The sequence below is a fragment of the Myxine glutinosa genome, chromosome 1 (genome assembly GCF_964187855.1).
Source record: "Myxine glutinosa chromosome 1, kmMyxGlut1.1, whole genome shotgun sequence".
Taxonomy (NCBI): domain Eukaryota; kingdom Metazoa; phylum Chordata; class Myxini; order Myxiniformes; family Myxinidae; genus Myxine; species Myxine glutinosa.
The window spans coordinates 206355357-206414933 of record NC_136261.1 but is presented as its reverse complement, the minus strand read 5'-3'; the positions used below and the strand labels follow the sequence as shown (position 1 = coordinate 206414933).

The following is a 59577-nucleotide window of genomic DNA, read 5'->3' as shown; positions in this document are numbered from 1 at the left end:
GACCTCAATCCCACAAATTCACTCATAACATTTCCTCCTAATTCATCCTTGAACTTTCCAATCACCTTTTTATTTTTAGAAGAGAACAACTCACTCTCTGGACTGTAATTACTCGTGTCATAGATATTAATGTCTCTTTTCATGTCTGAATAAACATCGTTGGTATTAATTTTCAAAATAAAACTATCTGTATCCATATAAAGTAGATTAACATCATTTTGATATTTCTTCCTCAAGTTATTATAAAAGTAATCATACATTAATGACTTTGATAAATCAAGAATTGTTGTTCCAATATAAATAGGTTTGTTCATTTCAATACTCTCTTTAATCAAATGGATCGCACAAAAGTTCTCAGTAAAGACCTCAGCTCGAGTAAAACTCGGTCTATTAATTAATTTTGATGCTTGTTCCCAAGATGTTGATAGTCTGATATTTTGTCTTTTCCTCACATTCTCCATAGTCTTACCAAAGACCGCATTATTCATCAATTTATAAAAGTCTTTCTCAAAATCTGTTTTTGACTCTGTTCTTCTTTGTGTATTAAAATCAATGTACCCCTTTAACCAATGACTTTGATTGAACTTTAGAACCCTATGGATCTTCTCTACTCTTAGACCTTTTGATAAATATTGTCGCAAATTTCTTTGGTGTAGAACATAATTTTTCTTGTTATATAATGTAGTAAGTAATTTTTCTGTTGATTCACCTATATCAAACGATCGTTGATAATCACTCAACCATTCTTTCTTTGGACTTGCTTTCTCACAAGCAAATGGGAGATCTTTGTGTAGGTTATGGAGTTCCTCTGGATATTTTAAATCAATTTCAAAATAATAACCAACTTTTTCTTCATCCAATTCTTTTTGTGTAGAGATACATACATCTTGTAAAACGTTTTTGTAGTCTTTTTCCTTTACCCATCTAAGTTTTCCATAAGGAAGAGCCTGAGACATTGCCCAGCCATACAGGTTGTTCGCGTCATAGTACATCAAGTAAGAACTCTCTTTCGTTGGATCATAATTTGGAAGATATTTGTTATTTGCTTTTGCGTATCTACTCGAGCAGACTTGTGAAATTCCACCTCTTTTTGCCTTTTCAATCATCAAAAGCATATCAACATCGGTTATCAAATCCAAATCTTGTTTTGTCATTTTCAACATCGCACTCCAGGCCAATCCAGGTGCTGTGTAGTAGTGAGCAGGATCCAATCCATATCCAGTGCGACAAACAGATCTAAAGGCTTCAAATACATCGGCCAATAAAAGCACATCAGTTTTGAGATACAAATCGTGATACTCGCCAAGATTCTTGATGTTATATTTTTCCCAAACATTTTGTGCGTGTACATAATCTTTATCAGATATATGACTATTATTTAATTTGTTATAGAAATTTTCTTTTGAAGGAAGTTGTGTTTCATTGAATCTCTCAAATGAGTCCATATAGTCATAGGGGTAAATTCCCTTTTGTGTTAGAAAATCTTTATCTAAAAAATACTCTGAAAGACATGGAAACTCTTTTAGATTTTGAACCAAGTTAACCAATGGACTTGCCATGAATTTAAATGTATCAAGAAATCTGATATGAGTAATAGGAGATGTGTGAATTGTTTTTGTGAATGAAATGTATTTCTGATCCGTGTTTGGAATTGCTGAGATACTTCCAGAAGTCTTTGAGAGTTCCTTGATAAATAGATGTGTATCATAATGAGCGTTGTTATGAAGAAAGACAGGAATGAAAGAGGGGAGTTGATAATTAATATTACAACTTTGATGAGCCGGACCTCTATATTTACCAGTGAGATGACAATGGTCTCTAACCTTTAGACCTTTACCAATTTTCTCCTCACAAATATGACAGACATTGTTTTTTATAAATTCCCTTTTTTCTTTACTTGTTAAGGACATTGGTTTATTGGTTTCTCTCATTATCTTGGTTAATCGAACACAGTCTTTTTCTAGTCGTTTCACAAACTCCTCTGGGGTATTTGAGCCTCTATACATCTCTAACTTGTTATATTTATCACCAACGGATGATTTGATATAATAACAAAAACCACAAGGAGTATGTTTTTGATATTTATTTGTGTATGATTCTTTTGGATCTTGAGAAGCAGTATCAATTTTTTCTAAAATACTTTCAAAATCAGCATATATAACAAATGGATGTTTGATCTTTTTATTTTCATCTTTGAATGTGATCTTTGAGCCTTCTTTAGGCATATTGATTACCGTTGATTTATGTTCGCCACAATAATTTGAATGTTTATCTAATCTTTCTTGTGAATTGAAGAAGTTAAGACAACGCAAACAAATATATATTTTATTTGTTCTCTTACAGACTTGTGGTTTTATTAATTTAGCAATATCTTTGATGTATGTATAATGTGAATTTTCGTCTGAATTAAAATATAGAAGATTAATATGAGTTTGTTTACAATTGTCAGAAAGCTTTAAAACCTGAATGTTGTTTGTTTCTGTTAGACCATAAACATTAACTGATAAATTATTCATCTTTTCAAATTTAGGAATATCATTTAAAGTCATCGGAAACTTTAGATCTTTCGTATTTAATGTATTCTCATATTTTTTATAATGAGATACTCTTTCATCATGAAAATGTGGAGGATGTAAGTGTGCTAAAATAGACCAGAGAAAACATTTATTGTCTTTATTTTTGATATTGATAACTGCTTTTCTATTTTTGATAACACTGGGTAAATCAATGTAAGAAGAAGCTTTTAGAGGATCTGATTTAAGAATATGAATGTCTATGTAAATAATTTTTCCTATATTGAATCCACTTCCTACGATTGAATTATCCACATCTTGCTCTTGTTTAATAAGTTCATCATAGACTCCTGATGTTTTAAAATCTTGATATGAAGATATAAAGTGTGGCTCAGTTCTCATGTATGGTGCATCTATAACTCCTTCATCCTTTGTCATTTCTAATTTTACTCCCATATAAAATTTAAGTGGTTTCATTTCCTTTAGTGTTTTTTCAATCAACGTTTGAACAGCAGGTTTAACTATTTCTACAGCATCAACTATAGACTCTGGTTCAGGAGGTTTGAAGTTAAAGACTCTTATTTTAATATGTCCTTTGAATGCTCCATCAGAGTTTTTAGTTGTGATAAAATTTGATAAATGTAGATTTGTTTTAAGATGTATTTTGAAGCCTTTCTTGAGGATATTTTTATTACATGTAGAACAGTGTTTTGTTTCAGGTGGAAGAGGGGAAAGTTTGTTTAAAATGTTGTATGTATGTTTTGCGGTGAGAATATGTTGTTTATAATATTTTACTTCCTTCTCGCAAGTATCACAATAAACCATATTTATAGCGTGAGAAAACGTGGTGTTTTATATATATCACTGTGCTTAAAATAAAACACTTTTGAGCTTTACAGCTCCGTTTTATATATATCGCTGTGCTTAAACTAAAACACTTTTTCACTCAGAATCATCTAAGTCATAACTATCACATGAATACTCAGAATCATACTCAGAGTCATCAATAAAGCTACTCTCATAACTATCATTTGAGCACAAACTATTAGTATCATAACTATCATCTGTGTTCAATGAAATACTATCATCACCATCGTCCAAGTTCAATGAAATACTATCATCACTATCGTCTGAGTTCAATGAAATAGTAAAATCTTCACTGCTGTATTGACTCATATTTAATTAGCAAGAAAAATATTCCCATCAATATCTATATACTTTCTTTCATTAACAGATTCAATCTCTACAATTTTTATATCAAAAGTTATCTTTAAATAATCTCTAACTATCATAGAACGAAATGACATTTCACCAGAAATATTAACATCATTCATTTTACTTAGATCTACACCCTTTGGATTATTAAAGAAAATACAAATGTCTCCTCTAGAATTATTAATGGTCTTATCATTCTTTTTCAAAGTATCGTGGTCAATCACTTTTTCAAGCTTTGAATAAATTGCCAGGAGTAGAGGAGAAACTTTTGTTAGATTTACTTTAATGGATGTCTTTCCAGGTATAGTTAGAGCTCTTCCTTTAAATGAAATAGAGGGGCTCATGTTATTTTCCATAACTGGTTTTACCCAAAAATTTCCATATTTATCTTTGTTCAATTTAACATCTTTGACATATTTTTCTATATCTTCCACCGAAGTAGAGATTGATTGAAATTTGTCTTTTGTGCTTTGAAACATTGTATTTATTAATGAATAAACTTGCGTTTAGTTTAAGTAAAAATTTACCACATAAATATGATAAGTTCTGAAGGATATTTAGAATTTCCAGACTCTCCATATGATAAATTAGAGAATTGTCCGGCTTGTGATAGAGTGGGGCTTAATGATGAGGATTCATATAAACAATGTATTTTCTGTGATTTAATTTTAATTAATGATAATAAGAAATATAAAAAAATATATAACTCTTTTAAATTAGAACCAAAAATGAATTACTTTACAAGATTAATAAGAGAGATGAATGTTAAGTATTGTGATGATAATACACCATTTCTTTCAAGGGAAGAGACTAATTGTATTGAGGAAATGTATAAGGGTTTAATGATATTTATTATTCAAAATAATTTTAATGGAAATGTTAATACAAGATACTATATAAATAAAATAATGGATTATTTTGAAATTAAACCCGAACTCAGGATAAAATATAGAGTTTCTCAAATAGCTCAAAAAAAGTTGGATAACTTGTTTTCCAAATATATAAATGAATGATTTTTTACCCGTTTGGGAAAATAAGATAAAATTTAATAACCATAAAAACATTCCAAATTCATTGAGATGTCTAATAGTTGGTTCAAGCGGATGTGGAAAAACCTGTTTACTTTTAAAGATGCTCCTTGGTTCTAATTTTTTAGATTATGATAATTTAATAATTTTTACAAAGTCAAGTTTTCAACCCGAGTATCAACTACTCTCACAGGGTTTTAATGCGGGTCTTAAAAAGGAAGACATTATCGGTTTATTTAAACTTCAAAACAAACTAAATGATTATAATATTGATGATATAATACAATTATTTTGTGATACACAGAAATCAAAATCGAAACCCATAACTTGTATTCTCAGTGATAATACGGATGATATACCTTCACCTCAAGATTTAGATAAATCAAAAAAGAACCTTGTCATCTTTGATGATTGTGTTAATGAGAGAAACCAAACAGTAATGGATAGCTACTATACAAGAGGGAGACATTCTTCTTGTAATTGTATATATCTTAGTCAATCATATTTTCAACTCCCTCGACGCTCAATAAGAAACAATGCCAATACTTTTATTTTATTTAAGTTAAATTCAATAGATGTAAATAATTTTTGGAGAGATAATTGCTCTACGTTATGTAGTAAAAAAGAATTTGAAAATTATATGAAACACACGATTGGAAAATATAAATATATTGTTGTGAAACAAGATGAGATACTAAATGATATTTTTCAATAAATAAATACAGAAAATGAATACTGAAGAAAGAGAAAGAAAGTTTAAGGAACATCAACAATTAGTTTCAAAAGTTGTTAAACAACAGGAAGAGATAAAGAAGAAACGGAGACAGAAACTAACTGGTGAAGAAGCCTTTGAAAGAAAACAAGAGAAATTCTTTAAACCACTTTTGAAAACTCAACACCCTACAGTTCCCACGGTAGAATTTACTCCGAAAAAACTTCAAATGCTCAAAGATTTTAGTCAGATAACAAAACAAGAACTTGGTGAATTAGAATATGATGACGAGGGATTATTTCGGAAACTTGAGGAGGTAAATCAACCCCCTAATTATGTTGTGGAAGCTCTTCAAAACAATGAATATTCGGCGGGTTCAAAAACCAGAGCAGGTCTCATTCCAACAGAAGAACCAGCAGTGTTTCATCTTGTGGAAGAAAAGGTATTGATATTTAATGATGAATTGATGTTCTTGAGTTCTACTCAACCAAATGTTAAATTAACTCCAAGATTAATGTTTCTTCTAACAAACCCCGGATTCAGCGGTTCAAAATATTTTGAGGAACCACTTGATATGAAAAGAGAGGAAGATAGGGTATATATTGAGTTGCTAAATGCACTTGATTATGGAGTTTCTGTTGCTGGTAAAAGTAAGAAGAATGAGAAGGAGAAACATATTATTGATGCTTTAAGTAAGCTTGGTTCGGGTGTTAGTTTTCTTCCAAATGACCCATCACAATTAGTTAATAGGCTATTATTGTTGTTAGGTAGTAAGAAGGCTGGAAACAACAATTGTTTTAATGAATCCTCAGCCATTTTAGATCAGTTGATGAACATGAAAATAATTAATAAATGTCAATACAAAGATATTTTATTAGATATTAAATAAGATGAGAAGCACAATTCTTAGTTTTAATTTCACAACGAGCGATTACACAGCTTCATTCCCTTACCCACTACAACTTGACCCCCTTACCTCATATGAGGCATCTTTGTTGTCAATGGAAACTTACAATACCCTTTTTAATATCACAGAGAAAAACAACAAGTTTAGTTATAATCCAGGAAGTGGATATAAAACTATAACCGTTTCACCTGGAGCTTACGAGATTTCTCAAATATCTTCAGAAGTCTCTCGCCTTATGAAAGAAAAAGGTGATGAACCAAAAAATATTGTAATAGATATTCAAAAACACACTTCAAAATCAACTATTAAACTTAAAAATAATTATAAAGTTGATTTCACGATTGAAAATTCGTTTAGAGAGCTATTGGGTTTCTCTTCAAAAAAGATTGAAAATAACGGGACGTTTTACAGTGATAATGTTATCCAAATATCCTCCGGTATAAATTCAGTATTAATTCATTGTGATTTGATTGATGGTGCTTATAACGATGGAATAAGAACAAATACAATATTTTCATTCAGTGCATACTCAACCCCGATTGGTTATAAATTTAATATGGAACCAAAAAATCTTGTCTATTTACCTGTGTCAGGAAAAACCATATACAGAGTAAATTTTAGGATAACCGACCAAGATAATCGTATGATATCCTTTAATGATGAAATTATATCCATCAGAATTCACCTACGTGAAGTTTTTCAATAAATAAATAATGGTTATTGTGAGAAAACACGAGTTGGGAAAATATAAAATAATTACAGGGGAGGGCATGTTCCTTTCACCAGACTATACAAGGTATGTGGGTAGAGGATACTATAAACCTAAGAGACAACGAGGTGTAGGTCATCAATTTCGAAATAAAGGAGATGGGATAATTGATACTCTAATGGGTATTGGTTCAACCATCCTTAAACATAAAGACCTAATTGGTTCAACTGCTTCTGCCGTGGGCTCCGTTGCGGGTGCTATAAAGAGTATAAAAGATGCTCAAAAGGAGTCTCATAAATTACAAGCAATCAAAGAAATAAAAAAAGGTAAAACTCAACTATCTTCACAAGAACGACAAAAAATCATTAAAATACTTGGGTCAGGGTTTCAACAATTTTAATGCTATATAAATACAAGTATGGAAGCGATTGATAGTATCTATGATTTGGATGATACGATTATCATTTCAAACTCCACTAAAAAGGAAGACTATTTTAAGGTAAATGCTATAACAGGAACAGACTGGAATTCAAACGGAACAAAAAGTTTTGAAATAAATAATCAACAAACTTACTTGAATATAGCTGATAGTTTCTTGCTGTGTAAATTTAAATTCACTAAGGCTGCGAATAATACTAATGCTACACTCGTAAATGATTTCTTCTGGAAAATGTTTGACAGTGTCCGCCTGTATATTGGAACACAAGAGGTTGAAGCGGTTGATTATGTCTCTGCTACATCTGAAATGATGAAATTTACACTATATTCGTTTAGTGATAGAATGGGTAAGGGAGCTGTTGAGGGTTTTATTCCTGATATGTCAACGGGTACAAACGCAGACCCTGGTTATAGTCAAAGGAAGTCAATGTATAATGATGACGCAAAAGCTGAGAATAGTTTTACCGTAGCAGTACCTCTGAAAGGTATATTTGGATTTTGTGATTATGATAAAGTTTTGTATGGGCTTAAAATTAGATTTCAACTACAAAGGAATGATAATGTAAATAGATTGCTTTTTGGGGATGAAAATGCTTTTGGAGAAAATAATAAATTTGTTATTAATGATTTGTGTTGGTATATCAGTGAATATACTCCTAATCTTAAAACGGAAGAGATGTTAAATAGAAGACTTAACTCAAAGAAACCGCTAAATGTATCATACCTTAAAAGAAGATGTCAACACGTTAAACTGGAACACACTACCTACACTTGGAATTTAGGTGTTCTTCAAGGAAAGCCACGATACCTCTGGCTCATTTTTAAAAAACCAGATGGAGAGGACGGTACTAATAAGAATAATGCCCTGAGTGATAATGCAAAGGTGAAACAACTTCGGGTTTCTCTTGATGGCACATTTTATCCGCGAGATAGATTGGAAATTGATTGGGAAAAAAATGATTATGCGGAAGCCTACAAGTCCTACCAAAAGGTGTGTGAAAGTAATGGTAATAATGATCCTATTTTGGATATGGTTGCGTTTCAAAAACTTTATACAATCTACGCAATTGACCTGAGTTCTCAAAAGGAAACTATAAAGTCTAATCGAGTGGATACTTCTCTATACATTGAAAGAGGGGAGAGTGAAGAGGTTAATGCATATTGTTTGCTTTTGGAGGAAACAGAATTACAGATTAATACAGATAATGGTGTTATGATTAATATCACATAGGTTTTTTCTCATAAATAAATGGTTGGGGTATATGTTAATCAAATCAATCTTAATAAATTAACATCTTGTATTCAAAATCAAAAGCCTTGTATTATTAATGTTAATACAATTCAAAGAAAAGGAGCTGTAAGAATTGATGTTTTACTCACACACACACAAGTAAAAACACTAAATGATGTTGGATCACTTAAAATTAAAATGACGAAACCTATGTTAAAGAAATATTCAATAGACGAGTCAAGAGGAGGATTTCTCCCGTTTCTAATTCCTTTATTTGCTGGTTTAAGTGCGGCGGGAGCATTGACTGGTGGTATTTCAGCAGCGGTAAAAACTGCTAACGAAAGGAAGGCACAACTAAAAGCTCAAAAAGAATTGGAAAGACATAACAAGGAGTTGGAGAAACAAATTAGTGGAAGTGGTGTAATTGTAGATTTTGCTCAAAAACTTGAAAGTCTACCTGATAAAGCTAGATTGTTGGTTGGAGATATGCTTTCCTCTATCGCTCAAGCGGGTGTTAAACTAACTAAACGGGGTAATGGATTGTATCTTTCTCATAAATAAATGGATAAATGGTTTAAACAATTTGGAAAGAATACAACGTCAAATATAGAACTAGCTAAGTATTGTAAAACACTAAAAATTGATAATGTGGTTATTTGTATGAGAGATGAATTAACACATATAAATAAGAATACAAAGAATATTATTATGAATTTAGACACACAGAATGGTTCTCATTGGGTTTGTATTCATAATAGTCAGGATAAATATTATTTTGATAGTTATGGTATGCCACCACCTGTTGAAGTAATACAATTCTTACAGAATGGTGTTTATCAAACATTCCAAGTTCAAGAAATTAATTCTAAATGTTGTGGCCAATTATGTTTATATGTATTATTTCAACTCAACAATAATGAAAATTTTTATGATATCATTTTTTATCTAATATAAATGACCTATGTTGGAAAAGATGGTTCTATCTTTGGAAAATCCTCTCAGGATATTGATTTATCAAATTATTATACAAAGGCACAGGCTGAACGACAAAAATATAGTGTAAGTAAAAATATTAATATGAAGAATACTTATAAATTAATCAATTATCCAAACCCTACAGATGCGAATGACTTGATTAGATTCAGTGATTTATCACAATATATATCTTTAAAGAAAACAGCACGTTTTGTGAAACAAGTAAAATTTACAACCACAACACCTGGTTATACTGACCATACACCTTTCCTCATTGAATTTAACTACCTGCTTACAATTAAATTTTATAAAGAAGGACATTTAGTTAATATGCGAATTAATAAATGGGGGTATGATATGCCTGATTTAGGGTATAATTGGTCTTTTTCAATAAACATAGAAGACCTACATGATTTAAATCAGTCTCGTAAAGAAGAATATTATCCACTTGGTGAAGATAAGGATTTATGTGGAAGTACAATTAGTAAACAACAAATACGTGATTTTAAGAAAATAAAAATATATGATAGTATAGCGATGGTTCGCATGACAAAGAAGGAAGGTAATGAGATAAGGATAGAAAGCCGAGGAATACAAACCGATTTGGTAGTGGGAAGATGGGGTGGTATTACCTGTCATAATATTAATCTCACATATATTTCTGATACATAAATGGCAGGAAGAAGACTACAAGAGAATTATAATTTTTGTATTCAAGGATACCTACAAGAAAAGGGTGCTCGGTATTACATACCTTATGATTTGGAGCATATACATGGGAATTTTGTCATAAAAAACTGGCCTTATACTGATATTGTTAAACCCACAAATAGAGACTTGTTTAAAATATTAAATAAAAATGAACTTCTCAAAGTTATGAAATATAAAACTCTTTTAGAAATCGTCAACAAATCTTATTGGTATCCTATTATGAGAAAAATAATTATAGATACAAGAATATCTCAAAATCCAGATGAGTATATGTATAATATTCTTTGGGGTTCAAACTCAAGGGTAGCAAGGGATGAGGAAGGAGTTGAAGAAGAGAAGGAGGAAAGAGAGAAAAAGGAGAAGGAGGAAAGGGAGAGGGAGGAGAAGGAGGAGAGGGAGAAAAAGGAGGAGAAGGAGGAGAGGGAGAAAAAGGAGAAGGAGGAAAGGGAGAAAAGGGAGAAGGAGGAAAGGGAGAAAAGGGAGAAAAAGGAGAAGGAGGAGAGGGAGAAAATGGAGGAGGAGGAGAGGGAGCAAAGAGAGAGGGAGGAAAAATATAAAAAGATGGAAATCACTGAGATTCATAAAAGATTGAGTGTATTAAAGCAAATAAATCAATCTCAACGCACCGAAGAGGAAATTAAAGAATTAACAACTCTTATGAAGATAATGGTTTCAAAAATAAGAACGTCAATGTCTTCAATTTCAGGGAGGAGATTTAAACGAGAAAGTGGTGAAGAAGAAGAAGAAGAAGAAGGAAAAGATTATGTGATTGATGATGTTGGTGTCATTGACTTTAGTTAGTTTTTATTTGTAAATAAATGGAGGAGAGAGTGAAGGCATTCCTTAGGATTCTTTATGTTTTAAAAATAAAGATTGAAATGTATATGTTGAAAACCAAAAAGGTTTTGATACTCTGTCGGAATTTTTCTGATAAATAAATATGAGTTATTGTCTCAAATGTAAAAAGAAAACTAAATCTAAAAATATCTCTTATGTTAAAGCTAAAAATAATAGAGTTTATCAAAAAGGAATATGTCAAGTATGTGGCTCTAAAAAGTGCCAATTCATCTCTCCTAAAAGAGGAGGAGACATACAAAAGTTTCTGTCAGGAAGTAAATTTACAACAACTGGAATTCCAGGGGAATTACACCTTCCAGGGTATTCTTTCTGTGGTCCAGGAACAAACTTGGATAAAAGATTAGATGAGGCTGACAATCCTAAACCTTGGTCTAAACCTACAAATAGGGTTGACGAAGTGTGTATGAAGCATGATATTGCTTATGGGAAAACCACTACGTTGACTGAAAAACATAAAGCCGACAGCGAAATGTTGTATAATTTGTCTTTGATACAAAATCCAACGTTGAGAGAGAAAGTTGATAGGTTTATTGTGAGAAATTTGATAAATGCTAAATTGAAACTTGGTCTTGGTTATTCCTCAAAAAACTATTAGGCTCTAATGATGCCATCAAGACTGAGGAGCTTTTGGCTGAAGAATTACACAAACCTATAATCACAAAGTTTAAAAGAAGGAAGGTTTATTCTAAATACACTGACCACATATGGTCCGCTGATTTAATTGAATTGAATAATGACAGGGGATACAGGTATGCTTTAACCGTTATTGATTTGAGGAGTAGATTTGCCTGGGTTGTCCCTTTAAAAAATAAAAGGGGTGATACTTTAATGTTAGCCTTTAAGCTAATATTTGATCGGGATAAAAGGAAACCAAAGAAGTTATGGACTGATGAGGGAACAGAGTTCTATAACAAAATATTCATGAAATTTCTTAAGGGGAAGGGTATTAAATTATACAGCACCTTTAATGAAGGAAAGGCAGTTGTTATTGAGCGTTTTAATCGTACTTTAAAAGAGAAATTATATAAAAAATTCACACAACTCGGTTCTCAAAAATGGGTGTATTTAATTCAGGATATTGTAGATAATTACAATAATACAGTTCATTCATCAACACAATCAAAACCATCAGAAACATTTACAAAATTAGAATATGAAAAGGAGATTAATTTGAGAAAGCCCAAGTTTAAAGTTGGTGATATTGTAAGAATATACAAATGGAAAAGTCATTTTGAGAAAGGTTATACACAAAAATGGACTCGTGAATTATTTAAAATCATTGATGTAATGGATACAGTCCCTTGGACCTACAAATTATATGATTTAAATGGAGAAGAAATCTTGGGTTCATTTTACTCACAAGAATTACAAAAAACACAAGTAAGCAGATAATACCCTTGAAAATAATAAATAAATAAATAAAATGTAATGGGGATACGTTTTTAAATCTGTGAACCCCAAACACAGAATCCCACAACTTTTTAGTTGGGGCTTAACTTTTGTGTGTGTATAATGGGGATACGTTTTTAAATCTGTGAACCCCAAACACAGAATCCCACAACTTTTTAGTTGGGGCTTAACTTTTGTGTGTGTATAATGGGGATACGTTTTTAAATCTGTGAACCCCAAACACAGAATCCCACAACTTTTTAGTTGGGGCTTAACTTTTGTGTGTGTATAATGGGGATACGTTTTTAAATCTGTGAACCCCAAACACAGAATCCCACAACTTTTTAGTTGGGGCTTAACTTTTGTGTGTGTATAATGGGGATACGTTTTTAAATCTGTGAACCCCAAACACAGAATCCCACAACTTTTTAGTTGGGGCTTAACTTTTGTGTGTGTATAATGGGGATACGTTTTTAAATCTGTGAACCCCAAACACAGAATCCCACAACTTTTTAGTTGGGGCTTAACTTTTGTGTGTGTATAATGGGGATACGTTTTTAAATCTGTGAACCCCAAACACAGAATCCCACAACTTTTTAGTTGGGGCTTAACTTTTGTGTGTGTGTGTATGTGCGAGTGAGTCATAATAATATACAAACCCTAACCCAACCCAAGCCCTAACCCAACCCCATCCCTAACCCAAACCCATCCCTAACCCAACCCATCCCTAACCCAACCCCATCCCTAACCCAACCCCATCCCTAACCCAACCCCATCCCTAACCCAACCCCATCCCTAACCCAACCCCATCCCTAACCCAACCCCAACCCTAACCCAACCCCATCCCTAACCCAACCCCATCCCTAACCCAACCCCAACCCAACCCCATCCCTAACCCAACCCCATCCCTAACCCAACCCATCCCTAACCCTCACATTCAAAATCCCAACCCTAACCCAATCCCATCCCTAACCCAACCCCAACCCTAACCCTCACATTCAAAATCCCAACCCTAACCCAACCCATCCCTAACCCAACCCCATCCCTAACCCAACCCCATCCCTAACCCAACCCCAACCCTAACCCTCACATTCAAAATCCCAACCCTAACCCAACCCCATCCCTAACCCTCACATTCAAAATCCCACCCAAACCCTAACATAATCTTTCTTTTCTTCTTTTTTAAATACGTATTTCTTTTTTTTTTTTTCCCTCTTCCTCCAATTCTGTCTTTCAAGGCTTTTAAGTTTGAAGAAGTAGAAATGGGAAGAAAGAATTTTCCAGCATTTTCTTCCTCGAACTTTCTTGATATTGCTTAAATCAAGCGTCATTAAATAAAGAACATTGTTCATTGCTTTAGAATCCAAAGAGTCTCCAAGAGGAACCCCACAGGTAGAGTCTCCAAAATAAAACCAACTTTCCAAGTTCCCAAGGTATAACCACATTCCTGTTGAGCCTCCAAGATAGGTATCACATTCCGAGTCATCAAAACAAAACCCCCATTCCGAGTCTCCAAAAATATAACCATCTTTCCAAGTCCCCAAGGTAAAACCACAATTTTCAGAAATATTGGGGGTTTCCGTGATAAGTCTCACATAGTATAACTGCGGACCATCAGGGAAAACTTCCCTTTCCCAATTTTTTAGGGTTTCTATGATGTGTCTCACATAGTATAACTGCGGACCATCAGGGAGAATTCCCATTTCACAATTTTTTAGGGTTTCTATGATGTGTCTCACATAGTATAACTGCGGACCATCAGGGAGAACTCTCCTTGTCCAATTTTTTAGGGTTTCTATGATGTGTCTCACATAGTATAACTGCGGACCATCAGGGAGAACTCTCCTTGCCCAATTTTTTAGGGTTTCTATGATGTGTCTCACATAGTATAACTGCGGACCATCAGGGAGAACTCTCCTTGCCCAATTTTTTAGGGTTTCTATGATGTGTCTCACATAGTATAACTGCGGACCATCAGGGAGAACTCTCCTTGCCCAATTTTTTAGGGTTTCTATGATGTGTCTCACATAGTATAACTGCGGACCATCAGGGAGAACTCTCCTTTCCCAATTTTCAGAAATTTGTGGGTCTCCAATGTATGACTTGTATTCTGGCTCATCAAGGTAGAACTTGTTCAGTGGGTTTTGTTTTGATAACTCACAACAAGTATCATCATGGTAAAACTCTTTTTCAGGATTTTGTGGATCTCCAAGGTATAACTCTTTGGCTGGGTCATCAAGGTAGAACTCGTTCTGGGGGTCTTGGTTGTTCAAAATGTCTTCAAACAAAAAAATAACTTCATCCCAAGTTGTGTTAAAAGCAGAATTTTCATTTCGTATCTCAGATACAATTTCCTGTGAAAGAAAATAACAATGTATTAATTTAATACAATATTTTTTATTTGTATAAATCAAGCTCTATGAATATTAAAATAAACTTTGTTAACTCTTACACGAGTCTCATCTTTAAAAAAAAAAAAAAAAAAAAAAAAAAAAAAAATTAAATAAATAAATAAATAAACAAACTTACCTCCATTGATAAGAGGTTCGAGTCCAGTTCATCAATCTGAAGGTTGAGTTCTACACAGGTAGTAGGACTCCATGGAATAGCAAAGTTATCCCATTCCATTTCGGCATAGTAGTCCATTCTCAAGTGAAGCAGAAAGCGTGTTTGAAAAAGCCTGTGTGGTCGGTGCCTTTTATAAGGACTGGGTGTGTCTTCCTGTGGAAATTCCCTGGGCGTGTCTTAACTGGAAATGATGTGATGGAAATTCCCTGAAAATGATGTAATGTATTACCTGGAAATGATACAATGCTGAAGAGTTTATAAAGTGGGTGGGACTTAGCAAAAGTGGGAGGAGCTTATCAAAAGTGGGCGGGGCTTAGTAAAAAGTGGGCGTGGCTTAACAAAAAGTGGGCGGGGCTTAGTAAAAAAATGGGCGTGGTTTACCAAAAAGTGGGCGGAGCTTACCAAAAAAATGGTATGTGGCACTGGAGGCGCTCAAGCAAGAACATTGAGGGAGGTTTACCATTTTATCTTAGCTCAGTTAAAATATCTTAATAAAGAACCAAACTCAAACATATTTTTTGTTAATATATTAGATGGTGAAGAGAGTTGTAGGAGAATTAAATTATTTCCCACGCATAAACAAATATTTGTAGGGTCGTTGTTTGAGTGGGTTATATTCACCAGATGATATTAAGAGTAAAAGGTTAAAAGGTCCATGAGGTCAGAAGGATCACAGGTGTTTAAGTGGTCTAATGAATAAGGATAACATGTCAAAAGGTTAGAAGGTTCGTAAAGAACAGGGTGAGAGAAATATAGGTGTTTAGGGGCAATGAGGGAGGGAAAGAATTAATATGGAAGTGAATGGGTCAATGTTTGAGTGGGTCAAAGATTAATCTGCCAGATGATATGTAGAAGAAGGATGATAGGTCTATAAGAGAAAACAAATATTTGTAGTGTTTGAGTGGTCTAATGAACAACATTAAGGATAGGTACTACAGACAAAAGGTTCATAAAGATGAGGGTGGGAGAAATAGAGGTGTTTATGATTTTTGAAAAAGACAAGGGGGTAAATGACATTAGATAGGGATTTCCCATGTTAAACGGAGGTGTCCCAGAAGCAACATTATTACACTACTCATGTATAAGATAGCACGACACCCTGTTGTCATGTATAATATAGCACTACACCCTGTTGTCATGTATAATATAGGACTACACCCTGTTGTCATGTATAATATAGCACTACACCCTGTTGTCATGTATAAGATAGCACTACAGCCTGTTGTCATGTATAAGATAGCACTACATCCTGTTGTCATGTATAAGATAGCACTACACCCTGTTGTCATGTATAAGATAGCACTACACCCTGTTGTCATGTATAAGATAGCACTACACCCTGTAGTCATGTATAAGATGGCACGACACCCTGTAGTCATGTATAAGATAGCACTATACCCTGTAGTCATGTATAAGATGGCACTACACCCTGTTGTCATGTATAAGATAGCACTACACCCTGTAGTCATGTTTAAGATGGCACTACACCCTGTCGTCATGTACAAGATAGCACTACAGCCTGTTGTCATGTATAAGATAGCACCACACCCTGTTGTCATGTATAAGATAGCACTACACCCTGTTGTCATGTATAAGATAGCACTACAGCCTTTTATGTATAAGATAGCACTACACCCTGTTGTCATGTATAAGATAGCACTACACCCTGTCGTCATGTATAAGATAGCACTGCACCGTGTTGTCATGTATAAGACAGCACTACACCCTGTTGTCATTTATAAGATAGCACTGCACCGTGTTGTCATGTATAAGACAGCACTACACCCTGTTGTCATGTATAAGATAGCACTGCACCCTGTTGTCATGTATAAGATAGCACAACAGCCTGTCGTCATGTATAAGATAGCACTACACCCTGTAGTCATGTATAAGATGGCACTACACCCTGTCGTCATGTACAAGATACCACTACAGCCTGTCATGTATAAGATAGCACTACACCCTGTTGTCATGTATAAGATAGCACTACACCCTGTTGTCATGTATAAGATAGCACTGCAGCCTGTTGTCATGTATAAGATAGCACTGCAGCCTGTTGTCATGTATAAGATAGCACTACAGCCTGTTGTCATGTATAAGATAGCACTACAGCCTGTTGTCATGTATAGATAGCACTACACCCTGTTGTCATGTATAAGATAGCACTACAGCCTGTTGTCATGTATAAGATAGCACTACAGCCTGTTGTCATGTATAAGATAGCACTACACCCTGTTGTCATGTATAAGATAGCACTACAGCCTGTTGTCATGTATAAGATAGCACTACAGCCTGTTGTCATGTATAAGATAGCACTACATCCTGTTGTCATGTATAAGATAGCACTACACCCTGTCATCATGGATAATATAGCACTACACCCTGTCGTTATGTATAAGATAGCACTACATCCTGTTGTCATGTATAAGATAGCACTACATCCTGTTGTCATGTATAAGATAGCACTACACCCTGTCGTTATGTATAAGATAGCACTACAGCCTGTTGTCATGTATAAGATAGCACTACATCCTGTTGTCATGTATAAGATAGCACTACACCCTGTCATCATGGATAATATAGCACGACACCCTGTCGTCATGTCTAAGATAGCACTACACCCTGTCGTCATGTGTAAGATAGCACTACACCCTGTTATGTATAAGATAGCACTACACCCCGTTGTCATGTATAAGATAGCACTACACCCTGCCGTCATGGATAAGATAGCACTACACCCTGCCGTCATGGATAAGATAGCACTACACCCTGTCGTCATGTATAAGATAGCACTACACCCTGTTGTCATGTATAAGATAGCACTGCACCCTGTCGTCATAGATAAGATAGCACTACACCCTGTCGTCATGGATAAGATAGCACTACACCCTGTCATGTATAAGATAGCACTACACCCTGTCGTCATGGATAAGATAGCACTACACCCTGTTGTCATGTATAATATAGCACTACACCCTGTTGTCATGTATAATATAGGATTACACCCTGTTGTCATGTATAAGATAGCACTACACCCTGTTGTCATGTATAAGATAGCACTACACCCTGTTGTCATGTATAAGATAGCACTACACCCTGTTGTCATGTATAAGATAGCACTACACCCTGTTGTCATGTATAAGATAGCACTACACCCCGTTGTCATGGATAAGATAGCACTACACCCTGTTGTCATGTATAAGATAGCACTACACCCTGTTATGTATAATATAGCACTGCACCCTGTTGTCATGTATAATATAGCACTGCACCCCATTGTCATGGATAAGATAGCACTACACCCTGTTGTCATGTATAAGATAGCACTACACCCTGTTGTCATGTATAAGATAGCACTCCACCCTGTTATGTATAAGATAGCACGACACCCTGTTGTCATGTATAATATAGCACTACACCCTGTTGTCATGTTTAATATAGCACTGCACCCCATTGTCATGGATAAGATAGCACTACACCCCGTTATGTATAATATAGCACTACACCCTGTTGTCAAGGATAAGATAGCACTACACCCTGTCGTCATGTACAAGATACCACTACAGCCTGTCATGTATAAGATAGCACTACACCCTGTTGTCATGTATAAGATAGCACTACAGCCTGTTGTCATGTATAAGATAGCACTACAGCCTGTTGTCATGTATAAGATAGCACTACATCCTGTTGTCATGTATAAGATAGCACTACACCCTGTCATCATGGATAATATAGCACTACACCCTGTCGTTATGTATAAGATAGCACTACATCCTGTTGTCATGTATAAGATAGCACTACATCCTGTTGTCATGTATAAGATAGCACTACACCCTGTCGTTATGTATAAGATAGCACTACAGCCTGTTGTCATGTATAAGATAGCACTACATCCTGTTGTCATGTATAAGATAGCACTACACCCTGTCATCATGGATAATATAGCACGACACCCTGTCGTCATGTCTAAGATAGCACTACACCCTGTCGTCATGTGTAAGATAGCACTACACCCTGTTATGTATAAGATAGCACTACACCCCGTTGTCATGTATAAGATAGCACTACACCCTGCCGTCATGGATAAGATAGCACTACACCCTGCCGTCATGGATAAGATAGCACTACACCCTGTCGTCATGTATAAGATAGCACTACACCCTGTTGTCATGTATAAGATAGCACTGCACCCTGTCGTCATAGATAAGATAGCACTACACCCTGTCGTCATGGATAAGATAGCACTACACCCTGTCATGTATAAGATAGCACTACACCCTGTCGTCATGGATAAGATAGCACTACACCCTGTTGTCATGTATAATATAGCACTACACCCTGTTGTCATGTATAATATAGGACTACACCCTGTTGTCATGTATAAGATAGCACTACACCCTGTTGTCATGTATAAGATAGCACTACACCCTGTTGTCATGTATAAGATAGCACTACACCCTGTTGTCATGTATAAGATAGCACTACACCCTGTTGTCATGTATAAGATAGCACTACACCCCGTTGTCATGGATAAGATAGCACTACACCCTGTTGTCATGTATAAGATAGCACTACACCCTGTTATGTATAATATAGCACTGCACCCTGTTGTCATGTATAATATAGCACTGCACCCCATTGTCATGGATAAGATAGCACTACACCCTGTTGTCATGTATAAGATAGCACTACACCCTGTTGTCATGTATAAGATAGCACTCCACCCTGTAATGTATAAGATAGCACGACACCCTGTTGTCATGTATAATATAGCACTACACCCTGTTGTCATGTTTAATATAGCACTGCACCCCATTGTCATGGATAAGATAGCACTACACCCCGTTATGTATAATATAGCACTACACCCTGTTGTCAAGGATAAGATAGCACTACACCCTGTCGTCATGTACAAGATACCACTACAGCCTGTCATGTATAAGATAGCACTACACCCTGTTGTCATGTATAAGATAGCACTACACCCTGTCGTCATGTATAATATAGCACTACAGCCTGTCATGTATAAGATAGCACTACACCCTGTCATGTATAAGATAGCACTACACCCTGTTGTCATGTATAAGATAGCACTACAGCCTGTAGTCATGTATAAGAAAGCACTACACCCTGTTGTCATGGATAAGATAGCACTACAGCCTGTTGTCATGTATAAGATAGCACTACAGCCTGTAGTCATGTATAAGATAGCACTACACCCTGTCGTCATGTATAAGATAGCACTGCAGCCTGTAGTCATGTATAAGATAGCACTACAGCCTGTTGTCATGTATAAGATAGCACTACAGCCTGTCGCCATGTATAAGATAGCACTACACCCTGTCGTCATATATAATATAGCACTACAGCCTGTCGTCATGTGTAAGATAGCACTACACCCTGTTGTCATGTATAAGATAGCACTACAGCCTGTAGTCGTGGAGAAGAAAGCACTACACCCTGTTGTCATGGATAAGATAGCACTACAGCCTGTTATGTATAAGATAGCACTACAGCCTGTTGTCATGTATAAGATAGCACTACAGCCTGTTGTCATGTATAAGATAGCACTACAGCCTGTTGTCATGTATAAGATAGCACTACAGCCTGTTGTCATGTATAAGATAGCACTACACCCTGTTGTCATGTATAAGATAGCACTACACCATGTCATGTATAAGATAGCACTACACCCTGTTATGTATAAGATAGCACTACAGCCTGTTGTCATGTATAAGATAGCACTACACCCTGTCGTCATGTATAGGATAGCACTACAGCCTGTATTCATGTATAAGATAGCACTACACCCTGTTGTCATGTATAAGATAGCACTACAGCCTGTTGTCATGTATAAGATAGCACAACAGCCTGTTGTCATGTATAAGATAGCACTACAGCCTGTTGTCATGTATAAGATAGCACTACACCCTGTTGTCATGTATAAGATAGCACTACACCCTGTTGTCATGTATAAGATAGCACTACACCCTGTTGTCATGTATAAGATAGCACTACAGCCTGTTGTCATGTATAAGATAGCACTACAGCCTGTTGTCATGTATAAGATAGCACTACACCCTGTTGTCATGTATAAGATAGCACTACACCCTGTTGTCATGTATAAGATAGCACTACAGCCTGTTGTCATGTATAAGATAGCACTGCAGCCTGTTGTCATGTATAAGATAGCACTACAGCCTGTTGTCATGTATAAGATAGCACTACAGCCTGTTGTCATGTATAAGATAGCACTACACCCTGTTGTCATGTATAAGATAGCACTACAGCCTGTTGTCATGTATAAGATAGCACTACAGCCTGTCATGTATAAGATAGCACTACAGCCTGTTGTCATGTATAAGATAGCACTACATCCTGTTGTCATGTATAAGATAGCACTACACCCTGTCATCATGGATAATATAGCACTACACCCTGTCGTTATGTATAAGATAGCACTACACCCTGTCGTCATGTCTAAGATAGCACTACACCCTGTCGTTATGTATAAGATAGCACTACAGCCTGTTGTCATGTATAAGATAGCACTACATCCTGTTGTCATGTCTAAGATAGCACTACACCCTGTCGTTATGTATAATATAGCACTACACCCTGTCGTTATGTATAAGATAGCACGACACCCTGTTGTCATGTATAATATAGCACTACACCCTGTTGTCATGTATAATATAGGACTACACCCTGTTGTCATGTATAATATAGCACTACACCCTGTTGTCATGTATAAGATAGCACTACACCCTGTTGTCATGGATAAGATAGCACTACACCCTGTTGTCATGTATAAGATAGCACTACACCCTGTTGTCATGTATAAGATAGCACTACACCCCGTTGTCATGGATAAGATAGCACTACACCCTGTTGTCATGTATAAGATAGCACTACACCCTGTTGTCATGTATAATATAGCACTGCACCCTGTTGTCATGTATAATATAGCACTGCACCCCATTGTCATGGATAAGATAGCACTACACCCTGTTGTCATGTATAAGATAGCACTACACCCTGTTGTCATGTATAAGATAGCACTCCACCCTGTTGTCATGTATAAGATAGCATGACACCCTGTTGTCATGTATAATATAGCACTGCACCCCATTGTCATGGATAAGATAGCACTACACCCCGTTATGTATAATATAGCACTACACCCTGTCGTCATGTACAAGATACCACTACAGCCTGTCATGTATAAGATAGCACTACACCCTGTTGTCACGTATAAGATAGCACTACACCCTGTCGTCATGTATAATATAGCACTACAGCCTGTCATGTATAAGATAGCACTACACCCTGTCGTCATGTATAATATAGCACTACAGCCTGTCGTCATGTATAAGATAGCACTACACCCTGTTGTCATGTATAAGATAGCACTACAGCCTGTAGTCATGTATAAGAAAGCACTACACCCTGTTGTCATGGATAAGATAGCACTACAGCCTGTTGTCATGTATAAGATAGCACTACAGCCTGTAGTCATGTATAAGATAGCACTACACCCTGTCGTCATGTATAAGATAGCACTGCAGCCTGTAGTCATGTATAAGATAGCACTACACCCTGTTGTCATGTATAAGATAGCACTACAGCCTGTTGTCATGTATAAGATAGCACTACAGCCTGTCATCATGTATAAGATAGCACTACACCCTGTCGTCATATATAATATAGCACTACAGCCTGTCGTCATGTATAAGATAGCACTACACCCTGTTGTCATGTATAAGATAGCACTACAGCCTGTAGTCATGTATAAGAAAGCACTACACCCTGTTGTCATGGATAAGATAGCACTACAGCCTGTTATGTATAAGATAGCACTACAGCCTGTTGTCATGTATAAGATAGCACTACAGCCTGTTGTCATGTATAAGATAGCACTACAGCCTGTTGTCATGTATAAGATAGCACTACAGCCTGTTGTCATGTATAAGATAGCACTACACCCTGTTGTCATGTATAAGATAGCACGACACCCTGTTATGTATAAGATAGCACTACAGCCTGTTGTCATGTATAAGATAGCACTACACCCTGTCGTCATGTATAGGATAGCACTACAGCCTGTATTCATGTATAAGATAGCACTACACCCTGTTGTCATGTATAAGATAGCACAACAGCCTGTTGTCATGTATAAGATAGCACAACAGCCTGTTGTCATGTATAAGATAGCACTACAGCCTGTTGTCATGTATAAGATAGCACTACAGCCTGTTGTCATGTATAAGATAGCACTACAGCCTGTTGTCATGTATAAGATAGCACTACAGCCTGTTGTCATGTATAAGATAGCACTACCGCCTGTTGTCATGTATAAGATAGCACTACACCCTGTTATGTATAAGATAGCACTACACCCTGTTATGTATAAGATAGCACTACAGCCTGTTGTCATGTATAAGATAGCACTACACCCTGTCGTCATGTATAGGATAGCACGACAGCCTGTATTCATGTATAAGATAGTACTACACCCTGTTGTCATGTATAAGATAGCACAACAGCCTGTTGTCATGTATAAGATAGCACAACAGCCTGTTGTCATGTATAAGATAGCACTACAGCCTGTTGTCATGTATAAGATAGCACTACACCCTGTTGTCATGTATAAGATAGCACTACATCCTGTTGTCATGTATAAGATAGCACTACACCCTGTCATCATGGATAATATAGCACTACACCCTGTCGTTATGTATAAGATAGCACTACACCCTGTTGTCATGTGTAAGATAGCACTACACCCTGTTGTCATGTATAAGATAGCACTACACCCCGTTGTCATGTATAAGATAGCACTACACCCTGTTGTCATGTATAAGATAGCACTACACCCTGCCGTCATGGATAAGATAGCACTACACCCTGTCGTCATGTATAAGATAGCACTACACCCTGTTGTCATGTATAAGATAGCACTACACCCTGTCGTCATGGATAAGATAGCACTACACCCTGTCATGTATAAGATAGCACGACACCCTGTTGTCATGTATAATATAGCACTACACCCTGTTGTCATGTATAATATAGGACTACACCCTGTTGTCATGTATAATATAGCACTACACCCTGTTGTCATGTATAAGATAGCACTACACCCTGTTGTCATGTATAAGATAGCACTACACCCTGTTGTCATGGATAAGATAGCACTACACCCTGTTGTCATGTATAAGATAGCACTACACCCTGTTGTCATGTATAAGATAGCACTACACCCCGTTGTCATGGATAAGATAGCACTACACCCTGTTGTCATGTTTTAGATAGCACTACACCCTGTTGTCATGTATAATATAGCACTGCACCCTGTTGTCATGTATAATATAGCACTGCACCCCATTGTCATGGATAAGATAGCACTACACCCTGTTGTCATGTATAAGATAGCACTACACCCTGTTGTCATGTATAAGATAGCACTCCACCCTGTTGTCATGTATAAGATAGCACGACACCCTGTTGTCATGTATAATATAGCACTACACCCTGTTGTCATGTTTAATATAGCACTGCACCCCATTGTCATGGATAAGATAGCACTACACCCCGTTATGTATAATATAGCACTACACCCTGTTGTCAAGGATAAGATAGCACTACACCCTGTCGTCATGTACAAGATACCACTACAGCCTGTCATGTATAAGATAGCACTACACCCTGTCGTCATGTATAATATAGCACTACAGCCTGTCATGTATAAGATAGCACTACACCCTGTCATGTATAATATAGCACTACAGCCTGTCGTCATGTATAAGATAGCACTACACCCTGTTGTCATGTATAAGATAGCACTACAGCCTGTAGTCATGTATAAGAAAACACTTCACCCTGTTGTCATGGATAAGATAGCACTACAGCCTGTTGTCATGTATAAGATAGCACTACAGCCTGTAGTCATGTATAAGATAGCACTACACCCTGTCGTCATGTATAAGATAGCACTGCAGCCTGTAGTCATGTATAAGATAGCACTACACCCTGTTGTCATGTATAAGATAGCACTACAGCCTGTTGTCATGTATAAGATAGCACTACAGCCTGTCGTCATGTATAAGATAGCACTACACCCTGTCGTCATATATAATATAGCACTACAGCCTGTCGTCATGTATAAGATAGCACTACACCCTGTTGTCATGTATAAGATAGCACTACAGCCTGTAGTCATGTATAAGAAAGCACTACACCCTGTTGTCATGGATAAGATAGCACTACAGCCTGTTATGTATAAGATAGCACTACAGCCTGTTATGTATAAGATAGCACTACAGCCTGTTGTCATGTATAAGATAGCACTACAGCCTGTCATGTATAAGATAGCACTACAGCCTGTTGTCATGTATAAGATAGCACTACACCCTGTTGTCATGTATAAGATAGCACTACAGCCTGTTGTCATGTATAAGATAGCACTACAGCCTGTTGTCATGTATAAGATAGCACTGCAGCCTGTTGTCATGTATAAGATAGCTACACCCTGTTGTCATGTATAAGATAGCACTACACCCTGTCGTTATGTATAAGATAGCACTACACCCTGTCGTTATGTATAAGATAGCACTACACCCTGTAGTCATGTATAAGATGGCACTACACCCTGTTGTCATGTATAAGATAGCACGACACCCTGTTGTCACGTATAAGATAGCACTATACCCTGTCATCATGTATAAGATAGCACTACACCCTGTTGTCATGTATAAGATAGCACTACACCCTGTCGTCATGTATAAGATAGCACTACACCCTGCTGTCATGTATAAGATAGCACTACACCCTGTCATCATGTATTAGATAGCACTACACCCTGTCATCATGTATTAGATAGCACTACACCCTGTTGTCATGTATAAGATAGCACTACACCCTGTCGTCATGTATAAGATAGCACTACACCCTGTTATGTATAAGATAGCACTACACCCTGTTATGTATAAGATAGCACTACACCCTGTCATCATGGATAATATAGCACTACACCCTGTCGTTATGTGTAAGATAGCACGACACCCTGTCGTCATGTCTAAGATAGCACTACACCCTGTTGTCATGTGTAAGATAGCACTACACCCTGTTGTCATGTATAAGATAGCACTACACCCCGTTGTCATGTATAAGATAGCACTACACCCTGTTGTCATGGATAAGATAGCACTACACCCTGCCGTCATGGATAAGATAGCACTACACCCTGTCGTCATGTATAAGATAGCACTACACCCTGTTGTCATGTATAAGATAGCACTGCACCCTGTCGTCATAGATAAGATAGCACTACACCCTGTCGTCATGGATAAGATAGCACTGCACCCTGTCATGTATAAGATAGCACGACACCCTGTTGTCATGTATAATATAGCACTACACCCTGTTGTCATGTATAATATAGGACTACACCCTGTTGTCATGTATAATATAGCACTATACCCTGTTGTCATGTATAAGATAGCACTACACCCTGTTGTCATGGATAAGATAGCACTACACCCTGTTGTCATGTATAAGATAGCACAACAGCCTGTTGTCATGTATAAGATAGCACAACAGCCTGTTGTCATGTATAAGATAGCACTACAGCCTGTTGTCATGTATAAGATAGCACTACAGCCTGTTGTCATGTATAAGATAGCACTACAGCCTGTTGTCATGTATAAGATAGCACTACAGCCTGTTGTCATGTATAAGATAGCACTACCGCCTGTTGTCATGTATAAGATAGCACTACACCCTGTTATGTATAAGATAGCACTACACCCTGTTGTCATGTATAAGATAGCACTACACCCTGTCGTCATGTATAGGATAGCACGACAGCCTGTATTCATGTATAAGATAGTACTACACCCTGTTGTCATGTATAAGATAGCACAACAGCCTGTTGTCATGTATAAGATAGCACAACAGCCTGTTGTCATGTATAAGATAGCACTACAGCCTGTTGTCATGTATAAGATAGCACTACACCCTGTTGTCATGTATAAGATAGCACTACATCCTGTTGTCATGTATAAGATAGCACTACACCCTGTCATCATGGATAATATAGCACTACACCCTGTCGTTATGTATAAGATAGCACTACACCCTGTTGTCATGTGTAAGATAGCACTACACCCTGTTGTCATGTATAAGATAGCACTACACCCCGTTGTCATGTATAAGATAGCACTACACCCTGTTGTCATGTATAAGATAGCACTACACCCTGCCGTCATGGATAAGATAGCACTACACCCTGTCGTCATGTATAAGATAGCACTACACCCTGTTGTCATGTATAAGATAGCACTACACCCTGTCGTCATGGATAAGATAGCACTACACCCTGTCATGTATAAGATAGCACGACACCCTGTTGTCATGTATAATATAGCACTACACCCTGTTGTCATGTATAATATAGGACTACACCCTGTTGTCATGTATAATATAGCACTACACCCTGTTGTCATGTATAAGATAGCACTACACCCTGTTGTCATGTATAAGATAGCACTACACCCTGTTGTCATGGATAAGATAGCACTACACCCTGTTGTCATGTATAAGATAGCACTACACCCTGTTGTCATGTATAAGATAGCACTACACCCCGTTGTCATGGATAAGATAGCACTACACCCTGTTGTCATGTTTTAGATAGCACTACACCCTGTTGTCATGTATAATATAGCACTGCACCCTGTTGTCATGTATAATATAGCACTGCACCCCATTGTCATGGATAAGATAGCACTACACCCTGTTGTCATGTATAAGATAGCACTACACCCTGTTGTCATGTATAAGATAGCACTCCACCCTGTTGTCATGTATAAGATAGCACGACACCCTGTTGTCATGTATAATATAGCACTACACCCTGTTGTCATGTTTAATATAGCACTGCACCCCATTGTCATGGATAAGATAGCACTACACCCCGTTATGTATAATATAGCACTACACCCTGTTGTCAAGGATAAGATAGCACTACACCCTGTCGTCATGTACAAGATACCACTACAGCCTGTCATGTATAAGATAGCATTACACCCTGTTGTCATGTTTAATATAGCACTACAGCCTGTCGTCATGTATAAGATAGCACTACACCCTGTTGTCATGTATAAGATAGCACTACAGCCTGTAGTCATGTATAAGAAAGCACTTCACCCTGTTGTCATGGATAAGATAGTACTACAGCCTGTTGTCATGTATAAGATAGCACTACAGCCTGTAGTCATGTATAAGATAGCACTACACCCTGTCGTCATGTATAAGGTAGCACTGCAGCCTGTAGTCATGTATAAGATAGCACTACACCCTGTTGTCATGTATAAGATAGCACTACAGCCTGTTGTCATGTATAAGATAGCACTACAGCCTGTTGTCATGTATAAGATAGCACTACATCCTGTTGTCATGTATAAGATAGCACTACACCCTGTCATCATGGATAATATAGCACTACACCCTGTCGTTATGTATAAGATAGCACTACACCCTGTCGTCATGCCTAAGATAGCACTACACCCTGTTGTCATGTGTAAGATAGCACTACACCCTGTTGTCATGTATAAGATAGCACTACACCCCGTTGTCATGTATAAGATAGCACTACACCCTGTTGTCATGTATAAGATAGCACTACACCCTGTCGTCATGTATAAGATAGCACTACACCCTGTTGTCATGTATAAGATAGCACTGCACCCTGTCGTCATAGATAAGATAGCACTACACCCTGTCGTCATGGATAAGATAGCACTACACCCTGTCATGTATAAGATAGCACGACACCCTGTTGTCATGTATAATATAGCACTACACCCTGTTGTCATGTATAATATAGGACTACACCCTGTTGTCATGTATAATATAGCACTACACCCTGTTGTCATGTATAAGATAGCACTACACCCTGTTGTCTTGTATAAGATAGCACTACACCCTGTTGTCATGGATAAGATAGCACTACACCCTGTTGTCATGTATAAGATAGCACTACACCCTGTTGTCATGTATAAGATAGCACTACACCCCGTTGTCATGGATAAGATAGCACTACACCCTGTTGTCATGTATAAGATAGCACTACACCCTGTTGTCATGTATAATATAGCACTGCACCCTGTTGTCATGTATAATATAGCACTGCACCCCATTGTCATGGATAAGATAGCACTACACCCTGTTGTCATGTATAAGATAGCACTACACCCTGTTGTCATGTATAAGATAGCACTCCACCCTGTTGTCATGTATAAGATAGCACGACACCCTGTTGTCATGTATAATATAGCACTACACCCTGTTGTCATGTTTAATATAGCACTGCACCCCATTGTCATGGATAAGATAGCACTACACCCCGTTATGTATAATATAGCACTACACCCTGTTGTCAAGGATAAGATAGCACTACACCCTGTCGTCATGTACAAGATACCACTACAGCCTGTCATGTATAAGATAGCACTACACCCTGTCGTCATGTATAATATAGCACTACAGCCTGTCATGTATAAGATAGCACTACACCCTGTCATGTATAATATAGCACTACAGCCTGTCGTCATGTATAAGATAGCACTACACCCTGTTGTCATGTATAAGATAGCACTACAGCCTGTAGTCATGTATAAGAAAACACTTCACCCTGTTGTCATGGATAAGATAGCACTACAGCCTGTTGTCATGTATAAGATAGCACTACAGCCTGTAGTCATGTATAAGATAGCACTACACCCTGTCGTCATGTATAAGATAGCACTGCAGCCTGTAGTCATGTATAAGATAGCACTACACCCTGTTGTCATGTATAAGATAGCACTACAGCCTGTTGTCATGTATAAGATAGCACTACAGCCTGTCGTCATGTATAAGATAGCACTACACCCTGTCGTCATATATAATATAGCACTACAGCCTGTCGTCATGTATAAGATAGCACTACACCCTGTTGTCATGTATAAGATAGCACTACAGCCTGTAGTCATGTATAAGAAAGCACTACACCCTGTTGTCATGGATAAGATAGCACTACAGCCTGTTATGTATAAGATAGCACTACAGCCTGTTATGTATAAGATAGCACTACAGCCTGTTGTCATGTATAAGATAGCACTACAGCCTGTCATGTATAAGATAGCACTACAGCCTGTTGTCATGTATAAGATAGCACTACACCCTGTTGTCATGTATAAGATAGCACTACAGCCTGTTGTCATGTATAAGATAGCACTACAGCCTGTTGTCATGTATAAGATAGCACTGCAGCCTGTTGTCATGTATAAGATAGCTACACCCTGTTGTCATGTATAAGATAGCACTACACCCTGTCGTTATGTATAAGATAGCACTACACCCTGTCGTTATGTATAAGATAGCACTACACCCTGTAGTCATGTATAAGATGGCACTACACCCTGTTGTCATGTATAAGATAGCACGACACCCTGTTGTCACGTATAAGATAGCACTATACCCTGTCATCATGTATAAGATAGCACTACACCCTGTTGTCATGTATAAGATAGCACTACACCCTGTCGTCATGTATAAGATAGCACTACACCCTGCTGTCATGTATAAGATAGCACTACACCCTGTCATCATGTATTAGATAGCACTACACCCTGTCATCATGTATTAGATAGCACTACACCCTGTTGTCATGTATAAGATAGCACTACACCCTGTCGTCATGTATAAGATAGCACTACACCCTGTTATGTATAAGATAGCACTACACCCTGTTATGTATAAGATAGCACTACACCCTGTCATCATGGATAATATAGCACTACACCCTGTCGTTATGTGTAAGATAGCACGACACCCTGTCGTCATGTCTAAGATAGCACTACACCCTGTTGTCATGTGTAAGATAGCACTACACCCTGTTGTCATGTATAAGATAGCACTACACCCCGTTGTCATGTATAAGATAGCACTACACCCTGTTGTCATGGATAAGATAGCACTACACCCTGCCGTCATGGATAAGATAGCACTACACCCTGTCGTCATGTATAAGATAGCACTACACCCTGTTGTCGTGTATAAGATAGCACTGCACCCTGTCGTCATAGATAAGATAGCACTACACCCTGTCGTCATGGATAAGATAGCACTGCACCCTGTCATGTATAAGATAGCACGACACCCTGTTGTCATGTATAATATAGCACTACACCCTGTTGTCATGTATAATATAGGACTACACCCTGTTGTCATGTATAATATAGCACTATACCCTGTTGTCATGTATAAGATAGCACTACACCCTGTTGTCATGGATAAGATAGCACTACACCCTGTTGTCATGTATAAGATAGCACTACACCCTGTTGTCATGTATAAGATAGCACTACACCCTGTTGTCATGTATAAGATAGCACTACACCCTGTTGTCATGTATAATATAGCACTGCACCCTGTTGTCATGTATAATATAGGACTACACCCTGTTGTCATGTATAAGATAGCACTACACCCTGTTGTCATGTATAAGATAGCACTACACCCTGTTGTCATGTATAAGATAGCACTACACCCTGTTGTCATGTATAAGATAGCACTACACCCTGTTGTCATGTATAAGATAGCACTACACCCTGTTGTCATGTATAAGATAGCACTACACCCTGTTGTCATGTATAAGATAGCACTACACCCTGTTGTCATGTATAAGATAGCACTGCACCCTGTTGTCATGTATAATATAGCACTGCACCCTGTTGTCATGTATAATATAGCACTGCACCCCGTTGTCATGGATAAGATAGCACTACACCCTGTTGTCATGTATAAGATAGCACTACACCCTGTTGTCATGTATAAGATAGCACTCCACCCTGTTGTCATGTATAAGATAGCACTACACCCTGTTGTCATGTATAAGATAGCACTACACCCTGTTGTCATGTATAATATAGCACTACACCCTGTTGTCATGTATAATATAGCACTACACCCTGTTGTCATGTATAATATAGCACTACACCCTGTTGTCATGTATAAGATAGCGCTACAGCCTGTTGTCATGTATAAGATAGCACTACACCCTGTTGTCATGTATAATATAGCACTGCACCCTGTTGTCATGTATAATATAGCACTGCACCCTGTTGTCATGTATAAGATAGCACTACACCCTGTTATGTATAATATAGCACTGCACCCTGTTGTCATGTATAAGATAGCACTACACCCTGTTGTCATGGATAATATAGCACTACACCCTGTTGTCATGGATAATATAGCACGACACCCTGTTGTCATGTATAATATAGCACGACACCCTGTTGTCATGTATAATATAGCACTACACCCTGTTGTCATGTATAATATAGCACTACACCCTGTTGTCATGTATAATATAGCACTACACCCTGTTGTCATGTATAATATAGCACTGCACCCTGTTGTCATGTATAAGATAGCACTACACCCTGTTGTCATGTATAAGATAGCACTACAGCCTGTCGTCATGTATAAGATAGCACTACACCCTGTTGTCATGTATAATATAGCACTACACCCTGTTGTCATGTATAAGATAGCACTACACCCTGTTGTCATGTATAATATAGCACTACACCCTGTTGTCATGTATAATATAGCACCACACCCTGTTGTCATGTATAATATAGCACTACACCGTGTTGTCATGTATAAGATAGCACTACACCCTGTTGTCATGTATAAGATAGCACTACACCCTGTTGTCATGTATAATATAGCACTACACCCTGTTATGTATAATATAGCACTACACCCTGTTGTCATGTATAATATAGCACTACACCCTGTTGTCATGTATAATATAGCACTACACCCTGTTGTCATGTATAATATAGCACTACACCCTGTTGTCATGTATAATATAGCACTACACCCTGTTGTCATGTATAATATAGCACTACACCCTGTTGTCATGTATAATATAGCACTACACCCTGTTGTCATGTATAATATAGCACTACACCCTGTTGTCATGTATAATATAGCACTACACCCTGTTGTCATGTATAATATAGCACTACACCCTGTTGTCATGTATAATATAGCACTACACCCTGTCGTCATGTATAATATAGCACTACACCCTGTCGTCATGTATAATATAGCACTACACCCTGTTGTCATGTATAATATAGCACTACACCCTGTCGTCATGTATAATATAGCACTACACCCTGTTGTCATGTATAATATAGCACTACACCCTGTTGTCATGTATAATATAGCACTACACCCTGTTGTCATGTATAATATAGCACTACATCCTGTTGTCATGTATAAGATAGCACTGCACCCCATTGTCATGGATAAGATAGCACTGCACCCTGTTGTCATGTATAATATAGCACTACACCCTGTTGTCATGTATAATATAGCACTACACCCTGTTGTCATGTATAATATAGCACTACATCCTGTTGTCATGTATAAGATAGCACTGCACCCCATTGTCATGGATAAGATAGCACTACACCCTGTTGTCATGTATAATATAGCACTACACCCTGTTGTCATGTATAATATAGCACTACACCCTGTTGTCATGTATAATATAGCACTACATCCTGTTGTCATGTATAAGATAGCACTGCACCCCATTGTCATGGATAAGATAGCACTACACCCTGTTGTCATGTATAAGATAGCAGAGATAAGATAACGGTTGCAGAGAAAATCATATTTATTCTGTGCGGACAAACAGACAAACGGACTCAAATGCAATACCCTCTCCTCAGGCGAGGGTAAAAATGCAATTACCGGCACATTTCTAAACATTTTTAAAATTAAACTTTATATATGCAATCGACATTGTGGGACACGTGAAATATGTAACGATTTTTTTTTTGATCCCCGGTTCATGCCCTACGGGGTGGGGATTTGGGGTCACATGAGAAGATTTTTCTTTTCACTAAAAATTTGATATTTGGGAACGTTTTGCTATCTTTTAATTTTGCTTTAAGTGGGAAGTGTGGGGATTTGGGATGCTGCACCATCGACCACTCTAGTCCTGTTTTTATTTTCTTGTTGTTGCACTTTCATCTCATCCATGTATTGCGTCATCAGCTTTCAACCCTTTAGACTTTCATTTGTGGCTTGCCCTTGCCTCTGCTGCTTAATTATATAAGTAATTCGATAAACTAGTGAGGTACTAGTGAGGTACCCGTGCTATGCACTGGTTGGAGACCAGAAGCAAACAGACAATGCAGAAACGGCGAATGCTAAAGCATGAAACTAATAAATTCCACATTACTGTAGCACCTTCAGTCGCATGTCAGACATGGACAGCAAGTTTGTGAAGGACTTCCATGAAAAAAACGTACCCGTTCACAAAGAAACAGGTACGTTTGTTCCATACCCATTACCCAGTCAATGGCGAATATGCATATGGCGATCCGCGAATTCACGTTTAGAAAGTAGAAACCATCATGGCATTTCGTCATTCACTTGAACTCGATATCTCTTTTTTCATTCCAAACAGCATAACTCCAATCACAAATTAAATAATATTAATATAAAAAATAAACTTTTAACAACATTCGTGACATAAACAAATATTTAAATCCTGATGTGAAGTTCCGTACGGTTGGGTGAACACAATTACGGATTCAAAATCGTAATTGTATTCACTCAATTCCAATCATCAATTGACACTTTAACAAAACGATTAACATGATTAACGTTTAACGATTTAACATTACAAATGAATGACAGTTGTATTGGGATATGATCAAACCCGGGCATTGCCGTTATCTGTCCACTTCCGGATTCGCTGTAGGTTCGTAATTCTCATCAAAATCTAAACAGTATTTGTAGAATTTCAATAAAAGCCACATCACTGTTCATATCGGTAAATATTATTCCATCGTGTTTGGAAAAACTGGAAAATTGGAAAACTTGGAAAAATTGGAAAAGCAATATAGCCTATTTTACTCCCAGGGGTCCCAGGAATACCCACCCAAAATATCGTTGCGATCGGTTGAGCTGTTTTTGTGGTACCTTCGAACGGACAGACAGACATTTGGTGAATTATCGTAAGAGGAACAGGATTAAATAATTCAATTGATATATGTGGGGAAATTACATGAAAATTACATCATATGTGTGGGAAAATTACCTGCTCAGTCGGGATTGCCCAGTTAGCTCAGATGTTAGAGCATTGGTACGGTTTTCCAGAGGACTTGGGTTTGATTCCTGGTCTGGGCATGTAATTTTTCCCACATATATCAATTTAAGTATTTAAACATGTTCATTAATCTCGTTGCTTCACGACGCCCCCAAGTGGTGTTTATGATAGATGACATGGATTTGTCCCTCCATTGGAGGAAAAACCCCTCGTGTTCAGGCCGTTGGTGCTCCTATGGTTGGCAGCTAGTGCTCCGGAAGCATTGATAGAAAGAGAGTGGCAATCATATGTGTGGGAAAAATTGCACGCTCAGTCAGGGTCGCCCAGATAGCTCAGATGGCAGAGCACTGGTATGGTTCACCAGAGGACCTGGGTTCGATTCCTGGTCTGGGCATGTAATTTTCCCACGAACATCAATTTAATTATATAAGTCAAAGTTTATCAACCTATGTCATTACAACTTTCTTTCCTGAGTACTGTTTCTGTCAGGCTGTATATTACATTTTTGTGTCGTTTCGCTGTGAGGGATTTTGGCCTGATTTTATGAAATTCTTACATTTATTAGAACGCACACATACAATCAGTAAATGCTTGGTGTGCATAAAACATAAAGGCTGAGGTTTGACATTGCAACCACTCTGTGATCTCATGTCGACTACCTTGTAGTCAAAACGTCAGACTGGACTCTTTATTTGCCATATTAGATACAGTGCTTCATGTTGTGAATGTCTCGGATGAGTTAAACTTTGAGCTCACAAGGAAAAATATAAAATGAAAATTAGTACAGGACTATACTGTATTCACTCTCAGCATAAAAAAATATGTGAAGCTGAAAAAAAAAAAAACCATGAAGCTGAAGTTTTTATCCGCATGCACATATAGATAATTAACCTATTTTTTTATTACTAGTCTAGTAGGAAGACTAGGTCCCTCTGCACCCCCCGGAGATATACTTCTAATCAGTGTTTCTAGATTGGAAAAAATGTGTAGAAAATGACTAGCTATGGCCCCAAGCTGAAAAAATGTCCCACATACCATTTTTATGCAAATTACTGCTGCAAATTTTATGCAAAATTATGCAAATTTTATGCAAATTTTTGATGAGGAGTAGAGTTGAGGGGTCTTTGAGGGCTTCATCGAGGTGCTCTCGGTTGCAAGACTGGGTCATTCTGAGAAGCACAGCAGGGTCAGAGATCATGATGTTCTCCTCCTCAGTGAATCTCTCCATCAACAGCCTCTCCATTGCCTCACACACTGTTTTGAGGCAAAAGAGGGACTTTGCGTAGGCCTTTCCACTGAGAACACCTTTGAGAGATCCACTTGTTACTAGTTGTGCCTCAAAGAGAATCTCTGCATATCCAGAACCACGCATCTTGTGTCCAGTGAGCATCCCGATGTAGTTCATGGATGTGTGGAAGGGTCCAATCGTTACTACATGACTAGCAAATTCATTTGGCCAGCGCCAGATGATGGGAAGGGCTTTCATGCAGACACCCAGATCAAATGTATTCAGGACCCATCTCTGACCCACCTCAGCAGTTGCTGCCTCGGAACGCTTCAGTAGCTCACGAACAACTGCGTTGTCTGTGATCGGTTGGTGGATAGGCGTGCAGTAGTCGACTGTTGATTTGCTGGGTGGGGGAGAACCAGTTGCAGAGGTGAAACCCCCTAGCCCAGGCACAGGCTGCAGGCCATTGCCATGCCATGCAGGCACCAGGCACAGACCGATCACAGACAACGCAGTTGTTCGTGAGCTACTGAAGCGTTCCGAGGCAGCAACTGCTGAGGTGGGTCAGAGATGGGTCCTGAATACATTTGATCTGGGTGTCTGCATGAAAGCCCTTCCCATCATCTGGCGCTGGCCAAATGAATTTGCTAGTCATGTAGTAACGATTGGACCCTTCCACACATCCATGAACTACATCGGGATGCTCACTGGACACAAGATGCGTGGTTCTGGATATGCAGAGATTCTCTTTGAGGCACAACTAGTAACAAGTGGATCTCTCAAAGGTGTTCTCAGTGGAAAGGCCTACGCAAAGTCCCTCTTTTGCCTCAAAACAGTGTGTGAGGCAATGGAGAGGCTGTTGATGGAGAGATTCACTGAGGAGGAGAACATCATGATCTCTGACCCTGCTGTGCTTCTCAGAATGACCCAGTCTTGCAACCGAGAGCACCTCGATGAAGCCCTCAAAGACCCCTCAACTCTACTCCTCATCAAAAATTTGCATAAAATTTGCATAATTTTGCATAAAATTTGCAGCAGTAATTTGCATAAAAATGGTATGTGGGACATTTTTTCAGCTTGGGGCCATAGCTAGTCATTTTCTACACATTTTTTCCAATCTAGAAACACTGATTAGAAGTATATCTCCGGGGGGTGCAGGGGGACCTAGTCTTCCTACTAGACTATACAGTATAATGAATTTTCACTGGCAACTGGCGCTACTACGCATTGTTTTTACAACAGAAGTGATTGTTTTTATAAAGGTAGCAATACCAACAAACCTACACAAATGTTAATATACACCTAACTTAGGTATCGTCTCCCCCATCCTCGGGTAATTCTTATTGCAAAAAAACAACCTGGACTTCTTGGAAGAGAAACACATTGGTGCGAGTCAGCATCTACCGCGTGTGCATTTCTAGTTTGTTTCGTAATCTGGTATTAATTTTGATAAACAATTCTCCTACCACCTGGGCTGACTGTCAACCTGCAGGTGTGCTGAACATTTTGACATGCACCTGCATGCCCGCTCTCGATGGCATGTTCAAACTCACCGTTGCTTGAGCTGATTTGCACGACGTCAGCCGATTCAAACAAAAACTGTGGGTGAAGCATCTGGAGCAAGGAATTTAGGAGATGATAAGGCAAAAGTTGGCTTTTGAGAGATTCAGGGGGTAGCATGGAAGAGATTCGGAGAGGGACTTGAACAGTGATAAAGTCATGGCAGTACAATTAAGACCGAGTTATCCAGAGAGGAGTTGCCATATCCGGTTTTCAGAGTTGGTTCATTTGGCAATCACAGTGCGAGGTCGTGGTCACAGTGCTTCACCAGCATTTCCGTTTCTCTTCAAGGGTCATGAAGGCTTTAAGTGCTCTTGGGGCTTTCTCTCCTGGACTCACTACACCACCCTGTGTGACGTTGACGTCCTCAAGCGTCCTGCACTGTTTCTGTGAGACTGCCGTCACTGCATTGGCTCTTGGCCTTGAATGCCTTCGGGCTTTCCTGCCTGAGCATTCACTGTGCTGCTCTGCTCACTGCCAATATCTCCTTGGACACTTGCACTACCAATGGTTGTTTCTTTGCCATAGATCCTGCAAGTGATGATCAGGTGAAACGGTTACCTCCATCCTCCCACCCCATCGCTTCTGCTACCTCAGCTCTTGCACCACATGTCCTCATGCTCTCAAGACCCTTCCAAAAAGACTGACCTATCTTATTTTCCTTCTCTTCATACCTTCATCCCCAATTGATTATATTTTCAAGGGATCTTTTTGGGTTTTTGTGCTGGAAGTTGGAACTATTTAACTTGTGGTTATCATTGGTTATCAGCCCATCCACCTACGCGGCAGGTGATGGGGTTTTGCAATAACTTCTGCCTGTCTGTCTGATAACTTTTTAGCCATTTGAGCTTTTGTCATCAAATTTTCACCAAAGCTTTGCTTTATTATGAGAAGATGAAGAAGGGTAATTAATAATTAGGTCAAAGGGCAAAGTCACATTGAGTAGAAATAGGCTTTATCAGCCCATCCACTGCTATGCCTTCTCATTTTTACCTATACACATTAAGGTTTGTGAAATAGCGAGATAAAGGTTAAAAATGCATCAGGAGAACGAATGAATGAACAAGAAAGAGCGGGAATGAGTGGCAGGGGAGGAGGGGAAGGAACACAGTAATCTGCAAGTAAGAGGTATAGGTTAAGTCAGGGTAATGAGCGTAGAAAAGATTGCAAGCAGGCAGGGATGGAAGGGGTGGTGGGAGGATGGGGATGACATGAGATGCTATTGTACCTTCTGCTTGAAGCCTTGGAGGGAAGAGTGGGATTGAATAACCTCAGAAAGGCTGCTCCACAAATGGAAGAAGAGGAACAAATGATAGGTGTGCCTGGATTTGGGAGTTTAACCAGGAGGGGGTTACTGGAACGGTATGTGTGTCCTGGTCCTCTTGGAGGAGCTGGGAAGGGTATGAGGCTGAGAGTGCAGAGAGAGTTAGAGGCAGGAAAGAAAAAAAAAAAGAAGCGTGCGCCATCAACCTGCCTGAGGTGAGAGCAATAGGCCGTGTGCTTTCAGCATCATTGCCAGAGATGCCAATAATGTTGCGAGCTTGAGATTCCAAGAGACAGATGTGGTGCTAGGGTACCAGCCCATAGGGAAGACCGTGTGTGGTACAATTAGGTTCCAGATTGCACCATTTGTGGGATTAGGATAACATGTCTCTGCTCGATGTGATTGGCTGTTTGAGCTCAGAATTATAACAACTCTAGCTCGGCGTGTTGCAAACCACTACCGGAGTTGCGTGACAATAGTTTTGCTTTCCATACAACCTGTCGTAATGTCATGAAAATTAAAACCTTGCTCCATTAAGCACCATTTATGTTTCCCTCAGGTTGTAAGGCTGTTTCCCAGTATGCACAGAGGTGATTTCCTCAACATTAAATTTAGAATATTTAGCATTTTGCTATTTTCTCCTTTTTTGTTTGTATCATTCTCTAAATTTACCCGAAATAACTGTGAAGTCTTTATAATGCCTTGATCACATGACCTTAAAGCGTTGCCCCACACTCTCAATACCAGTCTTGATTACTCTTGTTTTTTTTGATGTCAGAAGTTGTTTTTCATGAAGTTTTGGGTTTTGATGTTGGAGATGTTCAAATACTAGGATAATGTCATGTGGTTGCTTTCCCTCACCTCTGGCATAAACATTGGTAATGAAATGTCTTGTCGGTGAGAAGCAGCTGATTGGAGCAAACCTTAATCGATTTTTACGGCGTAGCCCATAGGGCAAAGCCGTCTAGAACAGTGTATGTATGTATGTATGTATGTATGTAGGTATGTATGTAGGTATGTATGTCCCCTCAAACGTACACCAATCAGAGCTGTGGATCTGGTCAAATGACAGGGGTGATGTGATGTCATTACGGCGGTACGGCGGCTGACTCCGCACACCGCCATTTTGATTCCAATTTCGTTTAGGCCGAGAATATCGTCGAACCTGTCATATATCACAATCGCCATGCTCTACCTTTACGTTTTTCATTCAGTGTGAAACACAAACAAACCGATTGTTAAAATGATCATCAAATATCGAAAGCATCAGCGTTACGTCTCTTGCAACAATGTGGTACGTATAGGCCTAAGGCTTTGTGCCTACATTTCGGACCGCTTCAGACAAATTAAGCCCAGGTTTCTTAATACAGTCGTGTATCGTTTTCATAATAGTAATAATAATAATATCGTAAATATGACAATAACACTAATCCCAATGTTGATGGATTGAAGCAGTGTATGGTTCATGAATCGATGATATGCGGTGTATGGACTAACAACCGCGGAAGTAAGGAAGTCGCCTCGGTTTTTTGATAGCAAGTTATTGTCGCGCGAATGCCCTTGGTTAATACCGTGGGATCGCGGATGGCCAAACAAACTTTAATGGAGGCGTTTATTTAATGATGGATTTGTGATTATGCAAGCATGGGAGGAAGAAGGAAGAGGAAGAAGCGGCGAGCTCTTACCTGACGCGATCTCACCGGCAGCTCCGATCCAAAGGAAATGAACTCAAACGGGAATCCGGGTTAAAATGTACAAAAAAACAATGTACATTCCGTATTATGCGGAACCCGATACAAAGGAAACGCGACGGAAGAACTAATTCTAAATTGGGACGTCCCCACACAGATTTCAAATATGAGACAAAGGGAGAATGAATAAAATAAATGACTCGTCGTATATTTGTGAATGCGAGCTTATCTGTGTCTGGCAGTGTAGCGTCGGGTCGATGCTCGAGTGCGTCATCCGACGCAGCTCCGGTTGGCGCGAACTGCCCGGTCCTTGGCGTGGAGCGGCGCTTGGCACACCCGCTCGTCAGCGCTCCAACGCAAGACTCGCTCGTTCGTCGTTCGCACACCAACGCAAGGAAGAGAATCGACGGCGTTCCTTCTCTCCACCGTCTTTCAAACTGCTCGTTCCTCCACCAGGTCCGAAGCAAGAGAAGGCCCAACACGAAGGGATAATCAGGAGCAAGAGGCCAAGGGAAGAGCACGAGGGAAGAGAGAGCGAAGCCCAGCAAAGAGACAGCCAAGAGACCAAAATGCTGGCGAGCGAGTCGTTATGTCACTCGTGGTGTGACGTCAGCCCTTTCTCTCTCCCAACCAGTGCCTCGTTTCTTTGTGGTCTTTCGTGCCGCCTTCTGACGTCACCGGCGCTTGCCCTTCAATCAGCGACCTGCTTTTAAGTAGTGTTTTTGTGCCTTACGCACTGATTGGCCGAGGTGTCAACGGTCGGTGGCCAATCGGTGTGTTGCTTCCTTCCACCTTCCTTTCACCAATCAGTGGCCAGCTTCTTACCCCAACCAATCACACGTTCTCCTGGGCGTGGCTATTGTTTGTTGGTTCTTCCAAAGTCATTGTGGCGGCGGGGGAATTATTTAATGTGTGGTGCACTAATGGGCCTATCTAATATCTATGGGATGTATTGCCATAAGGGACTCTGGGGTGCTCACCGAGGGAACGACACACAAGGGAATTTTACCCATAATCCCTGTACTAATTAGCATGCCCCGCCCCCTCATAACAGGTACGAAGATACAAGCTTACTCCGACAGTCCGACATTCGGGCTACAGAACTTATTACATCTAGATTCCCTATCACGACAGTCGAGCACCTACCTATGCAGATCTACCTAAATCTATATATGCCCCTACCCACCGACATAACATTATCAACCCAACCCTTGTGAGGTATAATCTAGATTACAGTAGATCTTCCCTCAGTTCTGTAAGTAAAACTTACCTCACGCTCACGGATGTCGGGATTCCTCCAAATTTCTTTGTTTAATGTTATGAACAGCATTAGCGACTGTTTAAAAAGCTAAACATGTATGTTTGTGGTTTATTAATATATTACAAGCCTGGCTATGCCGCTGTTGGACTTTTGGTCTTGTTTGTTTTTTGCATCAAATCACTTGCAGGGATATTAATCTATCTATAATTCCAGTAATCTCTGTGTGTCTGTGTGTTTGTTTGTCTGTGACCGCTGTTTCTCGACAACCACGGGTCCGATATACTTGAAACTTGCCAGGTATATTGCTGGGGACCCGAGGATGTGCCTTTTCAAGGTTTCATATTAATCGGAGAAGTAGTTACCGAGCTATATCCAAAAAACGATTCAACCAATCAGAGAGCAGCGAGCTATCACGTGTGCCGAACGTGGCGAACAGACTCTGCCTCGGACGGCACATTTGAGAGCGTATTCATTTATTTCACGTTGGCAAACTATGTTGGCGTTAAACTATGTTTTAAAACTAATTAAAACTAATTTGCGATTCATCGTAACTGCGATATGTGACCTTCCGGACAGTCAAATGAGGACGTCACTTCCAGACTTACGGATAGTCATAGTGACGACGTACTGATGCTGAACGTGGCGAGCAGACGCTGTAAGGTACGATCGATTGTAGTACATGTTTATAATAACTCTGCCGATACAGGCCCGATTAACTGCAGCGCCATCCGAGCTGCGGCGTCGGGACGATACATTCATTGTACGGTCACATCACGCACTTACGGGCACGCCCATGGGCCCATGGGCACGCCCATGCATGCATGGGCGAAGACATTTTTTTTTTGTTTTTTGGCAAGGAACGGGCACCCACGTACGGGCACGTCCTAGTAGATAATAATGAGCAAATCAATATTGTTTTGATTTGAACCTGGAATTGCAGCATCATGAACCACAGTTGCCCAAATCCCAAGTCGGTCTCCTAACATGGTTGTTATTCATTTGTTGTTTGTTCATGCAATCTATTTAAATTTTATTTTGAGACGCACACTAAACATGGAGAAAAGAGCTAAAATGACACGAAACCGGATGTCACGTTGGTGCCAATGCATTTGGTAGGTGAGATTAAAATGGTATCTTTCATATAAACTTTAATTCCAAAAAATACATTTGAGCTCTATAAAAACTGCCACACGAGTGAAAATTAACCATCTGTGGTTACGTTGTTTGTTTTTTGTAGACAGTCTAGCTAGGCTTATGGTGGAGGGGGATGGAATGGTAGAAGCCATCACAATGGCAGTTGTGCAGTGGAACGTGTTGTGTGGTTGTGACATGGGGATGAACAGGGGAATTGGGAAGGAGAGTAACGACCCGCAAGTAAATGGGGAGACGTGGGGGCTTCAATGGAGATTACTAAAGATCATGTGTAGACGTGGAGGATGAACTGACTGTATTGTATATACATAATTGTGCATGCCTTGCAGGTGAGAAGCCGTTTGAGTGCGTGCTGTGTGGGCAGCGTTCCCGTGACCATTCGGCGATGACGAAGCACTTACGCACGCACGGCGGTGCAAAGCCATACCGCTGCTCTCTTTGCCGAGCTTTCTACCCGAACATGGCCGCCATGCAGACTCATATGACGTCTCACGCCGCCTCAGAGCTGCCTGCAGATTGGACCATCGAGGATACTTACCTATACCGTCACCATGCCATGTGACCTTCCCCCCCCACCCACGCCAACAGCCAGTTGAAGATCAGCAATGTTGGAGGGGTGGGGGAGTGGTGGGGAAGAGTAAGGGGAGATGGGAGGGCGAAAGGGAAGTGGCAAGCCCTGCTTTGTGATTGTTTGCACTTTGCCTCACCTCCAAGTCTTGGCCCCACCAGCGAGTCACGTGACTAGAGCCCACGTGCCTGCCAGCTGCTGTACGGCCATGTGATGGAGGCATAATGATTGTGCCTGGACAAGTGCTTTTCCTTCCCTACGGCCCGACACTTGCTCACCCCTTTGTAACCACTCCATCCTCATAGCTGTCAGCTGGTTACTTGGTTAAACCCGTTTGCATAAACTGATCTTCAGTGTTGGAAAGATGGGCTCTGGAGGAATACTGAGGAAAGAGGAGTCAGTATAGGTGCATCACGTGACTTCACTCCAGCCTGTCGTCACGCGAATGCAGTTTTAAATTTTTATTCTTTCGTTTGTATACTCCTCTCCTTTGTTTCCATGCACTTAAGTCAGCTTTTTAGCCACAACTTTATTATAACAGCTTGCCCTTGGTTTCCAGTTTTAAAACGCAACCAGCCCACAAATTCGTGCCTCGCGCATTTATTACGGCCCGTCATCGTTGTCCCCGGTTTTGTCCTCGGTTTGGCCTTTTCCACGATTTCTACCTCAGTTTGTAGCTCCTCGTCACACTCGTCGCGGTTGTGGTGAATGATGCCACAGCCGGCCGGTAAAGTAGTCCACTGTGTGTTAATGTAACTGCTTGTCCACTCACTCATGTATCCTTCCGAACCTGCCACTTCCTCGACCATACCCACAAGTCCTCCTCTTCTTCTTCTTCTTCTCTATAATGGCTGACCTGCGCAATCATCATAAATAGACCTCTCCCTTAACTTTTAAAACTTGGTCGCTTTAATTTATAATTTTATCGGTAATTATAAGAGGTTATAAGCGTCTTCTTTTTTTTTCTTTTTTTTTTCTGTGGGGAAATGGATTATGGATGTAGCTGTGTAAATAACTTTATATGCGTGCCTCGTGGCTTGCAATAACAATGATAAATAATGATTATGATAAACACGTGTTGAGTAGTCCTTTTTTGTTTGTCATAATATAGCTTCCTGCGAGCGTGAGCTGTGCAAGCGTGGACAAACGGCAATGAAGGCGGGTGGGTGGTGGAGGCGAGCAGACAGAGGTGCTGTTATTTATTTTTTCCTTTTTCTTCTTCTTCTTCTCGAGTTTAACTCGGTTATATTATGAAGTGATGGTCCTTTTCAATATGACCATGGCGGCTGCTTTGGCAAGCTCGTAACCTGTACACTCGTGCTCACCGTCACCATATTTGATTATTCGATTTCCTTGTCATAAATGTAGGCTATCCTTCCTATACAGGTCATGTTTTAACCACATGTCGGTGTCGCAGGATCATTCCAAAGTGGCATGCATGTACGGAGTCGGCCGCCTTTGTGGATTTGATCTAAATCTTAAGACCCCTGTTGAGAAACTTCTCTGATTTGGTTCTTCCCAGCCGTTTATCGGTCGATACACAAACTGCAACATTCTCATCCTTTTCTCATCTTTCCTAGACTTCCGCACGGTCGTGGATCTGTCTTTTCTTGTTCCCCCCCCCCCCCCCTCGGCATCGGTTGGTATGCTTCTTCTTCTCTTCTGTGCCCTCCAATGCACCAGTAACATGGGGGTGCTCGTTTCACGAGTACATTTCAAATTTTTATTTTTTATTTTTTTTGCACATGTAAATTTTGAATCTTTATGCACAAGCGTGAGGAATTTTTGGAAAGAAAAGATTAAGGGGACGAGAGAGGTAGCAAATTGAAAATGCCACCGTCTTGCATCCGTAGGTGAACGATCCGCCTTCGAAGTCCAGCACGTCACAAATCCAAGGACGTGCTGCATTATCGACACGGCCATCCCGTAACAGGGTTACTTGTCCATTCACAACTTGATCTTGCTCCTTGCACCAATCCCTGCGATTGGGTGTTCCAGACTTAATATATTTAAATTATTTTATTTTTATTCACCGATAGAGCAGTTCAGTTGTTTTTGATAGAAAAGTTATTTTTCACTTAAGAGAGTATTTGATACATGGTGTTCATGGTCACTCCCACTGTACCTGATTTTGGACGTGAAGCAATTGAGGGGCCTTATATTTATTATATGTGTGCGGGGGTTGAGCTAAATAGAGTGGATTATCAGAGTGGGCGAGAGAGAATGTGGGAGCAGTCGGCAGAAAAGGGATAGAAGATTGAGATAGGAAATGGGGACAAATCCCCCCAAATTTTTTTAAAATGCAATGACTATATGGACCCACGTTTGGTTAAACATTGTTGAACGTGGCCTCAAATGGCATCATCACAGGGTAGTGCACTTATGGGCTGTCTAGTCGACGGTTCAATCGCTGACCCGACTATAAACAATCAGATTAGAGCTTTGCATGACCGTCCCTCGAACGGACGTTAAGCTGGGTGTCCTGTTTGCTATCGCTAGTTGGTGGACATCAACGATCTCACGGTGTCTTTTGTGAAGAGTAGGGGAGTTATCACTAACCCCTTTGGCCGATTCTGAAAACTTATTCCCCAAGCAGGCAGGTCGGGGCATAGCCGTGCTCTCAGCGATGCCACTCGTTGCCGCATGCTCCAAACGGCGTTGCATTTTCCCAAAACTTCATCCTCGGACACGTTCCATGAACCCAAGTCGGTCCCTAAATAGGTTCATGCTTCTGACGACTGTGATTGTGAAGCGGGTCTTTACTTTCATGTGATGACAAATCTTCCACCGAGCACCTCACCTTCCAACCCCGTAGCGTAAGGTGTGAGGAATTCACCGAACCCTCCGTGGCTTTTCTCCGTCCCCATCACGTGACTCCCGAAGGTTGAACATCACTTCCCTTATTGGTTACCGGCACCTCAACAGCAGCATGACCTTCGGTCAAAAACTCCACTTTGTGCGTTCATAATTGAATCAAGACTGACAATGTATTGGATGAACTCACTTGAATCATCAAGTCCCAATCAGGCAGGAAAACTACAAAGAAGCAGGAAGCTGCACTGGACGTTCATCTTCTCTTCAATCTCCTTTTGGTAAACCTGTGCAAGGCTTATGGTTACGAGAATAACTCAGACATATTTCATCAATCAAATCATTTTTGACTATTTTGAGAAACTATGCTTTCCTTTTAAGATTAATGCCTGACAAGGGTGGATTAAAACAAATATGGCCCAACTTTGGTTGCTTTTTATTGATCAGGCAAGATGTGAATTCATTAGTCATGATGAGGACAACTGAATTGAAAATATATAGAACGCTCATACTCCGTGAAAAGTGTGGCCGCCGTGTCGCCATCTTGGTTAGCCCGACTCGCTTCGCGGATCTCTCGCGGACATATATACACATATACACATATACATACATATACACATACACATGTCTCGCGGACATATATATACACACACACACACACAAACATACACACATACACACACACATACATACATATTATATACACACATATACGCACACCGGTTACTTAGGATGATTATATACCTGCTACTGGAGTGAATATAATGACAAAATCATGTGGCATACAAAAACAAACATTACATGTACACACATTGTACACACAGACATGTACATTCTCCTAGCTGCTCACTCTGCCAACCATTTGGGCCTACTTAATAAAGTTGATTACATTTCATCACTTTAGTTTGCATTATTTTGATACGTAATAAAAGGACAGCTAAATTCATGTTTTCAATTTTGACCAAAAACAAATCATTGTGAAATAATTCGGACAGACTTCGCAAGTTTCATGAAAATGTCCCGAGTTCTTCACGCTCCCAAATTAACAATATTTGTTCTCGAATTTTTTTTTGTGAAAAGGAAAGGATAAAGGAAAGTTTTCTAGTAACTGCGATAGGTTTGCTATTGAAAAACGATCGCACAAAAGGTGAAAAAACGCAATCGCTTTTCGCTCTGAATTACGTGCAAACGCGTGACGGAAATCGCCATCGCCCAGCATCGCGTGCCAACCAAGATGGCGCCCGGTAGCTACCTCACCACCTGTGTGGTGTGAATGGCAATGGTCATCTATTTATATAAAGCATAAAGCAGTAAAGTATGTTTGTTTGTTTGTCCTCTTATAACTCGAGTACTACTCATCGCAGAGCAAAACCAAAGACATATACGGAATCAGTACGTCTCAGAGCAACTACAGCACACCTTAAAATTTAAATAACTTCGCGTTTTAAAATTATGACGTCATCAGCGTATTTCGGAACGTTAATTTTTAAACTTCATATTCGGAATCAGTACGTCCCAGAGAAACTTCGTAACGTTAATTTTTCAACTTCATCCGATTGACATGGGACCAACGGCATGTGACAGAGAGTGAAACATTTACTTGCCAACAATGACTTCCGACTTCCGGGTTCGGAATGCGGGACCAATGCCATTTGACAGGGAATAAAAAATAAATGCGACATTCAATTGACGACAATGACTTCCGACTTGACTCCCCCTCCCCCTCCCCTCCCCTCCCCCCTCCCCTCCCCCCTACCTCCTCCCCTCCCCCCGTCCCCCCTACCCCGTCCCCCCTCCCCCGTCCTCTCCTCCCACCTCCCACCCCCTCCCCCTCCCCCTCCCCCCCTCCCCCTCCTCATCCCCCCCTCTTCTCCCCCTCCCCCTCACCCTCTTCTCCCCCTCCCCCTCACCCTCTTCTCCCCTCTTCCCCTCTTCTCCCCTCTCCCCCTCCCCCTCTTCTCCCCTCCCCCCCTCTTCTCCCCTCCCCCCCTCTTCTCCCCTCCCCCCCGTTCCCCTCCCCTCCCCTCCCCTCTCCTCCCCCGCCCGGCAATGTCGGGTACTTCTGCTAGTTCTATATATTTTCAGTTCAGTGATGACGACGTGGGGCAGTTACTCGAAATGGCCTGTGCATTATCCTAACAGGGCCAGAACTTGGGGATCTCACTATCGGGTAAGCATGCAGATCACGATTATGAGGTTGGTCATGTGCTCAACCTTCGAGGTCTAGTCTGTGCCAGTGAGGCTTAATTCTGCTGGTCTGATATTGCCAGCAGATTTATTTTTTTTTTGTATACAGAATCGAGGCTCGTCTAAGAGCTAAACACATTGAACATGAAAACATGCACAGACACATAAAACATGCAGTGAAGGGAGCGGGAGACAAGAGGGAGAGAGAGGGAAGTACACAAGCACAACAACAGAAGAGAACAAGGACGTCGGTAGATCTGTGGAAGGGGGAGGGCTGGGGAGGAGATAGGGGTACATGGTATAGAGCAAATGAACACTGCTAGGAATTTCAGGAATGAAGTTGAGGATTGAAAGAGGTGGGTTTGGGGTGTTTTAGCGGGGGTAGAAAAGATCGAGGTTTTGGATGGGGGAAGACGAGAGATGGTGGTGAACAGCTGTTATAAAGACCTGGAGGGAGGAGAGGGATTGAAGGGACTGAGGGAGTTTGTTCCAGAGGTGGGAGAAAAGAGGAATGAAAGAGTGAAGGTGAACAGAGACTTGATTTTGGCAGTTTCACCAGAAGAGGGTTGCAGGCAGATCTTGGGGGACAGAGCACAGACAGAGCAGGGGGAGCAAGGCCGGAGAGGAGTCGGTAGAAGACAGAAAGACCACCAACCTGCCTGCGGTGTTGTATCTTTAACCATGTGGGTCTGGCTGGGGCCATGGATGTATCAAATTATCCCATTGTCATTCAGAAAAGGGTAGGTCATTGTGTGAAGCTGTACTGATAAAGTCCCTGGTTAGCTGTGTAATTAGCACCAGCTTGTAGAATGGGGTGAGTAAGGCTAAAAGCCTGTTTCCTTGGGCAGTGGTAGGCCAAGTTTGCATATTCATTCTTTGTCTATTTGCTGGAATGTTTCTACATGTTTAGAGAATTCCGTTGTTCATTTTTGCTGCACCCTCTCGTCTCTACTGCTCAGCAGCTTCTGCCTCTCTCATTACAACCATCCATTCATGGTCCATATAGGAACCTGTTATTTAACCCTGTACAGTACTGTCATGGCAAAACCCCACTCCTCTCTGTGAACGATACAACCAACTCGTGTGTTTCCGTAGTTACCAAAACCTGAACCAGTGACCTCCTTGCTCTAAAGTTCAGCTCTGAACTCACCTGGACTCCCCCTTCCACCAATTTAGATTTTCTCGACACGTCCAAATCCATCAGTTTGACGAGCTTCACCATCCTCATCAATTTTCTACCACCATTACAATTTCTTAATACATCCAGATCATCAGCATCATCATGCACCCTGCCCTATGCAGAGCGTTAGTGCTGCTGAAGAAGTTACTGGGTTACAATCCCGGATGAGTCGCCACTCCGATTCAGGAAGTCAGGGCAGGAATTTGTTCATGGTTCTGGCAATAGCTGGCCTACTCTTCGTGAAGGGTATTTGATACATGGTGTTGTTACCCTGTGGTCTTTAACGTCCACCAACTAATACCAGGAGATGGGACACCAGTCTAACGTCCATCTGAGGGATGGTACACACATTGATGAAATTTAGCAGTAATTTGTCTCTGAATTTGTCCTGATCGCACATGTGCAGAGGAGTGAGATAATATTTTTACTCTGTCTGCCTGGCAGTCAAACAAAATTGAAAATCATTCCAAACAGGAAACTTACTGTCGTAAAGGACACTTGTCGGTCTCCTCTATCCGTCCCTCAACAATTTCTCGGACATGCATGTTCCGATTTTGTTCAAACTTGGCATAAGCACAGTACATGATGGCATACACGTGAAACTCACTCTATTTTGTGATCTGATCAAAGACGACCGACTGGTAGACTGGTGGCCTAATATAGGTGAACATTGGAGAATGCAAAGCACCTTTTTGGAACCTTCAAAAAACCTGTTTAGCATTACTTGAACAAAATAATAGGGCATTTTACATCATCTCGATCAATCAAATTTGTCGCTTGCCCCGCCCATGTCCTTATTTCTCAAGACTGTGTGGGATAAGGTGTTCTATGAATTCTCTAATTTATTTGGTAGAGATAACTATGCCTCCCTCCACAGCTGGTGCTCCTAAGTGTTTCATTAAAGGATCCCTCAAACTCAATATTTTTCCAACTGAGACAAGCCAAAAACGTGCTCATCTCTCTCGATCAAGTTGGTGGCCTTGCAACGTTTTTCAATGTATTCTTTTCTGCTCCATCAACATTCACCATCATTCTCATCCTCTAGATCTCTTAAATCATTTTTATGCCTCCACTGATGAAGTCGCTGCAGGCATTATGTTTTCGGGTTGTCCGTCCGTCCGTGCATCGGTGATAGTTTTTTGTGACCGCGACAACTTGAGAACGGCTGAAGGGATCCAAGTCAAACTTGGTACAGGTATGTATAATGATGTAAAGATGAACTGGTTAGATTTTGGGGTCGAGAGGTCAGAGGTCCCGTTATGTAAACAAAAATTCTATTATTGAGCGAACTTATGAACCAGTGATGGGATGGCCATTCTTGAGGATTGCACAATGATAATTTGATGCGAGCCAATGCTGCCACAAAGCATCACTCATCAAGGGCAGAGAGTGATCCACATTTTCTCCTCCACAAAAAAAGACGACATTGGAGCTTCCTCAACAAACATTTCTGCGTACATTTCACAAACTGCTCGAGCAAAGCACGCAGATGTTCAGGAAGATTGAAGTTCTGGCCAAGTTCACTGAATGTATTGCAGTGACATGATGATGCCTGTACCATATCTAGGAGCTGCTTCTTTCCTTTGGCTCTGAAACAGGTGGCCGAGTCGCATCCTGTGAACACGTGCACGCCAATGAGGGACGTGCAGACATCTTCGCTGAGGCAACGGAAGACAGAGTTCAAATCTACTGTCCTAACGGGTTTTCTGGTTAGACAGTAATATGATGGCAACATCCGTATCAAGACTGCATACTTGGATGATGGAGGGATCAGCATCGACTGCGTTTCGCACCTGCAGGGCTAGTCTCATGTCCACTTCTTCATGATCCTTTACATTGAATGAATATGAATGAATGATCGTTTTGAGGCCATTTTTCCCCACTAAAGTGGGGGTTGGCCTTGCGGGCCCCATGACAATCATGGTTCCCTGTTTGAGGCAATGTTTTTATGGCCGGATGCCCTTCCTGACGCCAACCCTTGGTCACGCTCTTACAATGCGCAGGGATACTGAGTACCTATTCTAAATCGGGGTACACATCGTGGTCATTCATCCCAGCAAGCTGGTACTCAATTTGCCGACCTTGGAAGGATGACAGGCTGAGTCAACCCCCCTGGCATTAATTCAGCGATCGACCGGGATTCGAGCCCAGGATCCTAAGCCGGCACCCCAACCGCTAAGCCAACACGAGGCTATTACATTATAATATAATATTTTATGAACAGTTGTTACTGTATAATAAATTTTAAAAAACGAGATATGTGTGTTAGTATATGTATACAGTGTGTTCAGAACGTTTTCATGACCCTTGACCTTTTTCAGATTTTGTTGTATTGCAGCCTGAATTAAAAATGGATTTTTTGCACTGATCAACACATAATACACCATAATGTCAGTGGTTTGTTTTTTTTAATCGAAATTTTTACAAATTAATTAAAAATGAAAAGCTGAAATGTTTTGTCAAGTATTCAGCCCCTTTCTGAGGACAATCCAAATTGAGGTCTTGTCAAGTATTCAGCCCCTTTCTGAGGACAATCCAAACTGAGGTCTTGTCAAGTATTCAGCCCCTTTCTGAGGACGATCTAAACTGAGGTCTTGTCAAGTATTCAGCCCCTTTCTGAGGACAATCTAAACTGAGGTCTTGTCAAGTATTCAGCCCCTTTCTGAGGACAATCCAAACTGAGGTCTTGTCAAGTATTCAGCCCCTTTCTGAGGACAATCCAAATTGAGGTCTTGTCAAGTATTCAGCCCCTTTCTGAGGACAATCCAAACTGAGGTCTTGTCAAGTATTCAGCCCCTTTCTGAGGACGATCTAAACTGAGGTCTTGTCAAGTATTCAGCCCCTTTCTGAGGACAATCTAAACTGAGGTCTTGTCAAGTATTCAGCCCCTTTCTGAGGACAATCCAAACTGAGGTCTTGTCAAGTATTCAGCCCCTTTCTGAGGACAATCCAAACTGAGGTCTTGTCAAGTATTCAGCCCCTTTCTGAGGACAATCCAAACTGAGGTCTTGTCAAGTATTCAGCCCCTTTCTGAGGACAATCTAAACTGAGGTCTTGTCAAGTATTCAGCCCCTTTCTGAGGACAATCCAAACTGAGGTCTTGTCAAGTATTCAGCCCCTTTCCTCGGACAATCCAAACTGAGGTCTTGTCAAGTATTCAGCCCCTTTCTGAGGACAATCCAAACTGAGGTCTTGTCAAGTATTCAGCCCCTTTCTGAGGACAATCCAAACTGAGGTCTTGTCAAGTATTCAGCCCCTTTCTGAGGACAATCCAAACTGTGGTCTTGTCAAGTATTCAGCCCCTTTCCTCGGACAATCCAAACTGAGGTCTTGTCAAGTATTCAGCCCCTTTCTGAGGACAATCCAAACTGTGGTCTTATCAAGTATTCAGCCCCTTTCCTCAGACAATCCAAACTGAGGTCTTGTCAAGTATTCAGGCCCTTTCCTAGGACAATCCAAACTGTGGTCTTGTCAAGTATTCAGCCGCTTTCTGAGGACAATCCAAACTGTGGTCTTATCAAGTATTCAGGCCCTTTCCTAGGACAATCCAAACTGTGGTCTTGTCAAGTATTCAGCCCCTTTCTGAGGACAATCCAAACTGTGGTCTTATCAAGTATTCAGCCCCTTTCCTCGGACAATCCAAACTGAGGTCTTGTCAAGTATTCAGGCCCTTTCCTAGGACAATCCAAACTGTGGTCTTGTCAAGTATTCAGCCGCTTTCTGAGGACAATCCAAACTGTGGTCTTATCAAGTATTCAGCCCCTTTCCTCGGACAATCCAAACTGTGGTCTTGTCAAGTATTCAGCCTCTTTCTGAGGACGATCCAAACTGAGGTCTTGTCAAGTATTCAGCCCCTTTCTGAGGACAATCCAAACTGAGGTCTTGTCAAGTATTCAGCCGCTTTCTGAGGACAATCCAAACTGTGGTCTTGTCAAGTATTCAGCCCCTTTCTGAGGATGATCCAAACTGTGGTCTTGTCAAGTATTCAGCCCCTTTCTGAGGACAATCCAAACTGTGGTCTTATCAAGTATTCAGCCCCTTTCCTCGGACAATCCAAACTGAGGTCTTGTCAAGTATTCAGGCCCTTTCCTAGGACAATCCAAACTGTGGTCTTGTCAAGTATTCAGCCGCTTTCTGAGGACAATCCAAACTGTGGTCTTATCAAGTATTCAGCCCCTTTCTGAGGACGATCCAAACTGAGGTCTTATCAAGTATTCAGCCCCTTTCTGAGGACAATCCAAACTGAGGTCTTGTCAAGTATTCAGCCCCTTTCTGAGGACGATCCAAACTGAGGTCTTGTCAAGTATTCAGCCCCTTTCTGAGGACAATCCAAACTGAGGTCTTGTCAAGTATTCAGCCTCTTTCTGAGGACAATCCAAACTGAGGTCTTGTCAAGTATTCAGCCTCTTTCTGAGGACAATCCAAACTGAGGTCTTGTCAAGTATTCAGCCCCTTTCTGAGGACAATCCAAACTGAGGTCTTGTCAAGTATTCAGCCGCTTTCTGAGGACAATCCAAACTGTGGTCTTGGCAAGTATTCAGCCCCTTTCTGAGGATGATCCAAACTGTGGTCTTGTCAAGTATTCAGCCCCTTTCTGAGTGATCCAAACTGAGGTCTTGTCAAGTATTCAGCCCCTTTCCTAGGACAATCCAAATTGAGGTCAGGTGCATCCAATGGCCTTTGATCATATTTGAGATGTCTACAACTTGATTAGAGTCCACCTGTAGCAAATTCAATTGATTGGAGAAGATTTATAAAGAAAAACACCTTTCTATTTAAGGTCCCACAGTTGACAGTGCATATCAGAGCAAAAACTCCATTATGAGGTCCAAGGAAATGTCCATAGAACTCCGAGATAGAATTGAGAGGAGGCAAAGATCTGGGGAAGGGTATAAAACAATTTCTAGAGTGTTGAAAGTTCCCAAGAGCACAGTGAGCTCCTTCATTAGGAAATGGAAGTATGGAACTACCCAGACTCTTCGTAGAGCTGTTCGTCTGACCAAATTCAGCAACTGGACAAGAAGGACCTTGGTCAGGGAGGTGAACAAGAACGCAGTGACCACTCTGACAGAACTACAGAGTTCCTTGGCTGAGATGGGAGAACCTGCCGGAAGGACAAGTCTCAGCAGCACTTCACAAATCTCGGCTTCATGGGAGAGTGGCCAGACGGAAGCCACTCCTGAGAAAACGGTACATGACAGCACACCTGGAGTTTGCAAAAAGGCACGTGAAAAACTCAGAGCATGAGGCTAAAGATTCTGTGGTTTGATGAGACCAAAATAAGTTTTTGGCCTGAATGCAAAGCACTATGTCTAGCGGAAACCGAGCAGGCTCATCACCCCTCTAACCCCATCCCCCCTCTAACCCCATCCCTACTGTGAAGCACGGTTGTGGCAGCAACAAGCTATGTGGATGATTTCCAGCGTCAGGGAATGGAAGACTTGTAAGGATAAAAGGAACAATGAATGGAGCCAAATCATTGTGGAGGACCTATTTCAGAGTGCAAAATACCTTAGACTACAGCGAAGATTTCAATTCCAACAGGACAATGACCCCAAGCATACAGCCAAAGCAACACTGGAATGGTTTCAAAACAATAATGTGAAAGTCCTTGAGTGGCCCAGCCAAAGCGCAGACTTGAATTCCATTGAGAATCTGTGGAAAGACTTGAAGATTGCTGTTTACCGACACTCCCCGTCCAAGTTGTCAGAGGTTGAATAAATATGAAAGGAAGAATGGGAGAAACTCCCCAAATCCAAATGTGCAAAGTTACAGACATACCCAAGAAGACTCGAAACTGTAATCGCTGCCAAAGCCTCTCTATGAAGTATTGACTCAGGGGGTTCAATACTTATTTAAATTCGAAATTTCTGTATTTCATTTAAAATTGCTTTGTAAAAAATTCTATTTAAAAAATTCCACTTTGACATGGGGTATTATTTGTAGATCTGTGAAAAAAAACAACTTTTAATCCATCTTAAATTGAGGCTGTAACAACAAAATGTGAAAAAAGTCCATCCTTTCTGAAGGGTGTGTGTGTGTGTGTGTGTGTGTGTGTGTGTGTGTGTGTGTGTGTGTGGTTTTTTTGGGGGGGATCTATCTGGCTTCCTCCTGGAGACTACAATGCAGTTATTGGTCTTTCATTTGATAATTGTCATGTGTGTGTGTGTGTAATATATATATATATATATATATATAAATAAATAAATATAATATATAATTTCAAAACACACCTGGTGTGCCTCACTGACCGGGTCCTCAGTCGAAGTCCTCAGCATCATCCCGTTTCGGCCCTTCAACCTCCATATGGTCAGCTAAGGTGGGCCAGCAGAGGCACATACGCCTCCACATGCAGCAGCTACACCTGGATGCGTACATACCCCCACCCCCAGCCAGTGCGAACACAGACTACAACAACAAAATCGCCTCCACTCCCAGAATCCACAGCACCAAACAAGTGAACATGGTGCAGCACTCAAACACCCACCTTTATAACCTTTACCACTCACCAACAAAACACAGACCAGATCACATACACACAAAATGCACACACGTGCACACACACACACACACACACACACACACACACACACACACACACACACACACACACACACACACACATACATCTCCCTTTACAACATACAAAAACACGTACACAACCAACCAAGTAGCCTCAACATACACTACTCACTAAGTTAGGGATATTGTCAGGTGCTTCGGTGTGGTTGATTTTGTGTATTAATTATGTTGAAAAAAGTTGTTGGTCCTAATTCTATGGTTATTAATGAGTGAAAAAACAGCATTCTTGATTTCAATACCATAACCCTAACCCCTATAAAATATATAAACTCACTCCCACAATATCCCTAACTTATTGTGAGTAGTGCACACTGCTGCTCAAACCACCATTCACACCTCTCCATTTCTCTTCCGTGCTCAGTCACTACCCCTTTTGGCTGAAATGAACCACCACCCACACCCTCAACCTACACCATTCGACGTGCCTCCATAAACTTCCTCCATATCCAAAATGAGCCTTTCAAGGCAACCTGGGCCACTTTGTCACACATCCTCCTTCTTTCTGTCCCACACACTCCCAGCCGAGCAAGAAATGCAGAAAAGGAATTGCCAATATACCCTCTGCACCCCACCTCAAATGGCTGACAAGAAACTCGCCAACCCTTCTCCCGACACTCTGCCTCCAGGTCACTATACTTTCCTCTCGTGCACCTCCTCCATGTTCTCTTCCCAAGGTACAGACAATTCCCCTAAGATGACCTGTCTTGTTGCACCTGACCAAATGACAGTCAGGCCACAACCTTGTCACACAGATCTCCTCTGGGAATACCAATTGTGGCTGTAGGTCTGCCACCACCTGCCAATCACAAGCATCTGACAGCCCTCTTGCTTTCCACCTCCTCCTCTTTCCACCTCTTACCATTTGGCCCTCTTTGACAAACAACACCTCTCCCCCATTCGTCTCCTTCTCCACTCTTCTCTCTCTCTCGATCTCAGCACCTCTTGTTGCACCATCTGCACCACCACCGCCAGCACCTGATCATGTCACCACTTGTATCTTCCTGCTGTCAATGCTACTGAGCATGCACTCAGTACATGCTGCACCGTCCCCAAACCTCCACACAAAGAACATCTCTCCTCCTGCAACAACCCCCACAATCTCAAGTTTACTGGTGACGGAAGCACATCATCTGTTTCCCGCAACAGGAAACTCAACAATATCGGCTCCATCCTCCAAATCTCTTGCCACTTCAATGTCCTCACTCGCAGACTTTCCCACCGCATCCAAGCACCTTGCTGTGCCTGTCTGACTGCTTTCACATATCTTCCCTACTCCTCCTTTCTTCTCACCTCCCTCTCAACCATCTTCCTCCTCTCTTTCACACATGCCTTTCCCCATCACTCATGCTTCATCCACCCCAAGCCATGCTTCCCATGCTGTACCATCCCCATGACCTCCTCCTGTTGCAACCGCTCCTCCATCTCATCCACCTCTGCTCTTGCATTCCACTTCCGACTTCCCTTCTTCTCTGGGAGAGCATTCTTTACCACTGAATCACTCGAATTCTGCAACATCATGAACTCCCGCACCCTCACCACCTTAAACTCCTCGGTTAATGATGTCAAGGGAAACCGGAGTTTTCCCCCCTGACCACAAAAGGCAATGTTCGTCAAACAGCGTGGCACTCCCAACCACCTCCTCACAAACCCGCTCACCACAACCTCCATCCTCTCTACATGCCCAATTGCAATATCATACATCATCAATGGCCACAATACTCGTGGCATCAATCCAAACTTCAAACACCATACCTTCAACTTACCTGGCAAACCACATCCATCAATCCTCTTCAAACCTCTCAAAAGCTTGTTCGTCACCTCCTCCACTCTTCCCACATCATTCAACTCCACTGTATACCATCTTCCCAAACTCTTCACAGGGGCCTCCACCAATGATGGAACCACCTCCCCTCCCAGCTCAAACCTGTGCATGTTATCCACCACTCCTCATCTCACGACCACACTCCTCGACTTTCTTGCCCACCGCATCAACCTTTCCAGTCCCAGTACCTCAACTGCTGCATCAGCAGACTGTTGGACAACTGTCAGGTCATCCATGATGCTAACATCGCTGCAAGCTCTTAAATTCATTATCTCTGCAACCGCTTGAGATATTGATACAACTTTCAACATAGGAGCGAGCGCACACACACACACACACACACACACACACACACACACACAAACAGAAGGAGAAAAGAGAAAGTTTAATCTCAAACCAGCAACTGCTCAGTTGATTGATCTCATGACCACTACTGCATAATAGGTACGATATAATTTTGTAGGACGATAACAAGCAGGAGTTAATGACCATGACTATCATGAAGACACAGTTCCTGGTTGTTATTCACTGGTCATAAAATACATACATCCATTGAGATCACAATGCCCTCAAGACAGTGCGAGCGGGAAACGAGATTAACTGCCACATGCTATATGGCTGCCAGACAGGGAAAAAAAAAAAAAGGAATTCTTCATGGGTAGATGCTCCTATGTTGAAAGTTGAATCAATATCTCAGGCGGTTGCAGAGAAAATTAATTTAAAAGCGAATAAAGATGAAAAAGTGAGGGCAGGAAAAGGAAAATCCGTACAAAGAATTGGGTCACCTTGCACTATGTTGATGTTAGCAAATCCACCTTGCATTATGACG

The 59577-nt window shown here is 40.4% G+C and overlaps 1 non-coding gene across 1 annotated transcript; it reads left to right on the top strand.

Moving 5' to 3' along the window:
* The first annotated feature begins 35763 nt into the window (after window positions 1-35763).
* TRNAT-GGU (transfer RNA threonine (anticodon GGU)) lies at window positions 35764-35836 on the top strand. The gene has a single exon. It is a non-coding gene; the product is annotated as a tRNA-Thr (tRNA).
* The last annotated feature ends 23741 nt before the right edge of the window (window positions 35837-59577 follow it).